This window comes from Lactuca sativa, chromosome 4, assembly GCF_002870075.4.
Source record: "Lactuca sativa cultivar Salinas chromosome 4, Lsat_Salinas_v11, whole genome shotgun sequence".
Lineage (NCBI taxonomy): Eukaryota > Viridiplantae > Streptophyta > Magnoliopsida > Asterales > Asteraceae > Lactuca > Lactuca sativa.
In genome coordinates, this window is record NC_056626.2 from 290,640,158 (window position 1) to 290,712,246 (window position 72,089).

Below are 72,089 nucleotides of genomic sequence, written 5' to 3' on the forward strand. Positions count from 1 at the left end.
TTGGACTTCGCTACTTTGGGCTTTGTGGGCCATCATAAATCAGATATTTTGAGCAAAAAATATGTTTGGGATTTAGGGTAAGGCCCATTAGAGGGGTTGGCCCCAATTTGGAAATTTGGGCCATTAGTGGACTTTTATGGATTTTACCATTTTGGGCCTTTGTCAGTTTTGGGCTTGGGACTTTGTTATGAATCTTGTTGGGCCAAGGGTAAATGGTCAATTTACCCCCAAGTATGGATTATGGATCATGGTTTGGGGCCTAATTGATAATTGGGTGATATTTTGGTATTGATAGCTCGAGGAGTTGTCAGGGCAGCAGCTAAGGAATTCTTGTAGGGAGTTTCAGCATTCAAGGTGAGTCTCCTCACTGTTTGTATGGGACGAAGGCACCAATGCCGGCCCATTTGGTATATGTACTATAGGAAGACCCAGGGGTTATCCCTAGGCATTATGTATGAAAGACCAGGAGGCGGCTCCTGGCACACTGTACACTATTATGTATTGTAGGAAGACCCAGGGGTTGGCCCTAGGCATTATGTAGGCAAGACCAGGAGGTAGCTCATGGCACGTTATATGATAGTTAGCTAAGTAGATTAGTATATATGCTAGTTGTCTTTGTGATGCTTTCATGGAAGACTAGGAGGTGGCTCTTGGCACTTGTCTGTAAGACCCAGGGGACAGCCCTCGGCTTAGCAGGAAAGACGACGTGGTAGCCCGTGGCATAATGGCAAGACTATGTATCGGCACATAACATCTTTATTGATTATGAAATATGTATGATATGTATGACTTATGGTTATGTATGACAGTATCTGGTTGAAGAGACCGAAGGGGTAGGCCAGCACCTAGATACGCTAGGCAGTATGTTATTGTATGGTATGTGGTATTTGGGGAGTTCACTAAGCTTCGTGCATATAGTTTTTAGTTTTGGTTTCAGGTACCTTTAGTTTTCAAAATAAAGGAGCTCGGGACGATCGCAGCGCAAACACCTATGTTTTCCGCAATATGTGATTTCTGGGAATGAACTTTAATAAATGTTTTATTTGAAATGTTTTTCAATGTGTGAACCAACTTACAAATGTTTTTTAGTTACATATAAAAAATGAAATTTTTAGTCATGAATTTTGGGATGGTACATGGATTCTCTTTAAGACACTTTCCACCCTTAATCCCTTTTACTCTCTAGTTCCGACCACTTTGGAAAAGCCCTTTGGTGTAAGATACCCGTCAATTAGAAGCTCTCAAATTAGAGTTTTGCCCGCTTAATTTTCAGTTTTCTTCATAAAGCTCTTTAAGTTAAGCTACACATATTTTATTCAAGTGTAACTTTTAATTATAGTCATAGTCATTATTACGAACCTATAATTAAGATTTGTCAATGATTCTAAGTCATTATACTAATTAATCTACATACAAGGATGACGTCTTGGCTGGATTTAGTGAGGTGTTTAAAGAGGGATTTTCCAAACAGTACACTTTGTATACCAAATGGCCCCTACCTTCGACATGATCCTATCTGGTTGTTCCTTACTTGATAGATATTGATGTAGACATTGAGAATAGTAAGGAATCTAGACAATCATTAGTCTCTAGGACTGTAAGATTAAGGCTTAGTGACGTTTGTACCTAGGTCACATCAGAGGAAAAGCTAATGTACTAAGGCGAAGTTCTGCCTAAATTCCAAGGCATCCACTTTTATTAAGTGAGTGCATAATTAATTTCATCTTAAAAATACATATGAAGTATTTAGATAATTGAATGTTATATGTGCTTATGTGAAAAGATGTGCTATGTTAGATGAAATGTTATAAAGATAAATTTATATGATTTATACCATATACATATTTTTATGCATATAATACATTGGGTACTGAAGAATAATGGAATGTAAAAATGATAAGATGCCATAGTACGATAAAAAAGAAGAATGACGATAGGATGTCAAGATTTTAATAATACTATTGTACTAACGGTATATGAACTATTACTATTGTACTAACAATGTAAAGAACTAGTACTATTGTACTAAAGATGTAGGAACTAATACTATTGTCCTAATGATGTAGGAACTAGTACTATTGTACTAACAATGTAGGAACTAGTATTATTGTACTAACGATGTAAAGAACTGGTACTATTGTACAAATGATGTAGGAACTAGTACTATTGTACTAATGATGTAGGAGCTAGTACTATTTTACCAATGATGTAGTCATCTAATAGAATATATATGGCAATAAAAATGGTCGTTAAGATAGGACTCTATAGATGAATAAAGAAGAAAATGAGGATGGGTAATTGGGTTAACTATTTGATAATTAAACATATAAATTATATTATTGTTTGTTGAAAACCCTATGTACTCACCAGGTTTCTCAGTGTGACACTCTGCTTCCTTTTTATCATAGGTAGCGATACAAAGGTAAATGAATGATGAGAGATTCAAGCAGATGTAGACTGATAGTCTAAGATACTATAAGGTCTGTTTATGCTTAAGTTTTGTTTCAGTTATGACATCCCAAGCTTTTATAAATCAATAAAAAACATTTCTTCGAAAATACTTTTACGGGACCAAATTTCGCATTTATAAATAAACTCTATTTTAAATAAGCATAAATAAAAAAATTTAAAATGACCGTAAATTTGGAGATGTCACAGTTGGTATCAGAGCATTAGTTTGAGCGAACTAGGAATTTTTTAGAATTTCTAGACTTAAACTTTGAATCTTAAGTTGTGTGTCTATTTTACTTTAGGTAGTATACCTGAATTAACTCAGAATCTAGAATACTTAGGGAATGTGCCTTAATTGATATTATGTGTTAAATGATTTATATGATAGAATGTTATAGTAAGATGCCTTAATTGATAGAATATATATATATATATATATATATATATATATATATATATATATATATATATATATATATATATATATATATATATATATATATACCTACGGGTTCAGAACGACATGATGATCACGAGGAACTGTAGAATTGTCAATAACCAGGGAGGTCAGCACCTCAGAACATCGGAGTAGGAGCTGCTCAACTCCCGATGGATGAAGTTCGATTTGTAACACCGTAAATTTCCAAACAAAATTTTCATTTAAAATCACATTAATTTCATTAACACAACCATAAAAATCCCCAAATATAGAGTTATCAAAAACACATGTTCATTAATTGTTTAAAACACAATCCAGGATCCTCCAAAACATATCTCCAACTCGTGTGTGTACAATCAAGTCGGTGCCTTTCCGTGATCCTGAGAAGCACCTGAAACACATAACACATAACACATAACACGGTAAGCACGAAGCTTAGTGAGTTCCCCAAAATACCACACATATCTCATTAGCCTCTCATGACTATACTCAGATAAGACCCTCTGGTCAATACGTCTCAGTGGGACCCTCCGATCCCACAGCTCGGGTGGACCCTCCGGTCCTAATTCAGCAAGCTCAGAATAATACACAACATAAATCACATAGACATAATGCAGGATATCACAATACACAATATAAGTACATAAGACCCTCCGGTCACACAAAGGTTACCACTCTAAGTAAGTATAATAAGAGGACTCACCTCGTAAGAAATCGGATAACCTCAAACTCAAATCACCGGTGTAGCCTCTGCCTAACATATATGATAATTATCTCTAATTATTAACAGCACTCAAAGAAGCTAGACTAAACCCTTCTACAAACTCACAGAAGGATAAAAGACCATTTTACCCTTCCATGGCCTTAATAGTCCACAAATTGACCAAACCCTAAAAGTCAACGGCAATGCGTACGCTTCGCATACAAGCCTTCCACGTTGGGCGTACTCCTTTGCCATGCATGCATTGGGGATTCTCGACCCTACATTGCACGTACTGGGATTGCGCTCAACATACGCCCCAGTTTTGCTCTTCATACTCATTTGGTCTTAATCTGTTAAGAACTTAGTACAAATCTCAGATTTGGACTCCCTAAAGGCTCATACTCCATAAAGTCTATGACTTTAAGCCTTTGCATGGCTGAAAAAGTCACAAACACCAAAACTCTCACTCCCTATTATCAAGAGTGCTCATATTTCATGCATGGGGTGGTTTTGACGTCCAATACTCCATTTTTATGAAACCACTCCATTAAAACACTCAAAGGGACAGATATTAGGCTCTGGAGTTTCAACATCTCATAAAGCATCCAACTTTAGGACAAAAACCCTTAAATGGACTAAAATGATGCACAAATCAAAAGGGGTGAGAAAGCTTTAAGATTTATACCTGTAATTGAAGCTCCAACCACAGATAAGCTCAGATCTAAAGCCTGGACTCCTACCCCTTCCTCTTCAAAGCTCCTTCTTCACTCCAAAGAAACTACAAGAACACTTAATAGCACACAAATGGACACACAAGCTCAAGGGACGAGAAATTAGGGTTTGAGAGGGTTGAGGTCTAGGAATGGTGGCCAGAAATGAGGTCATCATGTCCTTTAAATAGGGACACACCCTTAATTAGGGTTTTCACTCTAGGCCTAGTATGCCCAGCATACCCTCTGGTACGCTCAACGTACTAGGTGGCTTTCACGTCAAAAACACACACATGAGTATGCTGAGCATACACACACGTACGCCCCGCGTACTCATTTACCACCTTTTCTCAAATAAAGGGCCAAATTTGACAATTACCAAAACAACAAGGGTTGATGAGGTATACCTGATCTAGGGATGGAACACGATTGATGGTGCATAACATGCTAGATCAACAAAGGCACGAGTTTATGGAACTCCTAACCCAAGGACTAGCTAATGCTAGGGGTGGTGTACCAGTAGTTAACGAACCAATGTTCATTGAACGATTCAACAATGGAGTGGTTCCCTCTTGTGTAACAATGGTTTAGGAAAGGAACGATGACTCGTAAAGTCATCAAGGACCACTCCCTCCTCCGATAGACTCAGAGATACGAAGGAATAATTGTTGGATTAGTGTCTAAGTCCATAACTATTTTGGTATGTACTTGACCCGATGGTGCATGGTCCTTTTGGGTTGCCTTCACCAAAGCAACTTTACAGGATGAATTATGGAGAGAAAGGATTAAATATGATTTATTAATATATTATGAGAATAATATATTAAAGGAGAAATCATATTGTTTAATTAATGCTAGTTAATAATTAATTGGTAATTAGTTTTGTGACTAAAAGAGATTAATTAAACTTAAGGGACTGGAATTGTAATTATAAGATAATTGCAATTTGGGCCATGGATTGTCTTAAATTAAGGAGTGGACGAATTCTATGGGGAAACCCATAAGGAAATCGTCCAAGGCCCTAATTAAAGGAGTCCATGGGTTGCTTAGGGCTTAAGCATCCAAATTAGGGTTTCCTTGTTAGATAACCCTAATAGCCTAACTATATATAAGACCCTTATGACCCAAAAACATGGTGAAGCTTTATTCTAGGGTTAGAACACGTTTTGGGCAGCCTCCATACTCTCTCCTCTTCATCCTCTTGCTTATGGTGTTTGTGAACCATTAGAGGAGTGACAATTGTGAATCTAAGCTTTCTAAAGTCAATACAAGGAGATTTGGGATTGTTATTGCCTCCATACTCTCTCCTCTTCATCGGCGAGTCGGTTGGTCAGATGGAGGGAAAACCGGGATTTCTTGCTGTTTTTGCTTAAGGATAGTTGCCTTATCATATTAGATCAATATAAATCCGATTTTATGATATATTTGACTATATTCTTGATCCAATTGAAGATATTTATCAATTAATAAAATATTTGTTTCCTTATGTGATAATTGATTAATTATTTTGATTAAATTGGTAAATTGTTTTGCAAGAAATCATTAAATAAATCAAATATGGATAATTATGTGATTAAATGTTAATTAAGATTATTTGTTATTTGATCCTTGTTGTTATGAAAAGTTTCATATTTTCCCCTTTAGGTTTTATAGTTTAAATTTGAACCCAAAAGTTTTGTTGTTTTGAAATTTAAATAGTTGAAACCCTAATGTTTTGAAAAAGGTTTCAAAACTTGCCCTCAAGTTTTGGAATTTAAATTTTGATTAATTGTTTAATTTTGATGTATATTTAAATTCTAAACCCTAATGTTTTAAAATGTTTCAAAACTTGCCCTCAAGTTTTGGAATTTAAAAGTTGATTAAAAGTTTAATTAGGAATGTTAAATTCTAAAACCCTAGTATTGTTTTGAAAAAGTTCAAATCAGACCCTTATGGTTTTATTAATTAATTAAGGTGTATAATTAAAAGAGATTTAGTAAATCCATAAAGTCGTGGTATACAATTTAATTCAATTAAAAGTATAATTATTAAATTAGACCACCTAGTATTTTAAAAGTATAAAATACACCCTATACTATATATATAACATTAAAAGTCTAACATTATATATATATATATATATATATATATATATATATATATATATGTGTGTGTGTGTGTGTGTGTGTGTGTATGAGTAAAGTCAGTCTTACCGTTAGTAGGCCTCATTCACGAAGCTGGTCTATAAGGGGTGTTTAAGGAAATTGCCTATAAAATGGCGATTGAATGGGTATCCACTCTTACCCACCGCACTCTTGACTAGTGGAGGGTCGTTAGCCGAACGGGTAGGATAGGACGAAACCTTCCATTATAAGTATAATGAATTATTAAAGTAAATAAATGATTTCATAAAATTCCCAATCTTAGTTACTTAGGCAAAAGTGAATTGATGCAATTCCATGAAATTACACTTTGTGCCCTTGCAAAGACGTTAGTGAAGCGTGTGTGGTTTATCGGCACACTAAATGGTTCTAAGCAAAGGTAGCAAAGGGTGACTCAATGTTTGTCATAGTTCGGTGGAGCGTGTGTGGTTTACCGGCACATCGAATAGGTGACTGTAACATGTGAGGGCACCATGTAAGTTTGCATGGTTATTCACACCCGCTTTGTGATCCTCGGCATCCCAGTCACAAATAAAAGGGGCATATCGAGATTTAAACATGCCATTGAAAGTTCAATGAATCTCAAAGGATCTAGGAGTTTTCATAGATTTAAAACTTAAAATTTCTTTTTCGTTTTTCATGGTGGAAATTAGTGAATCGTCATTCACTTACCTTCAAATGTTCTGCAATTTGGGTTACGACATCCCTCTCCCGAGTTGTAGAACATTGTGTTGGGTCCTAGCCTTAGTATCTCATTTGGGTGATTTACTGAGGACTTAATCTATCAACTAACTTGAATTCATTTTCTCCCGTTTTGTAGATGTCAAGGTATGACAACTATGGTCTTCTCAAATCCCGTGGAACAAGCATTCCACATGAAGATGATATTCCACAATTCGATCGAGGAACAAGAAATCATGCTTCACTTCCTCCACCTCCTCCAATTATTCTCCCTAACCTACAAGTTCAAAGGCTTGAAAAGTTCAAGATCACTCAATCCCTTTTGGCAAGTAAACATAAAGAAGGAAAGTCGGTGTGTGCACACGTCCTAGGGATGAAGTCACACATTGATAGGTTAAGAATGTTGGGATCCGTTGTCTGTGAGGAAATGGCTGTTGATTGGGTTCTTCAGTCACTTCCTAACTCATATAGTGAGTTCGTAAGAGAGTACTATATGATGAACCGCGACGTGACCCTTATAGATCTCACCTATATGCTTATTGCTGCTGAATCAACAATGGTTTGGCGCAATAGAAAAGCAAAGTTGATTGGTGAATCTGCCTTCAAGACCTCTATGGATATAGACAATGGCAACGAAAGACATGCTATGATCGAAAAGTTTGATCATAAGAGAAAGGCAATGTATGAAGTAGTTCCATGTCATGTTCCAAAAGAGTCAATTTGCTTTTATTGCCAAGAGAAAGGGCATTGGAGACGAAGCTGCCCCATTTACCTAAGAGATCTAAGAGATGGGAGAGTCAAAACGTATGGCTCTAATAGAGGTAAAATCCATTAACTAACTTTTTTAAGCTTCTATTCTAGATTCTTAATACATAATGTGATAAGATTACAATTGATGTTTTGTAGGATCGAAGAAAAGAAAGGAAGCTTAAGGGAAGAAGTGAGCAGAATCTAACCGTGAAGGAATGGATTTCGATCGCATTTCTCGAAGATTAGATTCTTGAGCTACTACTTAGAGTTAGAATTAGATTGCTAAGAAAGATGTATTAGCATAGTTTTTCAATGAATTGCATTGTAAGGACAAAAATTTTCGGCAATAAAATAAATTTTGATTTTATATTATTTATTTATCCTTGCAATGGCGTATATGAAAATTTGATGTTTGAATGTTTCTATTATTAGCAATAATGGATTTGGTTCTTATTATGTTATTTATGGAAAGTCGAGAGTTTACCAAATAGGGAGAGTTTCTCATCGCCCAAGTTTCAATTGGACAGAAACTTGGAATCATGCAACTTGGTTGCACGATGAATGAGAAATTTCATATTTAGAAATTAGACTAATTCATTGACAAAGTGTCAAGTGAAGGACTAGGAGATCGAGCACACAAAGTTGCGTGTTAATCAAGTCCATCATAAGAGTAACAAAGATATTTGTCATGTTTTACTAAAAGTTTAGTAAATGTGATTATACTTATAAGATTAATTGTAATTCTGAATTGATTGAAAAGGTTTAAATCAATAGCAGAACGAATAAGAAGAATCAAGTAGGCAAAAGATAAAAGTTTCTCTATTCTAGGAAGAAGGGAGAGTACCTTTTATGCTTTATGATAGGTCTTAATGATTAAGAACTATATCTCAATTGATTCTCTAAGTGAGTCTTAGTACAATTATATGTTTAAGAAGAAGAATCTAGAATTGAAGAAATGGTTAAATCAAGAAGTCAATCATACTTCGTTCCAAAACAAGTCTTAGAGTTAAGATTGTGACATTGAGTGAAAATTATTAAGAAGGTTTATAACATTCATCAAATGTGAAAAGTTGTGATGTCTTGGATAAGACAAAGACCAACTCGAACCAATTTATGAAGTGTTTTGATAAAAGCTACACTAACTCTTGAATATTTGTTTGTCAAGAAATGGTTATTGACAAGAGAATCTTATATGTCAAGGAGTCAGTGGGAGTCTTAATGGTCTTGAAAAGGTTCAAGAACAAATCAAAATAGACCTTATCGATCATCACTAGCACACGAGTTGAGGTTTACAACCTATCGTGCTGACATTATTTTGTTTCTGTGCTGTTCCAATTGAGTTAATTATGCATGAGAGTTCTATGAGTTCTCATTTTGAACGCATAAAAGGCAAGGCACCTTAATCGATGAAAGGTACATTGATAGGAAAGGGTGAGCTGCTTAACTACTTGGAAGACATGGTGGGCAGCTGTGCTACCATAAGGCAAGAAATCAAGATTAAGAAAGTTCGGTCCATATGAGTTTGAATTAGTCGTAAACTTTGGTTTTAACAAATTCACATGGATAGGAACACATACACCGTTTAAATCTAAGTGTCATAAGATTTTCTCCTTCATGAAAATGATTGTGAGGAAATGCTTTCACTAAGAAAGATTTTTAGAAGATAGTGATTGTAAAATTGCATTCTCGAATTTGTTTATGGTTACGGTATCCCTTTCCATGATTTGAATTGTGAGGTTTGGCAATTAGTCTTAATTGTTTAGACACACATATGAACTATCTCTGGCAAAGGTGTATAAGTTCAAGAAGTCTTGATAAAAGATTATCAAAGCATTAAGTATTAGAAACATGGACTTAAGAAATTCAATAGGTATTGTTTTTCTGAAAGTTAAGCTGTTTCTAAATACATGTCGAAGCTAGTAGGAGCATAACTGTTATGTTTTATAATAATCATCTGATAGTGGGAGCATAAAAGTTATGATTGTATGATTATTAAGGCACGTATTGCAAGTTGGCAATATTAATTATAGAAAACAAGAGTTATACCTTGCAAAGTCGTAAGGGTTGTAAAGTTGTTTTGCTATAATTAAGGGAGAGAATATTATGTTTCATTTCAAATCTAAAGGATTAGGTTGAGAAATGTTAATAAATTTAGTCAAGGGTACATAGTATGTTCTTAAATTTTCGATTATGATTACGGCATTCCTCTTCACAATTCGAATTTTGAGAACATAGCAAATAAAACATTATGTGTCGTGTCCCATACGCTTCGGGTATAGGATCGATTGCAAATGCTTTAATGTTTGACCATTCTAAAATTTTCCAAATGTCTAGCGCATTTAGAGGGAAAAGGGACTAGAATCAGTTTTGACTAAAATAATTAAACAACTATCAAAGGACAATCCAAAGTTCGACGAGGATTGGTTGCTTGTGAGTAGTTGGAAGCATGGTATTGGATGGACCATATCGACATTATTATGAATAGAAAAGATTCTATTAAGAATGAGTTGTCATATGGAAATTATGGAAATGTTTCCATATTGGATGGACCATATTGACATCATTACGAATAGATAAGATTCTATTAAGAATGAGTTGTCATATGGAAAATATGGAAACGTGTCCATATTGAGAATTGGATATTGAAAATCTATGTCTAGATTAGAAACTTTTATGCAAAAGGATGTTCAAAGGAATGTACTTTGAGGAATTGTCTTGTAACAATGTCCGATAGAGGACTTTGTAATATCATTGGCAATAGTCTTTGTGACTTTGGTGCAATGACATTACGAAAGGATAGTTGCATAGAATGTTAGAATCTAGCATATTCTATAAGTGGCAAGAATTTGATATTCTTACACTTATGAAAAGGATTAGGAGTTGTGAAATGAGTATGATTGGAAATGTGTTCATTGGATCTATTTCACAAAGTAAGAACCATAGGTAAACATTGTGTGCATGCTAAGAGCATGGGACAAGTGTAATAATTCAAGTAAGAAGTTGATTACCCGAAACGACAAATAAGAGTAATCGATATGGTGATAAATAAAAGGTGTTTTATTTATACTCAAAGGTTTGAGGCCATGTGGGATTAGTATTATTCTTGTGTTTCACATTTGCATGTTTTGACTTCCAGAATAATTTAATTGGTTAAGAACAGTCAAATTATTCGAACGGGCCACAGTCGTTCATATGTTGGAAGTAGGTATGAATGAAGACTGTCGTGAATTGGTGTGTGGATTGTCTAAAAGAGTATTAGACATAAGCAAATGTTTGCTGCAACGTTCATGAGTGCTTATGAATATGATTTGAGCATTGGATTAAACCCACGCTCACTTGGATCACTCCATGAATTGTATCACGAGTGATTGGTGAGACGATAACATCTTATATTCTTGAAACCGAGATGTGTGAGTTGTATCTTGCGAATCGGTTGCACATTGATAATATGTAAACGCACTAGTAACTTGGTGTTATAAAACATATTGTTGTGTGTGATTCGGTGAGTGAGTGCAAGCAAGCATTGTATCAAAGTTTATCCGTTCCTTTTATCCAAGGTAGGATAAAAGCGATATCTTTGGGCCCCTCGATGATTTAATGATGACAAACATAAATGCTCGGCCGGGCTAGGGCTAATTTGATTTGTTCAATTAGTCAGTCGTCATAAATCGGGAATCAAGATATGGTACAAAGAGAATGATTTGAAATCATATCTCATATGATATCTAGAATGGAGGAATATATGATCCCTTATCTAAGGACACGCGTATCTGATAAGATCAGAGTTGACAACGGCTTTGGAAAGCTACGATTGCAGATCAGGATCTGAAGTCATACGCATAATAGTTATTAGACTTATCCAAGTGGGAGACTGTTGGATTAGTGTTTAAGTCCATAACTATTTTGGTATGTACTTGACCCGATGGTGCATGGTCCTTTTGGGTTGCCTTCACCAAATCAACTTTATAGGATGAATTATGGAGAGAAAGGATTAAATATGATTTATTAATATATTATGAGAATAATATATTAAAGGAGAAATCATATTGTTTAATTAATATTAGTCAATAATTAATTGGTAATTAGTTTTGTGACTAAAAGAGATTAATTAAACGTAAGGGACTGGAATTATAATTATAAGATAATTGCAATTTGGGCCATGGATTGTCTTAAATTAAGGAGTTGACGAATTCTATGGGGAAACCCATAAGAAAATCGTCCAAGGCCCTAATTAAAGGAGTCCATGGGTTGCTTAGGGCTTAAGCATCCAAATTAGGGTTTCCTTGTTAGATAACCCTAATAGCCTAACTATATATAAGACCCTTATGACCCAAAAACGTGGTGAAGCTTTATTCTAGGGTTAGAACACGTTTTGGGCAGCCTCCATACTCTCTCCTCTTCATCCTCTTGCTTATGGTGTTTGTGAACCATTAAAGGAGTGACATTTGTGACTCTAAGCTTTCTAAAGTCAATACAAGGAGATTTGGGATTGTTATTGCTGCATAACAATCAAGGTAACATCTTAAACCTATTCTCATGTTAATATGATTACTTGAATGCTAGAATTAGGGTTTATAGTCTTGGATAACTTGCATGTACAATAGAGAAACCTAGATCCAAGCATTAGGGTTTGTATGAGCACATAGGATGTCTTTTGACCAAACCCATCAATAATGACATGTAACATCCCAAAAACACGATATTTTTTTCATTTTTAATTTAAAGGAAATCGTTGTTTTCAAGCAAACCCATCTCAAAATCAAGTATCAGAATACAAATATTTTCCAAGATCAATGTATCATAAATCTTTAAAACATAACACCGAAGGATGTGTACGATCACGCCTTTGCCTTTCCCCGATCATCTGAAGTACCTGAAACATAAACTAAATCCATAAGCCAAAGCTTAATGAGTTCCCCTATAGTACCACACACAACCATACAAATAACAACATGCATACATGAACCTACAGCCTGACTAGACCGTCGCACTAGGCCTACAACCTATCTGGAGCGCTCTTAGAGCCTTCAGCATGATTGGACCGCTGAACCAGGACTACAATCTATTTAGACCGCTCTGGATATCTTGGCCTTCAGCACAAAGCAATCCTGCCTCAACCCAACTGACAATAACACATCAACATATATCATAATATCAATAGCCAGCAAATACAAGCAGTCCTACAAATTTACCAATCTAACACGTATCAGTAATATAGGTAATCCTACAGTTCTACCAATCTAACACGTATCAGTAATCATCAGGTAATCATACAGATCTACCGCATGCTTAGCATAACATCTATTAAAATACTAGGATGTCAAATCCGGTGGGCCAACCTTGGTGCCTTCAACCCACAAGTACAGTGAGGAAAACTTACCTCTTAGTCTGAAAAGATCGTTGAACAGTACACTACTCTGAATATTAGCTCTACCAGTCACCTATTCATCAAATAGTGACCAATCTCAAAAACAATTCAAAATACCCTTAAGTCAAACTTGGTCAAAGTCAAAATCAATCCATACTTGAACGTCCCACAATCCACTAGTCACGTGGTGACCCCTAATGGTCATGTCGTGACCTAATAAGTTAAAACATTCGACGAATACCAACCTCAGGTCGTGACGCTCATGTGCTCACGTCATGAGAACAAACTCTTAATCCCTTTTTGGCCAAGCAACCAAATCCTCCATAGTGTCTTATTTATTCTAAAACATCATAAAAATCATGGCTTTTTGGACATGCATGTCCAATGCATGTCCCAAATACTAACTAGGGCACAAAAGAGGAAATGACACCAAATCTCATGAAATAGTCTTAAAAGTCAGTCATATTCCAGATCTAGCATTTATACTACTCAAGGGACATTAAAGATCCACAAAGTTGGCTACTTTGTGGATTTCAACCACATCATCTTGAATATGAAGGATTAAGCATAAAAAGGTAGATCTAAGCTTATGGAATCATAAAGCAATGAACTTGAAACTCACAAAAGGTCCAGAAGGTGTAAGAATGCTTGAGTGAGAGACTTGAATACAAAAATGATGGACTAGATGTTTTTCCTCTTCTTCTCATTGGCTAGAATCACCACAAATAAGTTCAAGATCAAATATGGATGCTAGGGTTTCAAAGGGGAGTGCAAGGATGTGATGGAGGTTGAGGGTGGGCTAACCCTAACCTTCACTTCCTTTAAATACGAAGTATAAAACCCCCGAAAATTAGGGTTTCCTCTCATGCTGGTCCCACATTATGAGCCATATGTGCTCACGCCATGAACCCAAAGATGGTGCACGATTGCACTAACCTCCTCACCACATGACATACATACTTCATGTCATGAGTAGGGTTTGTCACACCCCAAAACCGGAACAGCGGAAACGTTCCGGGGTGGATGACGTCATGTCAAGTATCACAACACATGCATTATAGTAATCAAAGTACAACAAGACATTGCATTAATAGTAATAGTTTTACATGGTTACATTAATACATCAATTCAAAGTAATACAAGTAATAGAATAGATACAACATGATACTAAGTTATCTTCATCAACAGCTCCGAGATGTACCTGTCTAATGCTAACCTGAGAATACAAGTTATTTGAAAAGCGAGTATCAGCATTTTTACAAATGTTGGTGAGTTCATAAGTATTTAGTGACATTTCATTCAAATAACTTTATAAAGTAATAGTTTAAGTGTTTACAGTGTATTAGAGTTCTTTCCAAAAAATCTTATATTTTCTTTAATCAAAGCAGCCTTCTACTAAGACTGGTCAGTGTTATGTGGTAAAAAGTGGTTTTCCCTTAATTGCTATCATTATCAAAATACTGAATTTTATTATTAAAGAAAGCAAGAGACCACAGGGAAATAACATATGCCTCAGCAGTGAGGACTGCTGACTAAGGCAAAGGAATCATAGACTCCAGGAGAGTATCGAACGAACGACACGCCTGGTTCAGTCTAACAAATAGAGACACAGACCCCCAGAAGGTACCAAATGAAAGGTACAACTGGTAAGGTCCAAAACAGTGAATACAGACCGCAGACAATATCAAATGAAAGATATGTCTAGCAAGGTCTAAAACAGTGAATACAGTGAATACAGTGGATACTGTGAATACAGTGGATACAGACCCCAGATAGCATCAAATGAGAGATACGTCTTGTAAGGTCAAAACAGTGGATACAGACCCCAGACAGCATCAAATGAGAGATACGTCTTGTAAGGTCAAAACAGAGGAGACAGACCCCAGACAGTATCAAATGAAAGATACGTCTTGTAAGGTCAAAACAGTGTGACTCTGAAATTGAATTACCAGCATACAGTGTAAATTGCTGGCGAAATACCGTTACCTTAAGGCCATGAATTATAAGGCAACCTGGGATACTCGTAACCATACTAACCGACACTAGAGTACCAGACGCCCTACAAGCATCTAAAGAATATGACATTTGTCACCCCTTGGCTTGGTGGGCCGTGGACTGTAGCTAGCAGTCAGGGTGCGGGGGTGTCAATCCCGTATAGATCTATACACACAATGTCCGCTCTCCCTACAGGAGACCCTGGTTACCAACTAGACGACGGAGAAGGCCATGTCCTGAAGATGCATCCCAAATAGTGGGTAGAGACTTCCCAATAGTGGGTTTCTAATGTAAGTGCTGAACTAGAGGTAGAGACTGATAACTGAACTGACTGAAGTAAACCCATATGTCTATGCTTGTGTACATAATATATAACTAATGCATCAAACAACCTTCGGATGGACATCCGATCCCACCAGACCACATCTCAACGAAGAAAAGGAAATAGGGCGGACAAGCCTTCCTAAGTCCTTCAATCATTATTTATATTCATCTATACAAGCACAGACATACATCTAACTACGCTTGAGTGTGTATCAAGTGAAATCATATCGTGAAGTATAAGTGTACAGGGTGGAATAACTGATTTGTGAAGTATAAGCGTATAGTGAAATATCCGAGTCGTGAAGTATGAGCGTATAGAGTGGGATATCCGGGTCCTGAAGTATAAGTGTACAGAGTGAGATAATCGAATCGTGAAGTATAAGTGTACCAAGTATAAGTGTATCACGAAGTAGAGACGACATAAGTGAAGTAAGAGCGTCTATCAGGTATAAGCGACTACAAGTATAAGTGAAGTAGAAGAGATAACAAGTATAAGTGAAATAGGAACGTATCACTAAGTAAGAGTGTGAATAAGTATAAGCGCCCATCAAATATGAATGTATCGCGAAGTGGAATCGTTATCAAGTATAAGTGTATCTCGAAGTGGAAACGTTATCGAGTAGAAGTATAAAAACATAGGCGTAAACTTTGGAAAACCTTTATATTTTAAGAAAATCCCGACTTGGTATTCCTTTGTGAAATAAGTTTGATGAAACACTTTTAGAAATTCTTTGGAAATCTTTCATAAATTAGTTTGAAATGAAACTTTGATAAATCAGTAAAAGTAAGAACTTGAACAAGTGAAAACCTTTTAGAAAACCATTTATAGTGTCCTACTCGGTAAAACCGTGTACAGTGTGGTAAAACCTTGTGCATGCGGGTTATCAATCACATGTGATTGATATGATAACTGGCATGTTTAACTTGTATTCCCCCCTATAAAACATGTAAAAACATTTAAAAGGTTCATTCAGGGGTATGAATTCACCTGGCGTAAGTAGGTCCGACGAAGGTGCCGGTTGGGCGTTCGGTGTCACGCAAGGACTCGAACACACACAATGACCTATTTAACATATGATAACATATGTTCACATACAATTAGTATATTTAATACTAATTTAGCAAATATACGCGTTCAAAGGAGCGGAAAACACTTTGGATAAGTGTTTGGGTGTCCCGGGTAGCGTCTAAAGGTGTGTGTGGCTTAGGAATGGAGTTTACTCTTCGAGAGTAAACCCTTAATACTTAGTTTACGGCCCAGGGACTACTCACCATGAGTTTACGGCCGTAAACTCGTGGTGAGGGTATCTAGTGTGCTAAAGTGTCTCATATCCATTGTAGATTTATGCTAGGCTCAAATATCAATTGTGTAAATGGGTTTAAGGCATGAAATGACCCCTTTGAGGAGTTTACGGCCATAAGCAAGGGAGCTTACGGCCGTAAGCTCCTATACCCTCTTTCTTTTGGTGTTTTAAGGGCTTAAGTGGTAGTGGGTAAATTCCTAAGCATTTTTCCAAGTCAAATGGGGAGTTTAGGGCACCAAATAACCCCTTTGTGGGAGTTTACGGCCCAGGTACCCTTCCATGAGGGGTTCACGGCCGTAAACTCCTTATGGAGTTGTTTTAATTGCATTTAAGGTCCCTAGCTTGTTGTTGGTCGATTCTAGAATTTAATCCAAGGCCATTGGTGTGTTTAAGGGCATTTTTAACACACAAAAATGAGTTTACTCCCCATGAGGAGGAGTTTACGGCCCAAGCATGTTCTTGGGCAGTAAACTCTTGTTTACTCTTCCAAATGCTAGTTCAAGGTGTTCTAAGTCCGATTCCATAAGCCTACAAGTCATATCTAAGCCTTAGGTACAATTTGGAGGGGTTTTGGGGCTTAAAAACCCCATTAATTGGTGTTCACGGCCCAACAGTGTTCTTGGGCCATAAACTCATGATGTTGTCCCTATTTTATGTTTTAAACTCGAATTTGTACGCTAGATAAGTTATATAACGAGTTAGGATAGTTTACCTACTCGTTTGGGGCTCGAAACGGACGATTTTTGGCTCGGGAAAAAGTTGTAGAGAGAGAGAGAGAGTTTGGAGAGTGTAAAAAGTCTCCAATGGACTCCACTCACCCTTATATAGGGGTTGGAGTTGGGGCTCAGTGGGATTCTACCCGATACTGTCGTTATACGGGGCTTTTGGTCGCACCCGATTTAGTGGTCGTAATAATAAAAACTAACTTTTCCAACTAAATGGAAATATGTGTTATGTGTTTTTATTTCCTTTCATCACGACTTAACGGTCTATTAAACATAAACAATTGTAATGTTTATTTAATTGACGACCTCCAATTAACGGAACTTTTATAAACGGGAATATTCCGTTAACGGTAACGGGGAAATGTAACGGGACAACTTGGGTTGTCACAGGGTTAAACCTTTGAATCTTTAAACTTGACAATTGCTCACCTGAATTAAATGTTACACTAGAGGATACTGCAAATATAAGGACTTCACGACTTGCAAACCATCAACTTTTAATGGAAAGGAAGATCCAATTGAAGTTATAGGTTGGATCTGAGATGGAATTAGCCTTCATAACTTGTTGTTGCAAAGGCAAGTTACATACCACTTATGTGGTGCGACAATTCAGAGGTGGGGTTGTTTGCTGGTAGAATACGTTAGGAAATATCATAAGCCCTAACGAGACACTACAACTGACATGGGCATAATTATTGGTTCACTTCAAGCGCAAGTTCTGCTCAACCTAAAACATGCTAGAGCTGGAGATCCAACTTTTGACATTAAAGAAGGGCAACATGTCATTTGATGAATACACCAATGCCTTCACAAACAAGATGGAGTTTGTTTTGCACTTGGTACCTAACGAGCTTACAAAAATAGATAGGTACTCTAAGGAAGTACCATGGGATTACACTGTGCCAGTTAAGCTTGCTTCTACTTTTGAAGCAACCATCTGGGCTGCAAGGTTTGCGGAAATCATGATCAAGGAAAAAACGCCGACAAGACTGAAGTTGGGGAGAAAAGGAAAATTGAAGGATTTCCAAACGCCGATAGGATGAGTAAATTCTCAAAGGTTAACCTCGACAAAAAAAGATATGGGGGTAGCAATGAATAAAAATGATGTGATAAGTGCAGGAAGAAGTACTTTGGAAATTACAACAGGGAAGTAACCTGCTATAAGTGCAAAAGGGGTGGCCACTACTCCAAGGATTGCAAGTTCAAAGATAAAATGTGTTATGGATGTGGAAATAAGGAGCATATATTGAAGGATTACCCAAGGAAAAACAAACCAGCAGGACCGAATGTACCGCCGAAGCCAAAGGCAAGAGCATTCCATATGATCCTTGATGAAGCAGATGACGCTACAGGGGATCAAGAATAGGGACCTTCTTATCTAACGTACAAGATATGAAGAAAAGATCTTATATAGATAATAATAGGTTTTGTAGCCTAATGTAATAGGAATAGAGTATAATAGACTTTGAATATGATTCTAATCATTTTCAGAAGTTATAAAAATCCCTAATTATTTTTTACTATCCAACGTATTAAGTTTCTATGTGATTTTCTTGGATGGTGACATGGGGACTGCAACGCAATTCCTGGGATGAGTATGAGTAGGTGTGAAAGGTAGTAGAGGCCTATACTATCGGAAGCACTGGAATCGCACTTGGACAGGGAAAGTCACAAGGTTATACATGACACTAATAGTTGAATTCATGTAACATCCCAAAGATCAAGACCAAAATTTTTTGTTTTAATTATATTGCTTATAAAACTTGTTTGAGGAAAACATTACTGATATCATATAAATTCATAAACCATTGTTACATGTCTCAAAAACCATATCCTCAATTAGTAATAATGTCAGAGTACAATCCCAGGAATCTTAATGCGGAATCATGTGTGTGCGATGCGCTGCTACCCTACCGGCTCCTTCCCTTTTGACGAAGAGGTACCTGAAACCATAAGCACTAAGCTTAGTGAGTTCCCCCATCATACCACATACCATACAATCAATCAATCATACATACTGTCGATGGGGCAATTCTGGGGTGCCCGACCCACCCATGTCAAGCCATTCTAGGATGTTAACCTACCCATGTCAAGCCATTCTGGGGTACTAACCTACCCGTGTCAGGCCATTTTGGGGTGCCTGCCTACCCTCCGGTCTATCTTAACCGGCCACGAGGACTGTTTCACCCCTACCACTATCATATAATAACATATCATAATCATGTTGTCAGACATATCTGGGGTGTCCGACCTACCCTTCGGTCCTAATGACCGAATCAGGGGACTCTTCCCCTCCTACTACCACTATCGCATATAACATATCATACTGACACATAAGACACATCAGGTAGTAGCAAACCTACACAATTATCACAAAGACTATCATCTAAAGACAACTCCTGCTGGTGGGCCGGCATCGTGGCTGTAGACCCACCTCTACTGGAAGGTAACTCACATCGACGTCGTGTAGTGTCCGCATTGTCCTCGGTATGGAAATCAACTCTTCTCGACTGCTCAATCCCTACACAACATCCTCTCTACATTACTATTTCATACTCATAACCCTTACAAGGGTCACTCAAGTCCAAGTGAAATTCAAGGTCAAAACCCTGGTCAAAGTCAACATCTGGTTGACTAGACTCACCGAGTTGGTTCACTAACTTGTCAAGTCCCAACGTCAACAAAATGCTACAACCCCGTCCCTACTCGTCGAGTCTAGCAAGAGCTCGATGAGTTCGCCTTCAACAAAACATCGGGACCTTCTTCAACTGACTCGCCAAGTTCATCCTTGAACTTGTCGAGTTCATCTTCATTCGTATGAAGGTGTTTAGTCAATGACTCACCGATTTCTCCTTGAACTCTTCGAGTTCGTCTTCATGTGGTTGGGACATTGCCTTGAACTCGCCGAGTTCCTCCTTGAACTCGTCGAGTCCTTCGATCTTCAAGTCCATAACAAACCCCAACAGGCTGAGTTTTCCTTCAACTCATCCAAAGACCATTTTTAGAAGACGTTTGGGGGGAAACTACGACCCGACTCGCCGAGTCACCTAAGCGTCTCACCGAGTCCCTCTTTGTCTAAAACTATACAATCGATTTTAATCGGTCTTAATGCATCCAAATCATAGATCTGACCTCCTAGGGTCCATATTATACATAAAATTCCAATCTTGACGTCTATGCATGAGGTATTTGGCCCAAATGGCTCTAGAATGGAGTCTACAAGATGCATGGGGTGCTTATGGCAATAAAGTTGGCACCTTTATGCCATAAGAACCCCCAATGATTCTAGATCTTAAGTTATACCCTCCATGAACCACAAAATTCCAAGTATGGCACCTCTAAGGCTTAGAAAAGGTAAAAATGAACCCTAACTAGAGATCTAAGAGATAGATGGTCAAGGTTTCAGCTTTATACCTCAAATGGCTGGAAATGGGGCACAACCTCTGGATCTACTAACTTCCACTTTAACTTCCAAGCTCCTTCTTCCTTCCCAAGCTTCGCAATCACCACAAGCACACAAAAATGGCTCAAGAACACTCAAACAAGGTTAGGGTTTCGATTTAGGGTTTCTCTGAGTTGGGAGGGACGATGGGGGCTGGGTTGAGACAGAATAAGTTGTTTAAATAGGGTGCAAAACCTAAATATTAGGGTTTCATCCAGACATCCCTACTCGTTGAGTCGGTCTACCGACTCGTCGAGTAGGTCACTAAACCTCCCGGTCAAAATCGAGTCTACCCGACGAGTTGGGCCTCCAACTCGCCGAATCCCAGAGCACAACATGAAACTACTTGAATTTAAATACGTACCAGGAACCGGATGTTACAATTCAATTATTTTCATTTCCATTATTACCTTTGTTTTGATAATGACTAAGAAGAATATTGGTATTCCGACCATAGTGGTCATTGAGTCCAATTTGAGAATAAATCTACAAAGTAATTTACTCAAAAGATTGAAGGAAATAGATAATCAAAGAGATCAATAGAAGTAGCGCGATCGTCACTAAAGACTAAGCAACCTATAGCTAGAAATTCTACCTACTATAATGTGATTACATCACATTAGAACATGAAGGAAGGCATTATCCATGCTAGAATCTGACTCAAAGAGACTCGAGTCTAGCCATTATGCAATGGAAGGTCATTAGAGCATAACCATTCGGTCTGTTGCAGTAAATGAAGTAAAGACCTCATCTCAGGTTAAGTCTACTCTTGAAGGAGTGGGAGCCTCCGATAAAGATCGAATTTAGAATGAAGAGCAGGTGCAAGGTTGAGCACCGCCAACAGTCAATAAGTCCAAGAGTTAGAAACTCATGTGAAAAGACACAAGAGATTAGAGTTATTACCTAGGATGGAAAGGTAACGTGCAGAGTAATTGTACAAGCTCTGTTTTGCTGAAGATTCTAGGACGTAATCATCCTAAGGGGGAGAAAATTGTAGTACCCGCACATCGCGACATGTGTCACCACCCAGACGAAGCTACATCAGCACCCCCAACCAAGTGCGTGGCATATCCCAAATTTGCCTATAAAATGCTACGAATTATCATCCTTTCTTCACACCTTTCTTCTGGATTCTCTCTAAAACACTTTCCACCCTTAAGCCATTTTACTCTCTAGTTTCTGACCACTTCGGCGAAGCCCTGCCGTGTCAGATAGCCGATGATTAGAAGCTCTCGGGTCAAAGTTATGCCTACTTAATTCCTGGTTTTCATCATAAAGCTCTGTAAGTTATGATACACTTATTTTATTCAAGTGTAACTTTTAATTATAGTTATAGTCGTTATTATGAACCTAAAATTAAGATTTATTAGTGATTCTAAGTCATTATACTGATTGATCTACTTATGGGGATGTTGTCTAGGCTGGATTTAATGAGGTGTTGAAAGTGAGATTAGTATGTTTTGTATTCGAAACGGACCCTATCTCTGATATCATCCTATCTGTTTGTTCCTTACTTGATAGAGCTTGATGTAGACATTGGGATTAGTGAGGAACCTAGACTATCATTAGTCGCCAGGAATGTAAGATTAAGACTCGGTGACATTTGTACCTAAGTCACATCAGAGGAAAAGTTAAAGTACTAAGGTGAAGTTATGCCCAAATTCTGAGGCATCCAGTTTTATCAAATGAGTACATAGTTACTTTCATCTTACACATAGATATGAAGTATTTAGATAATTGAATGTTATAGCTTATGTGCAAAGATGTTCTATGTTAGATGAAATGTTATAAAGATAAATTTATATGATTTATATTGTATATGTATTTTTATGAATATAATACATTAGGTAATGAAGGGTAATGAAAGGTAAAAATGATAAGATGTCATAGTAAGATAAAAGAGGATAATCACGATAGGATGTCACGACTTTAATAGTACTACTGTACTATTGATGTAGGAATTGGTACTATTGTATTAACGATGTAAAGAACTAGTACTATTGTACTAATGATGTAGGAAATAGCACCCCCGACCAAGTGCGCGGCGCATCCCGAATTTGCCTATAAAATGCTGAGAATTCTCCTCCTTTCTTCACACCTTTCTTCTGGATTCTCTCTGAAACACTTTCCACCCTTAAGCCCTTTTACTCTCTAGTTTCCGACCACTTCGGCGAAGCCCTGCCGTGTCAGATAGCCAATGAGTAGAAGCTCTCGGTTTAGAATTCTACCCGCTTAATTCCTGGTTTTCATCAGAAAGCTCTGTAAGTTATGATACACTTATTTTATTTCAGTGTAACTTTTAATTATAGTCATAGTTGTTATTATGAACCTAAAATTAAGATTTATTAGTGATTCTAAGTCATTATACTGACTGATCTACTTATGGGGATGTTGTCTAAGCTGGATTTAATGAGGTGTTGAAAGTGAGATTAGTATACTTTATATACCAAACGAACCCTACCTCCAATATCATCCTATCTGGTTGTTCCTTACTTGATAGGATGATATTGGAGGAACCTAGACTATCATTAGTTGCTAGGAATGTAATATTAAGACTCAGTGACATTTGTACCTAAGTCACATAAGAGGAAAAGTTAAAGTACTAAGGTCAAGTTATGCCCAAATTCCAAGGCATCCAATTTTATCAAATGAGTACATAGTTACTTTCATCTTACACATAGATATGACGTATTTAGATAATTGAATGTTATAGCTTATGTGCGAAGATGTTTTGTGTTAGATGAAATGTTATAAAGATAAATTTATATGATTTATATTGTATATGTATTTTTATGAATATAATATATTAGGTAATGAAGGGTAATAAAAGGTAAAAATGATAAGATGCCATAGTAAGATAAAAGAGGAGAATGACGATATGATGTCAAGACTTTAATAGTACTACTATACTAATGATGTTGGAACTAGTACTATTGTACTAACGATGTAAGAACTAGTACTATTGTACTAACGACGTAGGAACCAGTACTATTATACTAGCGATGTAAAGAATTAGTACTATTGTACTAACAATGTAGGAACTAGTACTATTGTCTTAACGATGTAGGAACTAGTACTATTGTACTAATGATGTAGTCATCTAATATAATATAGATGGCAATAACGATGGTCCTTAAGATAGGACTCTATAGATGAATAAAGAAGAAAACAGGGATGAGTAATTTGGTTAACTGTTTGATAGTTAAACATATTAATTATATTATTGTGGGTTGAAAATACATATATTATTGTGGGTTGAAAACCCTATGTACTTACCATATTTCCTAGCTTGACTCACTTAGCTTCCTTGTATCACAGATAGCGGTACAAAGGTACATGAATGATGAGAGATTCAAGGAGATGTAGACTGATAGTCTAAGATACTATAAAGCATGTTTATGCTTATGCTTTTTATCAGTTATAACATCCCAATGTTTTATAAATCTATAAAAAAATATTTCTTCGGAAATACTTTTACGGAACCAAATTCCGAATTTATAAATAAACTCTATTTAGTTAAGGATAAATAAAAAGTTTTAAAATGACCGTAAATTTTAGGATGTCATATTTCCGAATGAATATGTTTAGTGGATAGTTTCAAGCCAAAGAAACATAGTCTTTCTTCCAATCATGGATGACTTAATTAATTCAATATATACCATGGAAAAAACCTATGCTTACATTCCAAATGCTTTTCCGAGACTCATGGATGGGTGAAAATCTTACTTTTTAACAATGAAAGTGGAATCTATGTATTTGTTTATAAAATCTTATTTTGTATTACTATTTTTACACAGCTTCACCGATAACATTGAGAAAGAAAAGGGTGATATTTGCGGAAAGATTAAGGAGAGAAAGACAAGATCTTTCCTAAGTAGGGATGAGCGTGGGACGGAACCGGTACCGACCGGTACCGTTCCCGATTTCCCAAAAACCGAATTTGGTCGAAAGTTAATCCTGAGTACCGGACCGAATTAACATCACCGATACCGGTACCGGAAATAATATTGGTTTTCGGTACTAATACCGGTACCGGCGGTACCGATTCCCGAATTTCATGTATTTGGAGTACCAAGTACCGTCCCATATTTTTAAATTCAGTACGGTTCGGTACCGGTTCCGGTACGAAATCAGAATTTGAGACAAACTGCTCATCCCTATTCCTAAGTACAAATGTTAGGAAAGTTTGCAGATGCAGTTAGGTACTGCAATGCACATGCTCTGGCATACCCTGATGTAAATTGGACACAAATAGCCGTGTAATTCTTAAACTATATTGGATTAAGATTTCATCCACATGTATTCATGTAACACATGCATGTATTATTTATTCTTATTCTTTTAGTTATTAGAAAAACTATGTAAAGTTAATGTAAATATATTTAATATTTGGAACCATACATATTGAATCACATGACTACATGGCAAAAATATTTCAGTCTGATCCAATATAATGTAAGGAATTTGAAAAAATGTTTTTGGCCCATGCGAATAGGGGTGTCAAAAAAATCCGAACCCGATTAACCCGACCCAACCCGAACCCGAATAAGGTAATTAGTGTCGGGTTTAATAGAATCAAAATTCCAAATCGGATTATTCGGGTTAACCCGATTTGTAGTTAGGGTCGGGTTTAAGGTTGATTTTTATAAAAATTTCGAGTTTTAGGTCAACCCGATTAGGAATTCATAGCTTCTACATATTCCATCGGTCTCCACTTGAATAGTAAAAACAGACTATGAATACTTTGAAAATGTAAACGTCTGTGACTCTAGAGGCTTACGTCATTCATATTTGGAAACGGATCATCTTGTTCATGTTTATTCACGAGGAAACGTAGATTGGAAAGGGGGCGTAACACTTTCTTTTTTACTTTTTAAATCATACTATTTCCGATCTATTTTCGTTTGGATATGGAATAGTTTTCATAGAATTTTTGTCAAGATACTACAACATGGTTATTTCTTTATTTACCTATGATATTATCTAGTAATTAAAATAAATTATTATATGTGTTTTGACTTTTAAGGGTCGAGTAACTTCTATTGTGAAATCCAGAAAGATATAAAACATTCACATCTTAAAAGTATTGGAGAGACTGAGAAAATAAATATTTCTACTTATTTCCACTTTAAACTAACTATAAACATAAATAAACTATATCTCATTGATCGTCTGTTAACTTGACGTTGAAAATTCTAACATTTAATATTGATAACGGAAGAACGATTTTGATTATTGTGTGCATACTTTCTTATAATAATTATGACCTTATATTTTTATTTTATTTATATTTGTATGGATTCTTGATTTTAACAAAAGAGTAAAAAAAATGGTTGGCCTATGTTGAAGCTTTAAAGGTATGTAGAGGTCAAATTCAATGATACTCACCTAATACAATCATCAATATATCAAGTAAAAACTAAACAATCTTATATATTTTCAAATTAAGTGCTTAATGTATTAACCCGATTAACCCAATCATATTAACCCGAACCCGATTGACCCGTATCTTAGTAGGGTCGGGTTGTAGGTTAAATTATTTTTTATGAAAATTCGATTAACCGAAAACCCTATTGGGTTGACCTGGTTAACAGCCCTACATCCGAACCATGGGTCTTTTTTCTAAGTAGAAATGTTAATTTTGGACTAGGCTCGTGAATAGTGTCAATCTTGAGCCTAGCTGAAACCAGTTGTTTCCAGCCGATCCTCTTCGATGTTTAGCGCTAGTTTTTTCCACTACAGGCCCGTGTCCTCTCTGCTTACTGTTCTTATCAGCTTGCCACATTTTGAACGGATTCCAGATTGGTATTCGATTCCTCGATTTTGCGTCGGGTTCCACTTCTATACCATCGATTCTGTCAATCGACTTTCATTTCTATTGGACTCCACGATTTTGCGTCTTCCCTAAAAGGGTTTCGCCTTTATAGCACCGTCAGTTGCAGTCGGGTGGATTTCGCCGTTGATTGCAGCCAGGTGGATTTCATGGTTGTTCCGTTGGATTTATGGGTTGATCGCTTCCTCGATTTTGCGTTATCTCTCGCTTCTTTCTGTTCGTTGGTATGTTCTTTCTATGGTTTTCGATTGTCGGCTTTATTCTCTGCTTTGATTCTTTTCTGTTTGATGTTTCTTTATATATCTTGGTGTTTGTCTTTGATTGCCTCTTCGATTGAATCCTTTACATTCTTTATGCTTCGATTTGTTTTTGACATAATCTTAAAAAGGAATCTATTTCACCTAATCCACACATGATTTGTAGGTTTATATCAATATGATCACCAACTGTTTGAGTTTATTCCTTAAAGAACTTTTGTTTATATAAGTCCTTACAATTTCATACTTTAAACATGACACTGATATATTATATGGGAAAATGAAAGCATACAATCTCTCTTCCCTGGCAGAATTCTTACCTGAAGTAGAGCCTTCAAAGCAACCAACCAACTTTAATATTGAATTCCTTATTTGATTCCTAGAAAGTCTTGATTGAAAAATACAATGCTTTAACAAGAAAAAATATACATTTTAACAGATTAAGGATTATGAAAGTATGATGCTATATTAGCAAAACAAATGGAAGTACGTTGTTATACGTTGCATTTACTCCTTGCTTGGTTAAATGCAAAAAATAGTAATGCATTTTCATTTGTTTATCAAATTATACGACCTAACTTTGATTTTATTTGTTAATTTAATTCAATGGTTTATTAACAAAAAAAATATTTAGAGTAAAATTTCAAAACTTAGGAATTAGAAGCAAAGTATGATGTTGTATTAGACATAAAAGTGGAAGTTCATATTTATATCTTTTGTTCGTCACACAACAACTAGCTCAGAAGCTGATCAAAACCTATGAAGAAATGATCCAGACTATTAAAGGATAACCAATAAACATATCACATTCAATTTAACGATGCTTATGTCTTTAGTTTATTGTAGTAACCAACTGTTTTGGAAACCTTTTGTATTGCCCTCAAATGTAATGGAAAAAGCTATGAATTCGAAGCAAATCTTACAAAAGACTTACTGGCCCATGTGGAGCATGGGTCTCCCACTAGTTCTAATTAACAAAAGAAATGATACAATATACTAAAAACGTTTCAAAATATTTTTTTAAAAAGCAATGACAGAAATTTTAGCTTCTCTCAAAGTTGGGCTAAAAAAAATTACTGTTTTTGACAAAAACAAGATGGATTTCAAATTTCGGTTAAAACCGGTAAAAAACTAAAAGTTGGATGTGATTTTAGAATTATTTAAAAATAAATAAAAAGAAAAACAACATAAAGGAGATGTAGCTGGTGTTGGCGGGTTTCGAACACTCATCATCCTTTACAATAATAACCAAAACGCTTACCATTAAGTTTGGAAAGATTATATTAAAATACATGCAAACATTAACTTTAATAATCTTTTATTTTCACTCATTCTTCAAAAAACTTAGGACATTGTGATCATTCACTTCTTAATTTTAATTTTAATTTTTTTAATATTTTTATATCAATATTATGTCTTTTTGTAGAGTTTTAAATAAATTTTAATATATTTAAATAATTTTAGTGTATATATTATTTAATAAAATCTAAAAAAAAAATGTAAAAGAAATCAGACATTGGCTAATAAGACGAATAAAGGAGCTGGGAAGGATCTTCACATGCTGATTCACCACACCCGAAACTGCACTGACGGTGTGGTGTTCCTGGGTGCGGTTTCGTCCAGCTCAGCACACCGCATGATGCGGTTCTTAGTACACCGACACACCATGCATGAATGACTAGCAGCAGTGGCACCAAAAAAAATCTCAATCAATTATAATAACATAAAATTTTAAAAATTACAAGTGCATTAAATATAACCAATTAGTAGTTAAAGAACTTACATTTTAAATTTGACATCTATGTGTACATATTTTTTTAAAGCGATCAATTACATCTTCGATCTTAACTTTCATAAAGGCATCTTTTTCAGCATCACAAATCAAGGCATTGTTCAAAAAAATCATCACATTTTATTAGGCAAATCCGTCTTCAATAACTTCATCGAGGAAAAACGTATTTCTAGTGTTGCGGTCGCGACGGGTAAAACTAAAATCAATTTTAATGACCTATAAAACCATAGGATAAGAACGACGTTTTTTCATTTCCACCATTAAATGAGAAAGGCCGATAATTCCCTTCAAGCTAGCGTACTAGTCATCTTTATGCAAAGAGTAATAACATATCTCAAACCATCAAATTGCATCCTCTGGGAATCATTGAAATTATTTTTGTACAACTCACTCAACCTCAAAACTTTGTTTTGTCAAATTTAGCAAATAAATCACATGGACTCGAAGTCCCCATCTATTGGGTGTTTATTTCACTAAATCGGTCTCGTATTCTAATTAGATGTTTATTTCACTAAATTGGTACCCGAATTCTATAATTTGCATATCCACAATAGTAACTTCAAAATGAAATTATAGTATTTTTGGTCTTACAGCTTCTCATAGTGTAATTTGCATAACCACAATGATGTTCAACTTCAAAATGAAATTATATTAATTTTGGTCCTACGGCTTTTCGGAGTGACATGATTTCCGATCACATCCACAATATTCATATTATGTTTTTGACAAAAAGAGAATACTTTCGACGGAGTTTTATCAAACCTCATGTTTCTTAAAGATTTCAATACATTCATCGTCTCTCTAACCAAAGAAGTCACTTCTAAAATGTCTTGATTTTTTTTTAAGATGCTTTGACAATACTTCGTTTGGTGTAAAACTTCATATATCAAATGTAAATAAAACACGAAATCAAGTGTTTTGAAATATATTAAGATATTGTATGCTTGATTTCAGTTATTTAAAGTGGATCACTCATCTTCAACATAAAAAATAACTTCCGCAAATAAGTTCATCAAACGTTTGATTGTTTTGCAATGTGAACCCAATCTTGTATATCCCACTCAAATAAGAGAAATCTATCGATATAACTCTCTTCCGATTTCAAGTTCACCGTTATCAATTTCATTTTGCACCTGTAACTCTCCTCCTGTAACATGTCTTTTCTTTTACATGAACCACATACCACATTAACCGGCAAAGAAATTTTCTTAAAGAAGTCTTCAACACCATCGTGGTTTTGTGCTACACCCATAATAACTGACTAAACTTTGTGTGCAAAGCAATGTAGATAATGTGTTGAATCATTATCTTGTAATATCAAAACTTTCAAATTGTTGAATGAACCTCGTATATTAGTTCCCTATCATATTTTCCTCTTGATGGTTATTATAACATTTGAATGTGTTTCATATGGATTGAGCTTCAATTATCGGTGACGTCAGTATTTACGTGAAGGAGCTTCTATAAGAATCAATGATTTTCATAACGAACTAGAGGCAACAACATAGTGGTCTTTAATTCAAAATTCATCAAGCTTTCATCCATTGACACCCACACGTCAGTGTTTCCTCGACATGTGAAAGAATGATTGTGTATGAGCATTGCTCCTATCCCTAAAAACCACCCCGCAAAGGTAACCAAAGCTCTTTCCACCATAATTAGAGTTGCGTATCTTGATTAAGCGAATGATTATTAAAACTTTGTTGGGTTTGGTATTAAAACTTTGTTGGGTTTGGAATTGTGTAGGTGGAGGTACGCAAGAAAGAAAGGATGAGTGTTAACATCTACATGTTGCGTGGTGTCAACCAGGGATGTTGCGATCGACATTGAGGGCTTCAGATAAACTTGGGATGAATATTTAGCAACCACTAATAAGTTGTTTAGATAGGTTTTCTTTGGATGTATTTCGAGCCATCAATTTCATTTTGTAGAAACCACATGTTGAATGCTTCCATGAAGGTCTCGAAGGAGACTACAAAGTGCAACGGTGGAGAGACAATTTAAGTCGATTAAAAAGGAATTATTTACCATGCCATCAAATGCAAGTTTCTTTAAACATATTTAAAAACAACTTCATTTCCATGTGAAGCTGATGTGCACTATGTCTCTCCAGTAGAGCTACCAATGGGTCGACCTAGGTTGCGTTCAGGTTGAATTCATTTATTAATTAGGTTGGAGATTTCAACCCTATTCAACCTATTTATTTAAATGGATTGGTATTTCCAATTCAATCCAACCTGTCAGATAAATGGTTTGCGATTGAGTTGACTTATTTATGTAGTTCCCAACCCAACTTATTAGATAAATAGGTTAAACTTGGTTTAACCCATCTAAAATAAAAATTTTAATAAATTAACTAAAGATTACACCACTTAAATTAGTTATAAACTTAAATAAAATTTCAAAGCATGACAAAAGTACAATCTTAATTCACAAATACAAATATATTGTTCAAATTATATTAAAATGTTTAATTCCAAAGTGATTTTGGAAAATAACTAATATTGTTGGCACAAAAAATAAAACATGAGAATTATGATTTTATTTTTTTAAAATATAAATAATTATACAACACTATAATTATTAAATTAAATATATTAAAGTTACAGGTTAAAAATAGGTTGTTAATTTTACCCAACTATTAATTAAAAAAGATAAATATGGGTCCCATCTAACATAAATGGTTGAAAATGTCACTCAACTTGCTAATTTTAGGTTGCTGGGTTTTGGTTGGCGGGCGTGATCGATTTTTACGGGCTCTAGCTCAAATGATCTCAACAACCTCCGGCTACCAGCAACCTATTCAATTTTAATGCTTTCTCTATTTAAAAAAAATAAAAAATAAAAAATAAAAAAAATCGATCCAGTTGGCCGATCTTCTCTATTCAATTTGAAAAAAAAAAAAAAAAATTGTTGTCCTGTATCATTTTCCCCGTAAAGTCTAAAGAGACCAATGTATGAGCAAAAACAAACTTCCCACCTGTTCTCGGACTTCTGTACAACTTGATCAAAACTCCTTTTATGTATATCACAAAGGTTATCCCAAAGTGACTAAAATAATACATACATCACCTAAGACAAACTACCAAACAGCCAATCGGCCTAATGTACAACCTCAAATACATAACATACAACAATCTCCCCATCACTGTGTGCTCAGTTCACCATCTTCTTTTATCGTCATCTCAACGCTAAAACTCCCGCCATCCATCGACACAGTCGACCCCGCCTGAATCTCTTTAAACATCGCCATAACTTGAATCATCGTCGGTCGTTTCCATGGCCGATCTTCTAAACACGCACACGCAACCCCCAAATGCTGTAAAAGCTCAATTTCTAAACCCGGATCTTCCCTCAACAAATCCGGGTCAAAAACATCACTAAGTTTAAGCTTCGCATGTTGTTTCACCCATCCAACCAGATTATTATTATCCCCAAAATCCGGTGAATCTGTCGGCTGTTTTCCGGTCAATAACTCGAGCAAAACCACCCCAAAACTATAAACATCACCTCTCGTGGAACACCGGAAACTTTGGTAGTATTCCGGTGGGACATACCCCGGTGTTCCCGCCAATGTGCTCACGCTTAAATGCGTGTCCATGGCACTCATATGGCGGGCCATCCCGAAATCAGACACCCGGGCCTCAAGATTTTCATCTAGCAAAACATTGCTAGATTTCATGTCACGGTGGATGATATGCGGGTTGCAATTGTGATGTAGGAAAGCTAACCCGCGGGCCGACCCGATCGCGATCTTTCTCCTTGTGGGCCAGTCCAATTTGATCCTGGTTTTTGATCGGTTTTGTAAAACCATGTCTAAGCTTCCGAATTTCATGTACTCGTATACTAATAACCGTTCGTCTCTGACTTTACAATATCCTAGTAACGGTACGAGGTTACGGTGTTTGATTTTTCCGATTGTTTCCATTTCGGCCATGAATTCGCGGTCGCCTTGACCGCTTACGTTGATTAGTTTCTTGATGGCGACTGTGGTCCCGTCTTTTAACTCGGCCCGGTATACGTCGCCGAACCCACCGGACCCGATTAGGGTTTCGTCGTGGAACCCATTTGTGGCGGCCAGGAGGTCAGCAAACGTAAGCTTTTTTAGCGGCTTTTCAAACGCCGCGAGGCTTATGCTTAAAGCCTCGCGGTTGGTTGTGAGCCGCCACGCGCCGCTCCTCTGGCCGCCAGATAATGAGTTTCCGCCACCTTCAGTGGCGGAATCCGAGTCTCTGGCGCTCTTTTGTAGGTGTTTCTTGATCTCCACCCCCACCATCGCCACCGCGAAGATGCAGAAGATGGAGAATGACAACCCCATCGCGATACTTCCGGCGAGGGAGACTTGTCGCCGGTTCCGGCCACCGGAACCGGCAGCTAAAGGTTGCTTGCACTTGGGTAAAGGATACCCGCATAAGCCGGAGTTATTTAAGAAACTTTTTTGGGGGAATGTATCGAATGGGGTTGATTCGGGTATCAATCCGGAAAGGTTGTTGTTTGATAAATCAACCTCACCGAGCAATGTGAGACTGGTTAACGAATTCGGGATTGATCCGTTGAGATAATTATATGATAAATCAAGGATCGCAACGTTTTTTAAACTCCCGAGTGCTTGAGGGATTGAACCGGTGAGATTGTTATGGCCTAAATTCAATATGAAGAGATAGAACATTGCCCCGAGCTCCATGGGGATGTTGCCATGAAGATTATTATGGGAAAGATCAAGAAACATCATCGATCCATTATGGTTAAATGTTGGCTCAGTGATTCCTTTGTAAACCCTAGTGAAATTACATGGATGTCGCTTTGACATCCTACCCAGATCGTCTTCTCGAATCCCACCAAATTCCAGTAAATTTCCGGCACCATGGCATTGGCTGCTCCCATCGTTCTTTATGTAAACATATGGTTTTCCGGTGAGATAAGCATCAGCAATTTGGCCGGATTGTTTGAACAAATCAGGTGGGATTGTCCCGGATAATTCATTGGTGTTGAGATCTAACCAAATTAAGCTCTTACAATCGCCAAGTTCTGACGGAATATTGCCTGAGAAGGAGTTGTTCCCGAGCTTTAGAATGGCTAGATTTGATAAACTACCAAGGGACGCCGGAATCTCGCCGGATAATTTATTGTTTGAAAGAGAAATCCAGTTGAGATTGGTGCAGTTGCTCAATGTCGGTGGGATTGACCCAATTAAATAATTGAAATCAAGAATGAGATTCTGGAGAGGTTGAATGTACATGAGTTCTTGTGGGATTTCACCTTCCAATTCGTTGAACCAGATAATCAAATCTTGAAGCTTTGATAAATACCTGAAACTTGAAGGGATTTCTCCGGTGAGATAATTGAAGCTCAGGTCAAGAGAAACCAGTTGAGAACAGTTGCTGAGAGTTGAAGGTATTGGACTCGTGAACCAATTGTTTTGAAGGTACAACTCCTTTAAACTTGTAGTTGTACCTTGACATAATCCAGAAGGGATTCCGCCGGAGATTTTGTTGGAACTCAAATCTAAAGTCTCCAAATTGGTCATTTTTGAGAAAGATTCCGGCAAGAAACCGATGAAATGATTGAAAGATAACACCAGTGTCTTCAAGTTACTAATTTCCAAAACGGTTTCAATGGGTAGCTCACCGGAGAAATTATTTCGGGAGAAATCAAGTAGTTGAAGCGAAGAACATGATTTTAAGCCGTCGGGAACGGCGCCGGAAAGGTTGTTACCGGAAACATTCAGTTCAACGAGCATTGGGCATAGATTGAGGAGGTGTGGAGGAACCCTACCTTGGAAATGATTGGTGGCGAGATACAGAAACTGGAGGCTCCCGTCCACCGGAAAAGATGGTATCTCGCCGGCGAACTGGTTCTGAGTGAGATTAAGGAAGCTGAGACGCTTGCAAGACGATAAAGAACCAGATATGTCACCGGAAAACTTGTTGGATGATAAATCTAGATACTGTAAACTCGAGCAATCACGAAATGAAAGAAACCCAGATGAGAAATTGTTTGCAGACAGATCTAAGTACTCTAAGTTGGGGCAATCGAACTCCGGCAACTCTCCGGCGACTTTGTTTCCTTTTATTGACAAATGTCGAAGCTCCCCACACCCATTTGATAGGATCCACTGGACAACATTTGGTTTCCCCCATGAAATCCGATTGTAAGAAAGATCAATAACCTGAATAGAAAGCCCAATCGGTTTCAACTCGCCATTGAAATCGATCGAGTTTCTTGACAAGTTCAGAGAGCTGAGCTTCGGGCACGCCGTCAACAAGGTAGCCTCGGAAAACGAGCCTGAAACACCATTTTCAGCCAAATCCATGGCGACGAGATCTCGACTACACTGAGATCTCGAACTCCAAACCAAAGAACCAGTAAGATTACAGTTCTTAAGAACCAAGGTTTCAAGATTTGGAAGTGTCATCAAATTCGAAGAAACTAAACGGAAATCGGAGCTCAAATCAGTCCCACTAAGATCTATAGACGAAACTCTCGAGTCTTTGCACGAAACGCCACTGAAATTGCACGGGTGGTTTCCAGACAGCCAATTCGTCAAAAGATTTGGCTTTTTAAGCAAAGATTTGAACGATAAGAGCTGGTGAGATTCATCAACGTCACCATGAACACAAACTAGAGAGAGAAACAAGATAAAAACAAAACTAAATCTGTTAAAGCTATAAACTTGCATCATCTTCAGGTTGCAGTTTGTTACATGTTGGGTGTTCTTGATTATCAGAAGATTAACAGTATAAGTGATCAACTTCCATTATTTCAATTTGCACAAAGCACCAATAGCTTTAGAGAGAGAAAATAGGATTGGGTTTTAGAGAGAGAGAGAGAGAGAGAGAGAGAGAGAGAGAGAGAAGAATAGTCAAACACAAGAATAAATTTAGGAGGAGGGAAGGGCGTGGACACAGTTGGTGCTCACATGCCATGTGACCCATCTTCAGTTTTGTATGGAGATCGATGATGTGAGAAGGAAAACCCTGTAAGTACAACATCAACAGCATAACATACAAGTCATGGAAGCATCATTGCATTGAAAAAGGAGTTTATATTAAAATAATTTGAGGTTTATTGTGCTGTAATCTTCCTCAAAGTAAGATTTCCAGACACAAGAATACAAATGCACGAAAAATGCAAGTGTGCAACTTCAGTAAAACATCGTACAACTGGAATTTGTTGTGTTCCCTTTCATTTTCTCAAGAGTGCTAAATTAAATAATAAAAAAGTACAAAGCTCATTTCACAAAGTACAAATTTATTATACAAAATTAACCTGTACATTGCATTCTACAAAATTTACGAATATAACATAAAAAAATTAGGATTTTCTCCCTCAAAAGCAGTATTTGGAAATCCACAAATACCAAATCTAGAGGAGAGTACACCTCTCAAACACACAAAATTCGTATAATATATAACATGAAAAGTTAAAAAGGAAGGTACAAGTCCAAAAACATAGAGTACAACTGAAGAAAGTATAAAGGCATTGGCAAAATGGAATGATAAAATAAATAAAAAGGCAGTGAGTTTGTCGCTCTAGGTTTCCGTGTACGTGTGACCAAGGATAGATCCACCCACAATCGCTATCTTACTTTTATTGAGATTCCATGCTCCCCTTTCAATTAATTGTCTTTATCCTCCATCTTCATAAAACCTCAATTAACTAAGATTCATTAAAGCATTGATTATACAACTTTGTGTTCAATCAATTTGATATCTAAATGTTTTATTTACCAGTTTTCTGGCTTTTATGTTTATAAAATTTTCTATTGCTATAAAAAATATCTATAAGTTGACATTAGTAATGCATATATACTGTTTTTTACATGTAAAGTTTTTATACGTATGTTTTTCATTTTATCTATGTTTAGTAATAGCAACCAATACTATTGTTACACAATTAGAGATGCGTTTTTAGTGGAAATTTATGTATGTATAATTTGCAAAATCACTAATTATAGTACAATCACGCTCGGTCCATCAGTTTTTCTTGCCCATGGCGAAAATGCTTAATTATACCCATTTATTTGTACCAATAATGTTTCAATTTTAAGTTTATACCAAAAATCGTTTAAGACAGTAAATTTTAACCATAATTGTCCACAAATATGCTTCATGATGATTACATTCAGTATAATTTAAGACTAACCCTTTTCTAGTGATAAGCCTAGAACCATTCATCAGTTTTTCCCTACATCTCCATATGTTGTTGTGGTTCTTCACTTTTATAACACTTTACTTTCTCATCCAAGTACCACTAACGATGGTACTGTAATCCAAAAGCAACATGCTTTATCACCCTTAAATACTGTAACGCTCTAAAAATTCAAGCAAATTTAAACTTTTCAAAAACAATCCAGTTTCGTTAAGTCATTACAAAAAGGTTTTCAATATAATTATTATCAGAGTCTTCCCAGAACCATATCATAAAACATAAACATAAGGAGCGGTACGATCACACATTCGCCTTGCCACGGTCTCCTAAAGTACCTGAAAAACATTAAACCACAACTGTAAGCCTGAAAGCTTAGTGAGATACCCCCAAAATACCAACCACATATACCACGCATAACATATCATAACCGAACAGAACAGCCATGCACTTCGGGTCTACTGTGTGACTGGTCCGTCGCACCGGGCCTTCAGTCCACCTGGTCCACCCTCCGAGTCTAGCCATATCCATCGAGTCTGCAGTGTGGTTGGTCCACCCGCACCGGGCCTTCAACCCACCTGGTCCACTCTCTGAGTCTACAGTATGACTGGTCCGCCCGCACCGGGCCTTCAGTCGGTCTGGTCCACTCTCCGAGCCTCGGCACTTCTGGTCCGCCCTCGTGGGGCCTACAGCCTATCCGGACCGCTTGCTGGGCCTTCGGGATAACCGGTCCACCCTGGGTATGTTGGCCTACAGCACAAAGCAGGACCCGCCTCAACCCAACCCCAGTCCAACAACCATGTGCACATAAACATACAATCATATAACAATACGCATCCAATCAAACCTATGACGCGACTCATGCCAAATCTCTAGCCCGACTCGCCGAGTCCAACGTGAAGTTCCATAATCTCGAGTCACAGAGCCACTCCCTTACTCCAAACACTTGATCTGGGTCCCTATGGTTCATTAGCAATATAAAGCTGCTACCTTTACATGCTTCCATGACCCATTCATCAAAAACCAAGTTAAAATGGAACTTAACTCATTAAGGCTGGCTCTTGCATGGCTAATCAAAGGGCTTTCTTCACATAGAATCCATATGGAACTCAGATCTGGAGTTTCAACTCCAGATCTAACTCATGCATCAAGATCTCAACATGAATTCTTCCAAACAAACCCTAAAGCTCCAAAAATGTGGATCTAGAAGGAATAAAGCCAAAATGACGAATCCTTACCTCAAAACAACCTCCAACTGAAGAGTAAACCAAATCTCCTCAAGCCTCCTTGATCCAAGCTCCTTAGTCTTGAAGATTTCTTCTTAAATCACTTATCCAACCTCCAAAATGCTCCCAAGGCTCTTCTCACACGTCTATAAGGGCTTCTGGAACTCAAGGGAGGGTAAAGAGGCTGGGGAGAGGGTATTATGTTCTTTATATAGGGCTCAACCCCTGGGATTAGGGTTTTCTCCATACAGCACCAACTCGCCGAGTCCACCCATGCGACTCGCCGAGTTGGTCACTTAACATGTGACCCGCAACGCGACTCGACTCGTCGAGTCTATCCATCGACTCGCCGAGTCGACCTTCTTATTTACACTTTTAGCCCTTCAACTTTATTTCTAAATTTCTGGGATGTTACAAATACTTTTGGATGGGCAATTCCTGGCAATATTTTACCGACTTCAAATCATGCAGACCATAGAAGTTGTCTTGCAGTTATTACATTTTTGTGTACTAAAAAGTAGTTAAAGTTGTGCATAGGAAAAAAGATTAATTATGTTGTCTCTATTGAATATGCCATTGAAATAAAACGAATGATAAATATGACAATGTATGATTGTAAGGCTAGACTCTAAGACAAGAATGGCGAGACATTTTGTAAACACCGTGATAAGGCAATGCTGCATAAGAACTGTTATGATTTTCCATTAATATTATTGCTAGTTGCAAACAAAAGCATAAAAAAATCAACTTTTGATAAACAATTTGAGAAAGATAATATGTCTTACTAATGTATAATTGGATTTCATAATTAGACATGGAACTATTAACAGTAAACCTCTATTCATTCAATCAATGACATGAAACAAAAATTAAAGAAAACATGATTTGCCTGAGACTAAGGAGTGAGATGTTAAATGCACAGTATTAGATTAAAGAGGGGAGCAGTGCAAAATTTAATTTATAAAGAGAGGCTGAAAGCAAAACCATAAAAGCAAAACCAAACCAAAAGTTTTTTTCATTTGCTTTGCTTCCAATGAAATCTCCAATCAGCATGAAAAATCATAGAAAGATCTAAGACCAAGTCATGAAGAATTAGAGAAATATTCATCTAAAATAATATTTTTTTGAACAGGTCTTTATTTTTGAGAGATTGACGATGGGTGGTGGTTGTCAGGAATCCAAAAAATAAATATCAGAGAAAGATAGAGGAAAAAAGTGTCCGTTCTTATAGCACCTTGTGACATCCCCAATTTTCACGGCCAGAAAAGACCGATTTTGTTTATGCTTTATAAAAATCAGAGTACTCTTTTTTTTTTTATTAAAAGTGTTGTGGAATTTGTCCCCAGAAAAACATGATAATTACGTTATCAAAACATTTCCGAATAAATGTATTTTTTTTATTCATTTTAAAACATTGGGATGTCATCGTCGATACAGGAACATAAGCATAAACATAACTTACATTTATTTACACTAGTGATCTACATGTCTTTTAAATCTCTCAATGTAAAGTAGCTTCGTATCGACACCTGTGATACAAATAAGCTAGAGTGAGTCAGGTTGGGAAACCTGGTGAGTACATAGGGTTTTCAACCAACAATAATATAATTATTATATTTAAACATCAAACAATCAACCCAATTACCCATTCTCATTATATTCTTAAGAATTTACCCTAAGATCAGCTATTTCTCATTAATTCATTCCTAAGGATTATCCGAAGGAATATGTACAAAGTCCATTGTTTTCAATGACACAGCTATCAAGCACAGCTGCTAGTTCTATCACTTAGGTGCAGCTGCCAGAATTAGGACATTTTCTATGAGGCGATTCTGCCGGTATTGACCTTTAAACGCTACTGTCATGGTCATAAGGCTCTATATTAGGCGCAACTGTCAATACTGTCCTTAGAGCGCAGTTGCTAGGACGTTTACCGTAGATCTAAAATATCTATGGGTTGTGGCGCATCTGCCAGTGCTTATCTATAGGGTACTAGGTCTATTGCTGCCAATGTTTACCTATAGGGCACTAGGTCCATACTACTAATGTTCCTTTATTTCAGCTTTTATCCCTCATCATTCATCTGCTCATGTTTTACCAAACATATTTTGTAGATATAAAATACTTTATACAGTTTACATCATTTAAAACATGTATAAAAATCTTTCACCAGCATAGACAGCAAGTATTCAGACAATATGCACACATAACACGTAATTTATATTAAAATACTTCATATCTATATGTAAGATGAAAGGGACTATGCACTCACCTGATTAGGTGGTGACTCGGCACTCGGACAACACTTTGTTACTCTTAAAACAATTTCCTTGACAAAACCTAGTATCAATATGACTAGGGTTTAGTCTGACGTTAATCGTGACTAATTAATAGTCTAGTTATTATTATTATTATTATTATTATTATTATTATTATTATTATTATTATTATTATTATTATTATATAAGCGTTAAATAACACTCAATATAACTCATAATAATAGCCCAAATAATTATATTAAGGTCCTAATAATGTTACTATAATTAATTAGAAGCTATATTAAAAATAGCGTAGGCGTAGCTCACTTACAGCGGATTTTTCGCAAAACCGGGCTTCGCTGGAGCAGCGTTCCCGAGCCGAGAGGCTCTTTTCTCAGAGCCGTCGGGCGCTCCGGGGCTTCCGCCTCGTGCTTGGGAGTTACCCTAGGCTTTGGGGGGTTAGGGAGGCTTAGAGAGAGAGTTTAGAGAGAGAAAGAAGAGGGTTGAGAGGTGAGGAAATTAGGGAACCCGACACCTTTATTTATAGGGTGAAATCCTAACGGACTCGTCAAGTCGGTGCCACGTATCATCACCTAGGGCCGGCCCTGAGTAGAATCCGGCCTAATTATATTTTATAGTTTTATAGATAAAAATGCATTTTTGGAATGATTTCGTAAAAGAGAAAAGTTTGTATAAAAAATTAAAAATAAAGAAATCAAAATATCATTCTGCTTTTTATTCCTATAAATCTTTCAATCTAATTAAATGATAACATGTGTAACATTTAATATTCATTTAATTATATTTTAATATATACTAATATGACGCATGTCATCATTTAATTGGGTAAGAGTATTGGTATGAACAAAAAATAAGACGATATTTAATTTCTTATAAAAATATATATATATATATAAGAAAATTATAAAAATTAATTTTCTACAAAAATGAGTAATTTTATGTAATATATAAAATAACTAAATTAATGAAATAAATAGAATCTATAGAAAAATGTTTGAACCACATTATAATTGTAAAAAAAAAAAGGACGTAAAAGAGTAGAAAACGAATTTTCATAAAACACATGCTTAAAAATGTGAAGGTTTGAAAAGTTGCAAAATTGTATTTTTCCCAAAACAAAATTGTAAAAGTATTTCTAAAAATCAAAGTTATAAGAAAGTTACTTTCTAAAGATTGTCATATATATATATATATATATATATATATATATATATATATATATATATATATATATATATATATATATATATATATATATATATATATATATATATATATATATATATATATATATATATATATATATATATATATATATATATATATATATATATATTTTCAGGTTCATTTGAGACCAAGTTAATTTTGTGAGACCGTGAGACCAAAATCTAAAAATAATTTTAAAATGTAAAATAAAAGGAAAAATCCAAAAAAAAAATTAATTATTATTTTCGGAACTTTATTTACCTAAATAAAATAAAAATAATAATAAAAAAATTACCATTTTTTTGAAAAATACATGAAATATTCTAAGAGAATATTACACTATATAATTCTAATATGATTTTTAGATTGTTTAGAATATTCTACTAGATTTGCCAGATATGTAGAATATTTTAATTATTCTACTAAAATATGTAAAAAAAATATATTTTTTTGTATTTATTATTTTTTTGGTATTTTTTTATTTTTTTTGGAAAATAAATATTCCGAAAATAATATTGGAAAAAAAATTTCGAAAATTTTTAATTATTTTGCATTTTAAAAATGTTTTTGTTTTATCTACTAAATGAGTAACTAAGATTGCGTCTCACGGTCTCACAAAATTAGGCCGTCTCACATGAACATAACCCTATATATATATATATATATATATATATATATATATATATATATATATATATATATATATATATATATATATATATATATAACTCATTTATTTAAGAGCTTTGAATTTATAAGAAAAATAATGAATTATTAAAATTGAATTTTTATCTTTTAAATTTAAATAAATAAACAAAATAAACTAATGAGCTTTAGTTTGAAATTTTGAAATAAGAAGGTGAGTCCATTAATGAAATTTGATATTCATATATTACTATATTTATTGTAATTATTACATTAAAGTATTATGTGGAATTTATAAAAAATAAAAAAGAAAAACTCATGAAATGATATTTGGAAAAAAAAAATAATTCAAAATAATATAAAATGACATTTGGCAAAAAAAAAACCTTCATTTATTAGAGTGTGTATATATATATATATACACACACACACACACACTAGCTTATAGCCCGTGTGGACCACAACTATATAAATAATTAATTTTTTTATAGTAAAAAATCACAATTATTAGTCAGTTATTTTTAATAAATTATTAATTAAACATGATTTTATAGGATTTTCAATATCAAATTACAATTAATTATTGCAATCATAACCGAAACTTAATTAAGACAAATTTAAGTTTCTCCTAAAAATCAGGGATCAAATAAATAATTGTCTAATTTATTCTTGATTGGCTAATCTCTCATCATGAATGCATACATGTCGTGTTTTACACCTTGAGGTAAGCAATTGTATTTCGTTCATTTTGATCATTAGTCAATTTATAGCAACCTACTTTATATTTAAAGCAACAGTAGCTATTTTAAGATGGCATAAATAGAAAACATGTTGCTAGAAAACGAACAAATGAAGAGTCTATTGCTATAAAATGAGAAAAAACATTATATTTAGTCCATTTATAGCAACATACTTTATATTTAAAGCCACAATAGCTATTATAAGATGACATAAATAGAAAACATGCTATTATGAAACGAATAAATGTGAAAAACAAAATATTTTTGTCAATTTATAGCAAGCTACTTTCTATTTAAAGCATCAGCAACTATAAGATAACATAAGTAGAAAATAGGCTGCTATAAAATGACGTAAATAAAAGTACATTGTTCTAAAATGATATAAAAATAATATTTTTTTTGTCAATTTATAGCAACCTACTATCTACTTAAAGGCACAATAGCAATAAGATGACATAACTGGAAAGTAAGATGCTATAAAATGACATAAATGAAAAGTACATTGTTATAAAAGAATATTTTTGTCATACTATCTAGTTAAAGGTACATTAGTTATAAGATGGCTTAATTGGAAAGTAGGATGCTATCAATGACATAAATGAAAAGTGTGTTGCTATAAAATGACATAAACAACATATTTTACTCAATTTATATATAACAACCTAATTTATGTTTAAAGCCACACTAGCTATAAGAAGATATAAATAGAAAGCACGATGTTGTGCAACACCATAAATAAAAGAGTGCACTACTATTAAATGTGAAAAACAAAATATCTTAATCAATTTATAACATCCAACTTTCTATTTAAAGAAATATTTGCTTTAAGATGTCATAAATAACAAGTAGGTTGCTATAAATGGCTATTTTACCCTTTTTAATATGTTTTATAAATTTTCTTTTATTTATTTCTGATTATATATATATATATATATATATATATATATATATATATATATTAAATATGGACATATTTATCAATAGTAAACTTTGATACTTGAGAGTTTTTCCATACTATTTTGTAGGGTTGGCAAGTTTAGTCCCTTAAAGCTGGCTAGTCAATTGTTGGGTCCTAAAAATTCCACCTCATCGACCCACATTGTCTGTTCCCTCATCTGCTTAATCACTACCTCTTTCATCGACGAACTACAAAGAACACAGATGGCCACCACCTTTGAGAAATGGTTACTGATTATGGTCACCGCCTCTGACTCCTTTTCTTCTTCTTCCATCTCACCTTTTTTACTCTCACTTTTCCCATCGTTCTCCACAACAGCTGATTAATCAAGACGAGCTCCACCACCTATGTTCGTTCCAGATTTGGGGGTCAAGTACAAGGTCTGAAAAACCTTAGCCCTCGTCCTTTCTCTTCACCATATCTCCCTTCAAACCTAAAGTTGGTACATCTTCGCTTTGCTTTCTTCTTCTTCTTCATGATGGGTTCAAGTTTTCACAAAGTGTGTTTATAGCTCGGTTACAGGATTATGAAGACTTGAATCCCATCAGTAATTTCTGCTCTGAAATTCCAAATTCAAAATGCGCACTCATTCGTCCTCTTTTTTGCGATTTCTGTTCCGAGGTATGCCATTTTCACACTTTTAGCATTTGGGTCTTTATTATCCTTTTTACTCGAGCATTGTCACAATTAGCATTTTAGCTAGGAAATTATATTCTCATGTAAACATCATCTATTGCAAGGCATGTATTCTAAGTAAAAATCATACTCTATGCTTAATCAAAACCATCCATTTGAATCCAAACTCTTGATTTAAGTTCAAAACCTAGTGAAATACATTCCATATAGTCAACTATGGGTTGAAAACCCTAGAAATCCCGGTTCAAGTTAATATGGACTAAGATCCTCTTATTGGGCCTAATGGACCAATAAACTTTCAATTTAACTACTTTGGGCCTAGGAACCCTATATGGGTTCTAATGGAACTCACATTCATGAAACTAAAACATTTTGGGTCATGTGGGCCTAGAATAGTTCATTTTATCTCTAATGGGCCATGTTGGGCCATAAATGATTCATTAGCCCTAATGGGTCGTAAACTCCATCCCTTCACCACCTTTGGGCCGTAGACCCATAAAAAGGGTCCAATAGGCCGAAAAATATTATTTGGGCTCCATAAATTCGAACTAAACTAAGGAAGGGTCAAAACATTTCATCTCCATTTTTCTTTAGCCCATTCTCGGCCAAATTAACAAAACAAAAGGGGGGGGGGAAAGGAGATTAATCTAGCAAGTGACACATAATCTTTGCATGGTGGTCTTCCATGCAACATCTCCTCAACATCTCTCTCTCTCTCTCTCTCACACACACACAAACACACACACACACACACACTCTCTCTCTCTCTCTCTCTCTCTCTCTCTCTCTCTCTTCTTATTATCGGTCGAGACCCCCTCTCTCTCCACATCTCACTTCAAAATTATTCAAACTCTCTCACAAAATCCTCTTAAGCTCAAGGAGAAACTCCCTCATTTCTTTTCCATTTTCATGATCTTGGGTGTGATTCCAAGAGTTTTTCAACAAGTATCATCTACTTGGTAAGTTTTCATCATACATAAGTCCTTGATTTCCATTTTTAAGTTAAGAACTCTTCCTTACATAGGTTTATTTCATGTTCTAGCTTCCTAGGACCATCTAAGTTTGAAAATCCTTCCAAAGAAGCACTCAAGGCCGAAAACAACATCATCTCCTCTCATCTCTTCATCAAAACCGAATCCAAACCCCAAGGTGAGTGCATACCCCTTGTTTTTCGGTTTTACTATGTTTTGGGGGAGGATACAAGTTGCTTATTTGCTAGATCTATGTATTTGTGCATGTTTATGTGTGTTTCTATGTTATGTGTTGTGTTGTTGTGATGAAACTCCATAAATCTTGAAAACTCTAACAAAGACTTGATGATATTTATGAACCAAACCACTTTGTATAATTTACCTTGAAGATAAAATTATTATACATGTTAAAGATGTTGAAAGACTAAACTAGTGCTTGTAAAAGGGACAATTTTGATAAATAAACAAAAGAATGGAATTTTTATGAAACTTACGGTTTTACTTGGACAAAAAGAGTCATATATGCATAAAAATGGTTCTTTATGATAATCACAGTGTTAAAAGGGCCAAAAGTGTCAAATTTTGCATAATAGGCCTTAAAGTGGGCCTTCACGGTTTATTTGGGCCTAAATTGTAAATTTATGATTTTTATGGATTAAATTGCCCTTTAACACAAATTTGAGCCAAGAATGTAAACTTACGGTTTTATGGGCTGAAAACGTCACTTTATTTGGATTTGGGCCTAAAATGTCATTTTTACAAAACTTGGGCTGAAAATGTCATTTTTAATTTAAAAGGGCTGAATATGTAAATTATATATATAAATAGGCCGAAAATGTCATTTTTATTTAAAAATGGCTGAAAATGCAAATTATATATATATATATATATATATATATATATATATATATATATATATAGGCCGAAAATGTCCTTGTTTTCTAAAAAGGGCCGAAAATGTAAATTTTTATAATAGTGGGCCAAAAACATCAACTTATATATATATATATATATATATATATATATATATATATATATACTTGGGCCAAAATGTTAATTTATATACAAATGGACTAAAGATGTAAATTTCCATGTTTATTGGGTTGTAGTGGCCCATTTACATGCTTTTGGGCCTGGATTATATATTACATGTTTATTGGGCCTTAGTGACCCATTTACATGTTTATTGGGCCTATATTATACATTACATGGTTATTGGGCCTTAGTGTCCTCCTACATGTCTGTTGGGCCTCGTACATTCATATACATACTCATTGCGCTTTTCAAACATAAAACGCACACGAAAACATTATATAATATAATACCATATTCGCGTAAATTCAGTCAAGGATGCTAGTGAGACATGTCGGTTGACACATCTCGAGTGTACAATCGTAGGCTGTAGTTATAAATAGAGTCTCTTGGAGGGAGAGCGAGTGTTTGTGTATAGATCTATACAGGGTGACACCCCACACCTGAGCTGTTCGCTACAGTTAGACTAGGCCAGTTTATGGTGATAAACCTTACCTTAATCAAGCTGGTGCCTGAAAATGCCACGACAGGCGAATTTGTCATAATCAAGTATGGTTAAAACGGCTCACATAGAGATTCTCTTCAACATAATTTTTATGGAACACATATAAAATCTTGTTGATACGATAACATTCATACATTGATATTCGGTCTTAGGGTTGAGACCACAACACTCTTATAAACAGAAAATATAGGATTTTCTGGGGTAATACACAGTTAAACAATACCTTTTACTTACAATAGAAAATACATGATTTTTATCCGGATTACATCCTTGTATACATTCCAAAAACAGAAAACACACATGCATCAATACTCGATTTTGACACATCACTTTCAAACAATTTTTCAGACAATATCAAATTTTCTGGTGTTTTGCCAACAATACAAAACTTTTCATTCAAACATGCTTATGAACTCACCAACATTATATATGTTGACATTTTCAAAATAACTTGTATTCTCAGGAAATCGTTAAATGGGAAGGTCTACAAGATCATGTGGAATTCGTAGAATTTTGTTATCATCATACATTGAATATTTTGGCATGTAACTTATGATAATATACATGATGTAAACAATGTTGGTTGTATTCTGATATATATAATGATGATGTTGTCTTGTTTCAATTATTTACATTGTGATGATATTACAAGATGAAGTCACACACAAGCCCCCAGACGTTTCCGCTGTCTGGTTCGGGGGTGTGACAAGCATACCAACTATTTGTAGTTATTCCTCTATGCTGATTTCTTCAGTTTTTTTCATGTGTTCATGTCCAATTTTGCAAACGATTCAATGACTTAGGGACACCAAATCCTTTCTAAAAGTTTAAGTAGCCCATCTGGAATAAAAGCTTTCCTACATCAAATTACATATACATAGGAGTAAATTTCAATTTTGGTTCCTGGGTCTAGCTGATATGCATTTTTAATTTGCAGGCTTTGCTTCTCAAGGCTTTCAAATCTTTGGTCTAGTAACAAGAGGTTATGTTGTTTGAGAATATGAAGTATATTTGTTTCCTTTTTCCTAAGATTTTTTTTCAAAGTTAACCCCTTAATTATGTTGCATTGTCTCAGGTCTCAACCAAAGAAAGCCCTAAAAATAATGATGAAATATTATTATTTTTTGCTAAAATATCTTTATTTTTTGTTGAAATATCATTATTTTTTGTTGAAATATCATAAATTATTGCTGAAATGTCATACATTATTAAATTTTCGGTATTAAAAAACTATTTTTGGTTTATAAAATCAGTTTATTTTAATTTTTTAATATATGCAGCAAATGCAGATGTTAAAAAAACAAACACGCTTCTTATTACAGTCTGCAGCCGTTTGCTCCACCTCTTTTACTGCAGAGGGTTGCAGAGGTGGTCTGTAGACTTCATGACTGTTTACTTTCAAAAAAACAAACAACACCTTAGTATTGATTTCTAAGACCTCCTCTTTGTTCCTGAAATTTTAGATAAAAGTCTGTGAAATCCACCACTACATCATGTATGATTATCTAAATGTTTTTAATGATATATTATTAGAATATATGGATTTTTGTAGTTTGTATGATGTTTCCTCCTAGGTTCTTATGAGTACCAAATTAATATAAATATTCATTTTCAATTTGTTTGATAACTAATTGAGCCATCTTAAATGGCTTTGTTGACCTTTATACTTTCATTGTTATCACTATATATATTATATAAGCATTAATATGTAAGGAAACTTTCTTCTTTCATATGCGTTGAAGGTAATTCATCACAGATTACAACATATTAACTAAAAAAAGTTGGTAAATGGTTAAAATATATTTTAATACCTTCAAAATTTATTGTCAATTGTTTTTTACAAACTAATAATAAAGGACCTTGATCAAGTTCTAAAAACAAAAGATAGTTGACTTTGACTTTTTTTAATATTTATAATCATTTGTCATGTGATCATTAATACTCAATAAGGCTGGAGGGAGTGGTGTCACACTCCCTCATGAAATCGCAATGACACGTAAGGGTCACCTCATCATTTACCACAAAAGTGTGGTTTCATACCACACTCAAGGAACGGTGACACACTTGGGTTATTATTATTATTTTTAAAATAATAAAAAAGGAACCAATCACAAAGCTTAAAGGAAAAGGAACCAATCACTAAGCTTGAAAGAGTGCACCCTTGGAGTGCGTAGTGCGGTCTCTACCGCAGCTAGGGGGCGGTGTTCCGTCCTAGGTGGCACCGGAGGTGCGGTCTCTACCGCGTCCACTCCCTCTAGTCTAATTAATAACTTGATGTTGGACGCATTTGAAAGTTTGTGTGCTTGGTTTTGGGACTTGAACTTTTTCAAAATGCTTAAATGACAATCAATTAGAAATAAAAAAGAATTTATGTTTACCAAATTTGAAAAAGAAAAAATAAGTGTAATTGCAAGAAACAACATACTTCCAATTATTTTTGTATTTGTATTTTCTTTTTTTCTTTTACAACATTATACTAAGAAAATCTACCACTTATAGCATTATACTTTTATTTTTATTTTTCAATAAAAAGACAAAATACATTGCCCATAATCCATATTGGAAAAAATAAATAAATAAACTACATTGTTGTCTTCAAATGTAGCTCTTCAAGCATATAAGGAATGGAAACAAATTAAACTATTCATTTCCAGAAGTCGATTAATAGTTAGGTCTCACCTATGGTATATTTTCAATGGCGCATATATGCATACTTCATTTCTAATAGACGTAGTTACTGCCCTTTGTTGTTGGTGATTTGTTTCACTAATGTGATTTAAGTGTAATGGGATTACTTTATTGACCAAAAGTGATCTTGATAAATATTAAACAAGTAAGGAAGGTGTAGAGTACACACTTGTTTATGTTTATTCAAGATTAAAAGTAGACTGTCATTTAGGGGCGAAGCCCCTGAACGAACGGGGGTCCGAGGGCAGCGCCCCTGGGAGCGGGGTCCAAGGGGCGGCAACCCCGTTTTTTTGGATTGGTATTAATCCTTATAGAAAACCCGGATTTATGACAATTTTTTGACTGTTGCCAAACTGTTTTATGACAGTTTTGACAGTTTTCAGACAAAGGAGGTATTTAACCAATTTTGGTCAGTTTTTCTGGTACTTACGAATTTCATATATCTCATTCTTTGTTCTTTCTCTTCTGAGTCTTATCCAATCAAAGATTAGGGAGTACCACCCAATACTTTGATTTGATAGTGAAATCACAATTCTCAGAATATCCAAGTGCCTTTATTACCCTGAATTTCTAACAAAAATCAAAGAGTTCTGTGATCATGGCAAATGGCGATTTTGTGAAGGATATGACAAGCAAGTTTGACAAATTGAACAAGTTTGAAGGGCAAGATTTTTGTAGATGGTAGAAGAAGATGCACTTTCTCCTAACCACTCAGAAAATGGTGTATGTTCTGAGTACACCCATGCCATTTTTACTAGAATCTGTTGAAGATGAACCTTTGGAGTCAACAAGAAGGAGATCAAAGTGGGAAAATGATGATTACATATGTCGTTGTCATATTCTTAATGGTATGTCTGATTCTCTTTTTGATATCTATCAAAATTTTGAATCTGCAAAAGAACTGTGGGATTCTCTTGAATCCAAGTACATGGTTGAAGATGCTTCTAGCAAGAAGTTTCTTGCCAATAACTTTATGGGTTACAAAATGGTTGACTCCAGGCCTGTTATGGAACAATTCCATGAAATGTTAAGGATTTTGGGACAGTTTGCTCAACACAATCTGAAAATGGTGAAGCCATTTCTGTGGCTGTGATCATTGACAATCTGCCCCCTTCCTGGAAGGATTTTAAACACAATCTAAAACATAACAAAGAGGAATTGACTTTGACTCAACTTGGAAGCCATTTAAGGATTGAAGAGTCCATAAGGACTCAAGAACTTGATAACAATCCTAAAGGCAAGAACCAAGTTAGTTCCTCTTCTGTGAACATGGTGGAAGGAGAAAGTTCAAAGAATCCCAAGAAGTCTAATGGAAAAAGGAAGTTTAAAGGAAAGGATGACAAGTCTTCAAACAAGAAGACTAAGTTGGTTTGTTGTAATTGTAACAAACCGGGTCACTTCAAGAAAGATTGTCGTCTTTGCAAACCGAACAAGGATGGTGCTGGACCAAGTGGACCCAATGATCCAGAAAGGCAACAAGGTCAGATTTCTGTTTTCATGCAAAATTCTAAATATATTCAAAGTTATATTTATGTGATTTCTGAAGCATTTTATGTGCAAGATGATAATGTTGCATGGTGGGTTGATTCGGGAGCAACAAGTCATGTTTGCAAAGATCTATATTGGTTCAAGGACTTTCAACCAATTGAAGATGGATCTGTTGTGAAGATGGGAAATGTTGCAACTGAACCAATCAAAGGCATAGGATCTGTTTTACATACTTTTACTTCTAGGAAATGTTTGTGTTTGAACAATGTTTTATATGTTCCAAGGATTCGTAAGAATCTCGTGTATGAAATTATATTAAATAATTGTGGTTACAAACAAGTGTTAGAAAGTGACAAGTATATCATGTCAAGACATGGTTCGTTTATGGGATTTGGCTATATATGTAATGGAATGATTAAACTTAATATTAATTATCTTTCTAGTGATAATTCTGTTTGCATGGCTTCTAGTAGTACTAGCAATAGTTTTCATAAATCTGAATTATAACATGCTAGACTAGGACACATTCATTACAAGAGATTAAGAGACATGTCTAAAATGAGTTTAATTCTTGCTATTGATATGCAAAATAATGAAAATTATACAACATGCATGCTAACTAAAATCACTAGACAACCTTTTGAAGATGTTGTTAGGGAAAGCAAGGTGTTGGATCTTATACATAGTGATTTATGTGATTTCCGTGAAACACCTTCCCTTGGAAACAAGAAGTGTGTTGTTACTTTTACTGATGATTGTGACATCCCCAAAATCACGGCCAGAAAAGACCAGTTTGTTTATGCTTTGTTTAAAAATCAGAGTTACATTTTAAATGAAAGTGTTGCAGAATTTGTCCCGAAACAAAATATGATAAAGATTTATCAAAAGCATTTCCATAGAAATATATTTCATTAAAAGACTTGGGATGTCATGTTCGTACAGATCAAAAGCATAAACAGTACAATATAAGCCTTACTACATTATTTCATATCTACAGGCCTATATCTGTAATCCCTCGTCTAACATCATATCTATGCTCAAGCACCACTACCTGTAATACATAAAACTGAATGGGTCAGGCTTGGGAGCCTGGTGAGCACATAGGGTTTTCAACCCACAATAAATAAGTTTATTAATTTCATCGATCAACAATAACCCGATTACCCGTTCCCGTTATCCTCACTTTATGTCCCTAAACACCTATCATAAGGGACCTAGCCCAAGGATCATCATCGGGACGGACACTACTGCTAAGGGGATTCCTCAGCAATAAATGTCCTAAAGGCAACCATGTGGGGGATGGAGTACATCGGTGAACACATCGTTCACAAACACCTACAGGTTGCGAGCCTGCTAGTGTTCCACTGGACTGTCTAGAAGAGTCCGTGGTTATCATCCATACTCCGCTAGATGACAAAATCAACAACATCAACATCGAGGCCTCTCATCATTTTATCACACATCACCTATTACATCTACCCATGTTTTACCCCAACATTTTCGTAGATATCAAATACATATACAGTTTAAATCATTGAAAACATGTATAACAATGTTCATCCACCATAGATAGCAAGTATTCAAATAATATGCACACATAGCATGTAATTTATATAAAATATTTCATATCTATATGTAAGATGAAAGTAACTATGCACTCACCTGAAAGGTGGTGACTCAGCACTCGGGCAGCGCTTCGATACTCTCAAAACAATATTCCTTCGACAAAACCTAGTATCAATACCACTAGGGTTTAGTCTAACGATAACCGCGACAAATTAATTAGTCTGAATATTATTATTATTATACAAGCGTTAATAACACTCAATATAACTCATAATACAAGCGAAAAATTAATTAGTCTGAATATTATTATTATTATACAAGCGTTAGTCCGAATCCGAAGACCAGACCGTGATCCGCAAGCTACGGCCCTGATCGAGCCACGTCATCACCCATTGCACCAGCTTCGCAAATTCGAGTTACAACTTCAAAATTTTCGTAACTTTCGCGTACGACCTTCGTTTTCGACATTCTTTATATCCACGCGAAGGTGGGAATGTACTATACAACTTTCGTTTGACTCCGTCGGCTAATTTTGGCTCGATTTTAAATTTTATATTATTAACAGGCCAGGACAGGATTGGTCCGTTAAATCCTCATAACTTCTTCATCCGACATCCGTTTTCGCCCATCTTTTTCTCGTTACGCTACTTTTAACGAGACCTTCGATTCTCGTTTAGGTCGTGTCGGCTAAAAACCGCTCGATCTAATGTTCGAATTTCGGGTTGTACACTGCTAACTCGAAACTTCGAAAAATCATAACTTCTTCATACGAAATCAGATTTGGGCGTTCTTTTTATCGATGTTCTTAGTTTAACATATTCTACGACTTTCGTTTAGATCGCTAAGACTAAATCTCGCTATATCGTAAATTCACTATTTACGCTTTCCGGTATCGTGCCGGTTCTGTCGCGAAACTTCGACGGGTCATAACTTCTTTGTTATAACTCGGATTTCGGCGTTCCTTATATGTACAGAAACCTCGAGACATATTTTAAAACTTTATGTAGAGATATCGGGCTTATCTCACACTTTAATTTTGATGCTTATTTTTATTCTTTATTAATTAATCATTTATAATTAAATAATAAACACATAAACACACATAATTCACATAATACTCAAATATTTCATCTTTATTACTTCAAAAAGAGTTACAAGAGTTGACCTAGACTATTACGTTGACAAAAATGCTTAGCCCTGAAACCCGGGCGTTACAATTCTCTCCCCCTTAGGATGATTCCGTCCCGGAATCATGCATCAACAAACAGATGTGGATAGCGACTCATCATGTCATCCTCTGTTTCCCAAGTGAGATTCGGCCCATTCGAATGTTTCCATCGGACTAGCACCAAGTCGACCATCTTGCGTCGTAACTTCTTAGTCTTACGGTCAACAATTGCCTCGGGCTCTTCGATTAGCCTTTTGTTCTCATCCATCCTTAACTCTGAGATTGGAATTATGTTGGGAACATCTCCCGTGAATTTCCTCAAATAACACACATGGAAGGTGTTATGAATACCATTGAGTTCTTCGGGCAATTCCAGCTTGTAAGCTTGGTTCCCAATCTTCTGAAGAACTTTGAACGGTCCAATAAACCTTGGACTCAACTTTCCTCGTTTCCCAAATCGTATAAGTCCCTTCCACGGTGAGACTTTAAGCAAAACAGAATCCCCAAATTTGAAGGTTATCGGTCGTCTTTTCTTGTCAGCATAGCTCTTCTGACGATCCTGGGCCGCTAACATTCTTTCCCTAATCACCTTCAACTTCTCAGCAGTCTCATGGACTATCTTGGGGCCCATAAACTGCTTTTCTCCGGCTTCAAGCCAACAAGACGGCGTACGACACTTCTGTCCATACAAGGCTTAATAAGGTGCCATCTTGATGCTCAAGTGGAAACTATTGTTGTAGGAAAATTCTACCAAAGGTAAGTGCTCGTCCCAATTCCCTTGGAATTCGAGGGTACATGCTCTCAGCATATCTTCCAATGTCTGAATCGTTCTTTCGCTCTGATCATCGGTTTGGGGATGGTAAGCAGTACTCAAACATAATTTCGTACCCAATTCCTCTTGCAGACTCCTCCAAAACCTCGACGTGAAACGACTATCACGATCTGACACAATCGTAAGAGGGACACCGTGAAGTCTTACAATTTCCTTTACGTAAGCATTTGCGAGCTTATCCATATACCACTTCTCATTGGCTGCTATGAAGTGTGCACTCTTGGTGAAACGATCCACGACTACCCAAATCATGTCGTGTCCGTTGTTCGTCCTGGGCAGTTTGGTCACAAAATCCATGGTGATGTCTTCCCATTTATCCATGGGTACAGGCAAAGGTTCCAAACTCCCATACGGTTTTTGATGTTGTGCCTTAACCCTCGCACATGTTACGCACTCGGCCGCATACTTTGCAACATCAAGCTTCATTGTCGGCCACCAGTAGTAGGGTTTTAAGTCCCTATACATTTTAGTGCTACCGGGATGAATCGAGTACATGGTCTTGTGTGCTTCTTCCATCAGAAGATCTCTTATTCCTCCCATCTTAGGTACCCAAATGTCACACCCCCGAACCAGACGGCGGAAACGTCCGAGGGCTGTCGTGACTTAATTGAATACCATAACATTGAATATATATGAAACATAACATCATTCATCACCATGCATTAATATAGTACAACTGATAAAGTTTACACTGAGTACATTGTTTTAGCATTACATTCCCAAAAATAAATTGTTCGGTTCATAGATAAACAAACTGCAAGCCATCACTGAGTACATTTTCCTTCGGTTTACTTGTTACCTGAGAATACAAGTATTTTGAAAAACGTCAACATATGAAATGTTGGTGAGTTCATAAGCGGTATTTGAAAAGCAACGTTTTGTATTGTTTTAAAAACAACTACCAGAAAATCCGATGTTTTCTGAAAAGAGTTTATGAAAAAGTTTGTGAAGATCCATAAGTATGCTTGTTTGTTTCTATAGTTGTAAAAATTGTTCATTAAACTTGTGTACATTTCGAAACCGTATGTATTGAAAAACCCTAGGAAAACCCGATGTTTTCCTAACACTTTGAATTCCATGTAGTTGTTGTACCATCGCGGCGTGTGAAGTCATTGATTCCAGGCGACGTCGGATTATTGCGCATGGTGAATTGCTATAAACACGCGTTACACAAACGACCAGTTTACAACTATACTAACGATCCCGTAGGCGTCGTCCATACTATTCACGTAATCCAACCGCCCTGACTTCTTGTAGTCCCACATCCGAAAAGAAAGAGGGCATGAAGACCTCGATAACTCCGTTAGTCGGTTGGGGATAAAATGAGTGCAAAAGGCCCTTGGCCCGACTCGCATTTGAATAACCGACTTTACTAGCAGTACCAAAGGACCCTTGGGGACCAATAGTATAAAAGCCATTGAAAGTCCTTTTACGTTGTGTTGGATCATGTAAGAACCAACAACTCGTAAGGTTGAAGTCTTCGGGCCTAAAGATCAAGTCATTGGGCTAGCTAGGCCCAACAAACAAGATTTTACACTTTTGGGCCCAAAGATGGTGCGTCGACGTCTGTGCACTCTCACGTGTGTATTGAATTCCCAAATTTTTCGTGTATGAATCGAGTTATCGTCGTGTTAGTAGTTTCGGGTTTGTTATTGATTCGAGACCGAATCAATTCGTTTGATAACGATTTTTGGTGTTGTTGTGTAATATAATTCGTCGGTAGTCGCAGTGCCAGTATTTGGTCACAACGGTTGTATTGAATTAACATTGAAAATTTTCTGTTACAGCCCCTCTTTATGTTGTAAATTTACTTTTTCAACCCTTTGAATAAATAAATTTCCGGTTTAGTCCTTAAACCATTTTTCTTGGCATTTTGACACCAAAACTTATTAAAATTGATATTTTTCAGCACATTTTTAGTTGAAAACAGTTTTAGTCCCTGAAAATACAGTTTTCTCGGTTGTAACCCCTCTTTTTCGCAATTTTTACACTTTTGGCCCAAATTGGAAAATTTTTGCAACTTTGGTCCTTTTTAATTATGAAAAGCATTTTTAACCTTTGAAAAGGACTTAGAACACTAATAGTCCACTGTTTTACCAAAAAACACAGTTTCAGCCCTCCAAAACAGAAAATTTCGCATATTGGGCCCTATTGGGCCGAAAATGTCATTTTTAGCCCATTAAGCTTGAAATTTATCTTTTTAATCCTCCAAATAAGTATATTTCCAGAAAATATTTTATTGAAACTGTTTTGACTCCTCTCATCCATCAGAATTCGTAATATGTCAATTTGGGCCCTTTAACTTTATTTTTTTAACATTTTGTGTCCAAAAAAATGAGTTTTTAGCCCAAAGAAGATGTTATCAAGTCACTTAGCAATTTTTCTTGGAATACCTTGTATGTAATAATATAATTTATGCTAGTATCATTTAACATAAAATATATCTCGATTTTTAGGAGTTTATGGCTAGATCCAACATCATAATCACACAAAAACACACATATAAGCATAGAAATCATACAAGACATACAAAACACATATAGATCTACACTTTCACTTGTATTCCCCCCCCCCCCCCCCCCACAAAAACTTATAAAACAGAAAATAGGGAGTATGAAGTTCACCTTAGGGTGTGGTTTCAGTTTTTGAAGAAAAGATGAAAGAAAGTTTGGTGATTTTTGGCCCTAGCACCCTTTGATGAAGATATCGACCTTGAGGTGATTCTAGGATGCAAGATCATGATTTTTGCATGGATTAGGAAGAGATTTTTGATAAAACAAAGAATCTAAGTCATAGATCCAAGCATAACCTTACCTTAGATGAAGAGTTTGTGGAAATATCCTATTGAAAACCTCCTAATTTTCGAGATCTTGATGAAGGATGGAGGGAGTTTTCTTGAGAGAGAGAGTTGTGAGAGAATTATGTGTGTGTGTGTGTGTGATTCGGTCGAGAGTGAGAGAGGGAGAGAAGAAATGGACCTTGAGGTGATGTATTAATAGAAGTATGAGATGTTGCATGGAGATATGTGGGATATAAGTGAGGTGGCATGCATTAAGTAAACCCCTCCTCTTTTCTTCTTGGATTTGGGCCTTGGGCCGAGAATTTTGGAAGGAAAAAGGGTTTTTGGGCTTTATTGCCCTCAAGCCCATATAGAAGTTAAGTTGGATGATTTTTGACCTAAATGAAATATAACATGATTTTTTTTTACACTTTGTTGGGCTAGTTTAGGTTAATCATGGTTCAAAACTTTTAATTTATTTCATTCTAGGCCCAATATGGCCCAAAATGTTGAAATAAATTAATGTGGGTCCAATTAGAGCCCATTTAAGGGTTCTAAGCCCATGATAGTCAAATTGGAAGCTTATTGGTCCATTGAGTCCAATAAGGAAGTCCTAGTCCAAAATGGACCTAAACAAGAACTTCTAGGGTTTCCAATTGCTTGATGACTATTTGTAGTATTTGTATGATGTATTTGATTGAAGTTTTTGATGTCATAATAATAGGTATCACACATGCTCTTAAGTTTTTGATTCAACATTTTACTTAAGTATAGTGATTACAAGACACAAAATTTCTAGTTGTGACACCAAATCCGATCTTGGAATACCTTCAGTCCTCGACTGTTTGCACTGAACACTAACGTTTTGCCCAAACGTTCTTCGTTTCGATCATTCTTCTCTAAAGCTTCTTCTTGGGCTTTCTTGATACTTTCCACAATTTTCGAGACGACTTCAATTCTCAACGCTCTTGGCCTTTTCCTTTCAAGATTGACTTTCCGACTGAGAGCATCAGCAACAACATTTGCTTTACCTGGGTGGTAAAGTATCTCACTGTCGTAGTCCTTGAGTAGTTCTAGTCAGCGTCGTTGCCTCATGTTCAACTCGTTTTGATTAAAGAGATACTGGAGACTCTTATGATCAGTGAAGAGCTTGCACTTCGTGCCGTAGAGGTAATGCCTCCATATCTTTAAGGCAAATACTACCGCTGCCAACTCCAGATCATGAGTGGGGTAGTTCTTTTCGTGCTCTTTCAATTGTCGAGATGCGTATGCTATCACCTTTTCTCTTCGGGTCAGAACACAACCCAACCCGACTCCAGAAGCGTCACTATAAACCGCAAAATCTTCGACTCTATGGGGTAGAGAAAGTATCGGTGCTTCACATAAATTTTTCTTTAGTTTCTCGAATGCCTCATCGTGTTTCTCACTCCAAGTATACGTAGCTCCTTTATGGGTCAAAGTTGTTAATGGAGCAGCTATCGAAGAAAATCCTTGGATAAATCGTCGGTAATATCCAACTAATCCTAGAAAGCTTCGAATCTCCGTGGGACTCTTCGGACGTTCCCACTTCATTACAACTTCGATTTTTGCTGGGTCAACCATTATCCCTTCTTGGTTAACAACATGACCCAAGAATTGGACTTCTCGGATCCAAAAGTCACACTTAGAGAACTTGGCGTAAAGCTTCTCTTTCTTTAAATCTTCCAACACTTCCCGTGGATGCTTGCCATGCTCCTCTTGGCTTTTCGAGTAGATCAGAATGTCGTCGATGAACACTATCACATATTTATCGAGGAATGGTTTACAAACCCTATTCATCAAATCCATGAATGCTGATGGTGCATTGGTTAGTCCAAACGACATAACCAAGAACTCATAGTGTCCATATCTCGTTCTGAATGCAGTCTTCTCGATATCTTGATCTCTCACTTTCAGCTGATGATATCCCGACCTAAGATCGGTCTTTGAGAAGTAGCTCGAACCTTGCAGCTGATCGAATAGGTCGTCAATCCTCGGTAATGGATACTTGTTCTTCACCTTTGCCTTGTTCAGCTCTCGGTAGTCTATACACATTCTCATGCTTCCGTCCTTCTTCTTCACGAATAACATCGGAGCTCCCCAGGATGATGAACTAGGTCGAATGAAATCGCTGTCCAACAGCTCCTGAAGTTGCGTCATGAGCTCCTTCATCTCCGTCGGTGCTAATCGGTAAGGTGCCTTTGCTATCGGTGTTGTTCCTGGTAACAAGTCTATACGAAACTCCACTTGTCTATCAGGTGGTAATCCGGGAAGATCTTCGGGAAAGACTTCCGGATAATCACACACAACCGGTATATTCTGCACCTCTTTCTTCTCCTTCTTAGCATCGATTACGAATGCCAAGTATGATGCACATCCTTTGGACAAACATTTCCTGGCTTTCATCAGGGAGATGATTCCAGAATTCACTCTGTGTTTGTCCCCGTACACCATAAATGATTCCTTTCCGGGTGGGTTTACCCTTACTATCTTCTTTCGGCATTGAATCTCAGCATCGTTGGCGCTAAGCCAATCCATACCCAAAACGATGTCGAAACCGTTTAACTTTATGGGTAATAGCTCTTCATGGAATTCGTTTCCATTTAGGTCAATGACGATGTTCCTAATACAACTAACAGGTACGAATTTGCCACTGGCAACTTCTATAATCAGGGCATTATCAAGTTTTTCTACAGGCAATGCTAATTTCCCACCAAATTTATGCGACACAAAGGAGTAGTTGGCTCCGGAATCGAATAGTATATTTGCAGGCAAACCATTTACAAGAAAGGTACCTAAAGCGATGTCTGCTGCCTCCTTCGCAACCTCGAGCGTCATCTGAAAGGCTCTCGCCTTCAGCTTTGGTGGTATGTTGGGTCTTCCTGCCTCCTTCTTCTTCGGGCAATCCTTTGAAATGTGCCCCTCCTCGTTGCACTCATAACAGACCTTCTTAGTGAACGTGCATTCGTTGGCATAGTGCCCTGGCTTTCCACATTTCAAACAAGTGACCCCTCCGTCACACTTCCTAGAGTGCTTTTTCTTGCACTTGTCACACCACTTCGCTTCTGATCCTCCTCCTTTCGATCCAGACTTCGAGAATCTACCCTTCTTACCGGACCTCGAGGATCCGTCAAATTTCCTTTTCTCTCCCACTTCCGCTCTCTCCAGACCCTTCTCTTGTATCTGGGTCTCCATATTCTTAGCAGCCCAGATGGCGGCTTTCAGAGTGGTAGTTTGCTTGACCATTGGACCGAAGTCCGCTGGTAATCCAAGTGCAAATTTGTTGACCTTGGAGAGTTCAGTTGGGACGAGGTGAGGAACAAGCTTTATTTTCTCAGTAAAGCTTGCAGCGTATTCAGTAACGCTCATTCTTCCCTTCTTCAGATTCTGGAACTCGTTGTTGATCTCCAGAAGATCCTATTCAGAGCAGTATTGTATCTTCAACTGTACCAGAAAATCCTCCCACGACATCTTGCTTGCTTCACCTTTGGGCATTGAATCAGCTAATAACTTCCACCAGCTTAGTACTCCAGATTTCAATAGAGGAACCGTGAGAGCGGTCTTCTACCTGTTGCTACACTCGCAACTCTCAAACATCGTCTCCATATCAGAGATCCAGTTCATGACTTCCACCGGCGTCAGACTTCCAGATAGACTCGGTGGTTTGGATGCCATGAAATCCTTGTATTTGCATCCACGTCCGTCATTTCCTCCATCCTAGTGGTTTTGCCTAACTATCGGTGGGTTGGCTTGACCAACAGTCCCACTGTAGTTTCCTTCCTCAGTCTGCCCTTCGTTCAACTCGGGCTGTTCGATCTGAATAGTCGCTTCCTCTCGATTTTGCTGGAGCAAACGTCTTGTTTCCTCCATTTGACGATCCAACATCGCCTGGATCATTGCTTGTACTCCGGCCATCGTTATTGGCTCAGTAGCGGCTTCCACAACCGGTATTTGCTCAATCACTGGGGGTTGGTTTCTGTTCCCGTTTGCATTCACGTTTCCGCTACGGGTCCTTTCCATCTTGATCTATACACCGAATAAGGTGAATTTAGATCTTTATTTAGAACTGATGTTCAAATCATCCTTATCTCTCCGAAACGTTTACATGCTAGTTCTAATATCGTAGTCGTACGTTTAGAATCCTAAACACATAAGGTTTCCAGATCTGGTCGGCAACAGACCATAGATCCAAACAATTAAAAACATATTAAGCACAAAGCATTTAGCACATAAAAGCATTTTAGGCATAATTCCTAAAATAAGCTAGTGCTCACACGTCACAATCATCGCTTAGCATTCTAAGTTTAAGTCTAGAAATCCTACAAATTCCTAGTTCGCTTAAACTAATGCTCTGATACCAATTTTGACATCCCCAAAATCACGGCCAGAAAAGACCGGTTTGTTTATGCTTTGTTTAAAAATCAGAGTTACATTTTAAATGAAAGTGTTGCAGAATTTGTCCCAAAACAAAATATGATAAAGATTTATCAAAAGTATTTCCATAGAAATATATTTCATTAAAAGACTTGGGATGTCATGTTCGTACAGATCAAAAGCATAAACAGTACAATATAAGCCTTACTACATTATTTCATATCTACAGGCCTATATCCGTAATCCCTCGTCCAACATCATATCTATGCTCAAGCGCCACTACCTGTAATACATAAAACTGAGTGGGTCAGACTTGGGAGCCTGGTGAGCACATAGGGTTTTCAACCCACAATAAATAAGTTTATTAATTTCATCGATCAACAATAACTCGATTACCCATACCCGTTATCCTCACTTTACGTCCCTAAACACCTATCATAAGGGACCTAGCCTAAGGATCATCATCAGGACGGACACTACTCCTAAGGGGATTCCTCAGTAAAAAATGTCCTAAAGGCAACCATGTGGGGGATGGAGTACACCGGTGAACACATCGTTCACAAACACCTACAGGTTGCGAGCCTACTAGTGTTCCACTGGACTGTCTAGAAGAGTCCGTGGTTGTCATCCATACTCCGCTAGATGACAGAATCAACAACATCAACATCGAGGCCTCTCATCATTTTATCACACATCACCTATTACATCTACCCATGTTTTACCCCAACATTTTCGTAGATATAAAATACATATACAGTTTAAATCATTGAAAACATGTATAACAATGTTCATCCACCATAGATAGCAAGTATTCAAATAATATGCACACATAGCATGTAATTTATATAAAATACTTCATATCTATGTGTAAGATGAAAGTAACTATGCACTCACCTGAAAGGTGGTGACTCAGCACTCGGGCAGCGCTTCGATTCTCTCAAAACAATATTCCTTCGACAAAACCTAGTATCAATACCACTAGGGTTTAGTCTAACGATAACCGCGACAAATTAATTAGTCTGAATATTATTATTATTATACAAGCGTTAATAACACTCAATATAACTCATAATAATAGCCCAAATAATTATTTTAAGGACCTAATAACATTCCTATAATTATTTGAAAGCTATATTAAAAATTGCGTAAGCGTAGCACACTTACAACGAATTTTATCGAAAACCGGAACTTATTTGGAGCAGCGTTTCGAAACCAAAAAACTCCTTTTTCTCGGGACTCCGGGAGCCTCGGGGCTTCCTTAGGGTGCTAGGGGGTTTATCTAGGGTTTAGGGGGTTTATAGCACTTAGAGAGAGAAAGTTTGTAGAGAGAGAAGTGAAAAAGGTGTGAAAAATGAGGCTGCCTTCGCTGCCTTTTTATAGCCTGCGAGGCCTCGGTACGCTGGGCGTACCTCGGACCTACGCTGGGTGTAATGGCTCGGTCGTACTTCAAATTCGAGTTACAACTTCAAAAATTCGTAACTTTCGCGTACGACCTCCGTTTTCGACGTTCTTTATATCCACGCGAAGGTGGGAACGTACTCTACAACTTTCATTTAGACTCCGTCGGCTAATTTTGGCTCGATTTTAAATTTTATATTATTAACAGGCCGGGACAGGATTGGTCCGTTAAATCCTCATAACTTCTTCATCCGACATCCGTTTTCGCCCATTTTTTCTCGTTAAGCTACTTTTAACGAGACCTTTGATTCTCGTTTAGGTCGTGTCGGCTAAAAACCGCTTGATCTAATGTTCGAATTTCGGGCTGTACACTACTAACTCGAAACTTCGAAAAATCATAACTTCTTCATACGAAATCAGATTTGGGCGTTCTTTTTATCGATGTTCTTAGTTTAACATATTCTAGGACTTTCGTTTAGATCGCTAAGGCTAAATATCACTTTATCGTAAATTCACTATTTACGCTTTCCGGTATCGTGTCGGTTCTGTCGCGAAACTTCGACGGGTCATAACTTCTTCGTTATAACTCGGATTTCGGCGTTTCTTATATGTACGGAAACCTTGAGACATATTCTACAACTTTATGTAGAGATATCGGGCTTATCTCACACTTTAATTTTGATGCTTATTTTTATTCTTTATTAATTATACACTTATAATTAAATAATAAACACATAAACACACATAATTCACATAATACTCAAATATTTCATCTTTATTACTTCAAAAAGAGTTACAAGAGTTGACCTAGACTATTACATTGACAAAAATGCTTAGCCTTGAAACCCGGGCGTTACAATGATGCATCTTGATATTGTTATATCTATTTGCTACATTCTAAGGATGAAGCACTTGATAAATTTAAAATTTATAAACAACAAGTTGAGCTTCATAAAAATGAATTAATAAAAGTGTTGCGTACTGATAGAGGTGGTGAGTATTATGATCCAGTTTATTTTGAATCAACTGAAATAATACATCAAACCACAGCTCCATATACATAACAACAAAATGGTGTAGCTGAAAGGAAGAATAGAACTTTGAAAGAAATGGTTAATTCCATGTTTTCATATTTTGGTTTAAGTGATGGGTTTTGGGGTGAGGCAATGTTAACTGCATGTTACATCTTGAATAGAACTCCAAATAAAAGGAGTAAGAGTACTCTTATGAACTTTGGTGTAAAAAGGTACCAAATTTGAGTTATCTCAAAGTTTGGGGTTGTAGAGCAGTTGTAAGGCTCACTGAACCTAAAAGGAAAACATTGAGTGAGAAAGGTATAGATTGTATCTTTATTGGATATGCTGAGCATTTTAAAACATATAGATTCTATGTTTTAGAATCTAATGACTTTGTGTCTGTAAACACAGTGATAGAGTCAGGAGATGCCATCTTTGATGAAGAAAGATGTCACACCCCCAAACCAAGGATGGCGGAAACGTCTGGGGGTGGAGGACTTCATGTAGAGTATCACAACAACGAGTATAATAGTGCTCAAAGTAAATACAACCATCATAAATATAATTGAAAAGGTTACACCAAAGTATATGTTTACATGATTTGAGTCAATTACATTATGATACAAAATGAACTGTTTGACGATTTATCGTCCCATCCTCAAAACGTTGTTGATTTCCTGTTTCATTGAATTCCTGAGAATACAAGTAGTTTTGAAAAGTGTCAACACAAAGGTTGGTGAGTTCATAAGCTTTTGACAGTAAGAGTTTGAAAATCGATCTTTGTAAAGAGATGTATGTTACCAAGAAAAATCCAATATTTTCCTTATAAAAGTTATGTGGTCCTAAATACTAGGACCGAAAATGAACAAGTATTTGTCATACTTAAAGATATAAATGTGGTTTTAAATTGACGTAAAACCCTTTCTGATTTGAGAAAAATCCCGAAATGAATGATTTGTAGTCTTAAATACCAAGACTGAAAATATACCATAATATCTGTAATTATTGATATAAAAAGTGATTTTAAATCGACATAAAACCCCTTTTGATTTATGAAAATCCCTGTAAACTTTATGTTGTTAAATCCCTATGTGAGCCGCTATAATCATACTAATGACTGAATGAACCTGGCACGACGTTTCTCAGGCGTCGCGAAACTGAAATGACACTTGTCACCACAGACCTGCCGGTCTAGTTGTTGCATGCAGCTCAGGTGTGGGGTGTCTAACCCAATATAGATCTATACACAACTATCATGTTCTCCCTCTAGGAGACTCTGATTATAACTACCAGGAATTTAGATTCCGCACTCGGACGTATGGAAAGAGATTGTCTCACAATTTAGGTTAACAAGTTTACGTGTGGTGTGCATGAGTGTAAAACCTTTTTCTGTGGGAATAAAACCTTCCGAAATGTGTTTGTTGTGTTAATGGAAACATAAACCATACCTATTATAGTTTATCCCAAAACGTTTGTAATGTATAAGAACTCTTTTATGAAAGCGCATTTGTGTTATGAATCCATAAACTATGCTTATTATAGCTTAATATACGTGTTCTAAATGAATGAATAATCTTATCATGAATGGCTAGGTTTCAGTTTATGATGATAAACTAACAGGGAAACACATTCAATATTTATAACTTATTGTTATACACTTTGCTCAACATAATACAAAGTGTTATGAAAGTTATATGTTGTTAACTAAATTTAAGCTTTCTGTGCTGTTTTAGAAAAGCCATAGAAAAATCATACGAAGTTGAAAACTAAATTCGTAAATTCTGAGAGTTCCTAAAATGAGTCTAGTTTACTCATAATTTTTATCATGATTTTTGGAAGCCTTTAACTTGTTTTAAAATGCTTATATTCACAAACTGGTCCGGATTTGTGTTTGAAAAGATAGGCTGTTTTGTAAAAATCACCATAAATCGTAGAAAAATCTTATGGAGATGTGCAAGTAGTCATTTTAAAGCTAAGAACTGGAACTACTTGCACCTAAAACAGTTTTGAAAAAAAAATGTTTAAGTTGTTGAAAACAGTCCGTGAATGGAGTACAACATTTCTGATGAAAGTTGTTAGAAGATTTTTAGTTATGTTCTTGGTGTTTTGACTTGTATTCCCCCCCTAAAAACTTGAGAAAACATGAAAATGTAGGGGTATGAACTCACCTTGAGTAGTTTCAGTAGATGAGTGTTGAAGAAGAGAAGTGTCCAACTCAAGAACACTTGAAGAATCACTTGAAGATTTGAAGATCTAACAAGAATGTGATGATGTTTGTGTAAGGAATCATTGATTTGAGAAAGAGGGAAGTGTAATAATCATAGAGAGGATGAATTATACTTACCAAGAGTGTGAGAAAGCTTGATAATCAGCCTTGAATCTCGAATTTGAGGGAGGAAGTTTGAGAGGAAAAGAGTTTGGTCTTTTTGGTGAAAGAATGAGAAAATGAGAGAAGTGTGAGGAAAAAGGAGGGTTTTCTTACCCTTGACCAAGTGTGTGGCTGAAAAATTGTGGGAAAAGTACCATGAAATGACTAGGTATGGGCTGATGGTGAATAGTGAAATGGAGTGGGTATGAGAGGTTGCTTGTGTCATAGAATAAAGAAAAGTCAACACTCCACCTCTTGTACTTCACCCACTCTTCTTGGATAAGGTTTATCCCCAAAAACGTGAATAATTAATAAATATGGGGGCTTATATGTTAAAATAATGTTTTGAGTGAAAATCCCGCGTTAAAATAATTAAAAACGAAGCTAAAATGAAGTCGTAGTCGAAAACCGGGAGGAAATGCTCTTCCTGCGAGGCTTCTCGTAAGGGGGCCGAAGGTTCGGTCCCTTCTGGTGTTGGGTCCGAAGCGAAATGAGGCGAAGAGAAGCGGAACATCAAGAAGCGAAATAGACTGAAGTGAACAGTAACTTTGAGCTCGAGCATGTGCGAGGTTCGGTCCTGAGACGTAGGTTTCGGTTCCGAGAGGACCTTCGGGTTCGGTCCAAGAGCGTTCGGTCCCTAAGAGGACTTTCGGCCCTAAGAGGGGTTTCGGCTCCTTAAGAGGGGTTTCGGGTTCTTAAGCCTATTTTACTCGTTTTTAGCCCGATTCAAGCCGTTTTTGACTCAGTTAAGGGTCGGAATGACCCGAATGACTTCAAAAAGTTATGGGAACTTTTGGGAGAGATTTCATATTCGTGGAGAGATTTCTCATACAAAGAGAGTTTTGGGAGTGATTTCACATACTTAGAGAGATTTGGGAGAGATTTCATATTCTTGGAGAGATTTCTCATACAAAGAGAGTTTTGGGAGAGATTTCACATACTTAGAGAGATTTGGGAGAGATTTCATATTCTTGGAGAGATTTCTCATACAAAGAGAGTTTTGGGAGAGATTTCACATACTTGGAGAGATGTGGGATAGATTTCATATTCTTGGAGAGATTTCTCATACAAAGAAAGATTTCACATACTTGGGGAGATTTGGGAGAGATCCTCGATTAAAGTGAGATAGAGTGAAAACGATTGAGAGTGGTTTTGTGGGTGACAAATGTGAGTGTCCGGCTTCGCAATGCAAGGTCCGTAAACCCTGTTAAGCCTTGTTTAAGGATCTTACACACTCCCGATGAGTATGCAACATTGTTTTATCGGTTTGGCTCGTTACTTACGACAATTTTAGGTTAAGGAGATCTAGATGTACGTACTTTTCGATTTATGATCTCTCATTAGAATAGCGAGTTGTTTAGAGATTACATATCGTAAACTCTAGTACCCACGGGCAAATTGAGTCGAACGATTTGACTTGTTGACTTCAGTTGACTTTGACTTGACCGGAAATTGACGGTTGTCACATCATCCCCCCGTTATAGGGAATTTCGTCCCGAAATTTGAATTTAGGCAAGGAGTAGGTATGAACAATCGAGCCAAGAAGTGGGGATACTTCCTAATCGACTTATTCTCGCGCTCCCAAGTGACTCTAGGTCCTTGGTTAGTATTCCAGCGAACTTTCACTAATGGGAAGCGGTGTTGTTGCGTTCGCTTGACCTCTCGGTCCATGGTCACTACGGTTCTTTCACGAAGGTGAGGCTCTTGTGGAACTCGATCTCGTCGAGGGGGATTACGAGAGTCTCGTCGGATAGATACTTCTACAAGTTCGGGACGTGTCGGGTAGAATGTACTTTACCAAGCTCGCGGGAGTAGATTGAAGTAGCGATTTACAGGGATGATTCTGACAAGAATCTCGAAAGGCATAATTATCTGGGGTTTTGGCTTTCCACGCTTTCCGAAGCGTACTAAGCCTTCCCAGAGTGAGGCTTCCAGAGGAATTTGGTCTCTTATTCTGGAGTTCTAAAGGTTTCTCCATCTTGCTTCTCTTCCCAGTCAAGGGTTGCTCCCTTCAGGGTCAAAGTCGTAAGGGGGTTCCGTAATTTACGAGAAGTTCCAAAGGAACTAAGACGGTAGGTCAGCGAGACCCGAAATTTTGGCGTATTCCTGCTGACGCCTTTGGTGCTGACTGTTTCTCAACGGTTTTTGATCAATTGAAAGGGTTCTTAAGAATTTCCACATTGATAATGATGTGTCTTAGGAATTCAACTCCTCAATTCCAAAACTCGTATCTAGAGAACTTCGGGTAAGGCTTCTCTGATCGTATTGCTTCCGCGGTTTGTTGTAGCTGCTCTCCTTGGTTTCCTTCTTACTACGAGGGTAGATAAGCGAGTCATTTACAATGACAATGACGAACTGATCCCAGTAAGAATGGCATATCCTATTTTATTACGTTCATGAATATTGCGAGCGGGTTGGTCCTATCCAAGGGGTATCACTACGGACTTGCAGTGTCTGCATCGAATTTGAAGGATTGTCCTCAGACATCCTTTTCCAATACTCGCAACTGGTGATATTCAGATCTCAGGTCCAATTCCTGAAGGGTACCTCGTTCCTTATGGTTGGTCGGCCTATTCGTTTATGCGAGGCAAATAGTAAAGGTTTCTACTGGAGATATTGTCGGGGCCTCTGAGGTCGATGGAACTTCGACCAATTTGTCTTTTTATTTGAAGAATAAGACCGAAGCTCTCCAGGGTGAGAAGCTTGGTTCTTCAATTTCATTGTTGAGGAGTTCGACAGGTTTGACCTGACAGTTCTTGTAGCTCGGTAGGAAGCATGTGGGTTTGGTTTACGCGACTTAGACTTTTTTCGGATGGTAGGACATTCACTCGTCCTCCTGGGCAACCTCGGCCTGAAGTTCATGGCATGACTCGTACCTGGTCCATCTATTATTAACTTGCGCATATAGGTCGTATGTGCTTAAGATTGGCAAGACAGTTGGATGGGTGACTCTGCCCCAAGTCCACAACCAAACATGGAATAGGAAATAGGGCGGAAGCACGCATCCAATGTCCGTAGAATCTTAATTATACATTATCCTCGCGTATACACGTAGTAGTGGTAGACTAACCGTATCCGTCCCAAGCCTCTGTTCTTGAACCTTGTCTGCTCTATGCGTGACATTCCCAAAGGTCTCCTGTAAATACTTGTGATAAGGTTTCTGGAAGTATAACACTCCTCTGGTGCGTGTTTTGGGGGTTTCACATCGAGAGATGACCCGGAGGTCCGTGCTGGATGTTTACGAGAGACGAAGGTTTCGATATTCGGGGGGGGGGGGGGGGGGGTGTTAGGTGAAGGGTCCTTTTGTAGTCGTTAAATCGGGAAGATGAGGGCTATATCAATCAAAATTGGATGATGACAACAATATCTTTTTAGATAACATGTGTTAAGCTGTACTCATAAGAAGAGATCACTAGAGTGATAGAGTATCTTGTGTCTCTTTTTAGGGTGTTCCGTTTTGTTTGATATTATTATTACTGTAGATGATTCATACCACAGTGTCTATCACTGGTAGTGGGTGTGTTTCGATAGTCAGTAATGATACTTGATATCATGATCCCTGACAGGTTTCCCTACGATCAAGCGGTATATGAACGTCGTATGTAAGTTGATGTTGGTACAATCGTCGAGTGGGTGGTCTCACTCAATTCTTACTACTAGACACGGAATAGGAGTCAGAATGGAATTATTTGTTTCAAGACTTCAGTATTTTGATTATAATTAACCCCGATGTATGTACAAAGTCATCGCATCTTACAGGTAATGATCCTAAGGTCATATATGAATGTCTTTGGTTTGATTTGAACGAGAGAGTATTTTAACTATTTTTAGAAAGACTGTGATTTTAAGCAAACATACCAAATTCATTACAAACATATGGTACTTAAACGTTTTTGTCGTTGGAAACATTACAAAAGTCCTAATATGGTTCCCTGTTACCCTTGCAGGTTCGTTTGTCACACTCCTCTGGCTCCCCCGTCATTCCTCTCAGTTGGACAGTTTCTCTTGAAGTGTCCTGTTTCGCCACATAGGAAGCACACTGGAATTACTTTGGTATTGGGGGTTGAATCGATGTACTGAGTCGGGGCCTTACAAAAACGGACGATATGCCCTTTCCTGTTGCAGTTTTTACAGTGTAAAATTTGGCAAGCCCCTATGTGATGGTAGTTACACTTGTTACACTTTGGGAGTGCTCCCATATATTTCTTGTCTAATGCTTGAGCGGTAGATGTTGTGGCTGATGTCGAGGCATGTGTTGTGACTGCTGTCGTAATTGTAAGGGTGGCCATGCGTTGTTGTCTTTTAGCAGATCTTTGAGATTGGTTGCGCTCCTTTTTGTTCCAAAACTTTCGCTTCTTGTTCATAGGTTTGTGGCCTGAGGTATTTTCGCTGGCAGACACCTGTTGGTGTTCCTGATTGTTACCACAATCTGCATTGTCAGTACCGCTTCCATTTTTGCTGGCGTTGTTAGCATTGAATTGCGCCATGACGGATGTCACGACTACCGTGACTGCAGCCTGAAAAGTAGCAAAGTCTATCTACAGGATTGGCGCCTTGCTAGTTTGTTGGTTGCCTCTTGGTGAAGGCATGGCTCTGTTCCACGATTAAAAACAACTTCGTTAGTGGGAATGATTATCTTAAGTGCATCCTTACAATTTATATTTACGCATATAAATTTTTGCACATTACTGTACTATTCCTAGTGTTTCCGCTAACGTTCCTGAGATGGAGTTATGGCAGTGGGTAGGAGTAGGTTTCATATGGGCGTTAAGCTTTATTCATCTTAGAATCATGTTTGTCCGAACACACTTGGATGAGGAGTTTTGATGGGACCCGATGTATTAGTTCCTGAACAATCGCACCCCATAGGTCTATGAAGAAGGAACTTGTAACACCCAAAATCTGGAAGGCCAAGAAAGGAAAGAAAACCCTAATTTATAGGGGTGACTCGGCGAGTCCAAGGAGGAACTCGGCGAGTCCGAGCAGGATCCGGGTCGAGGATTAAGTGACCGACTCGGCGAGTCGGCCAAGTGGACTCGGCGAGTCTGGTCTGTGCGAGGAAAACCCTAAATCCGGGACTTGGAGCCTATTTAAACGTCTCATTCTCTCCCCTAGGGTTCCTTTACTGCCTCT

General features: G+C 36.7%; 1 protein-coding gene and 1 long non-coding RNA gene across 2 annotated transcripts; one reads left to right on the plus strand and one right to left on the minus strand.

Annotated features, from left to right (window-relative positions):
• Positions 1-26,541: 26,541 nt before the first annotated feature.
• On the plus strand, positions 26,542-30,955 carry LOC122197404 (uncharacterized). Its single transcript, XR_006190908.2, has 2 exons — positions 26,542-30,548; positions 30,662-30,955. It is a non-coding gene; the product is annotated as an uncharacterized LOC122197404 (long non-coding RNA).
• A 963-nt stretch (positions 30,956-31,918) lies between these two features.
• LOC111882481 (systemin receptor SR160) lies at positions 31,919-35,820 on the minus strand. Its single transcript, XM_023878847.3, has one exon. The coding sequence runs from the start codon at positions 35,595-35,597 to the stop codon at positions 32,061-32,063; it is 3,537 nt and encodes a 1,178-aa protein (XP_023734615.1). The 5' UTR covers positions 35,598-35,820; the 3' UTR covers positions 31,919-32,060.
• Positions 35,821-72,089: the final 36,269 nt, after the last annotated feature.

Coding starts and splice junctions, on each gene's coding strand:
- LOC111882481 (XM_023878847.3), bottom strand. CDS start 35,597: ATGATGCAAGTTTATAGCTTTAACAGATTTAGTTTTGTTTTTATCTTG.